Source organism: Culex pipiens, chromosome 3, assembly GCF_016801865.2.
Source record: "Culex pipiens pallens isolate TS chromosome 3, TS_CPP_V2, whole genome shotgun sequence".
NCBI lineage: Eukaryota > Metazoa > Arthropoda > Insecta > Diptera > Culicidae > Culex > Culex pipiens.
The window spans coordinates 175,841,593-175,913,681 of record NC_068939.1 but is presented as its reverse complement, the minus strand read 5'-3'; the positions used below and the strand labels follow the sequence as shown (position 1 = coordinate 175,913,681).

Below are 72,089 nucleotides of genomic sequence, written 5' to 3'. Positions count from 1 at the left end.
CGGTCTTGTCAACTTCCGCCAGGGCTTTAGCCGTCACGTCCGAAGCCTTCTGGGCCTGAGCTTTACTAGGTGTGGTCTTCCTGGCTCTTTTGGTCGTCCTGGCCAACACTTTCTGGGTCTCCGCCGTCTCGTCCGCCTTCTCCTGAGTCTGAGCTGTCTCGTCGGCCTCCGTCTGGGCCTGAATTGTCTTGTCAACTTCCGCCAGGGCTTTAGCCGTCACGTCCGAAGCCTTCTGGGCCTGAGCTTTACTAGGTGTGGTCTTCCTGGCTCTTTTGGTCGTCCTAACCAACACTTTCTGGGTCTCCGCCGTCTCGTCCGCCTTCTTCTGGGTCTGAGCTGTCTCGTTGGTCTCCGTCTGAGCCATAGCAGTCTCATCGGTCTTGTCAACTTCCGCCAGGGCTTTAGCCGTCACGTCCGAAGCCTTCTGGGCCTGAGCTTTCCTAGGTGTGGTCTTCCTGGCTCTTTTGGTCGTCATGGCCAACACTTTCTGGGTCTCCGCCGTCTCGTCCGCCTTCTCCTGGGTCTGAGCTGTCTCGTCGGCCTCCTTCTGGGCCTGAATTGTCTTGTCAACTTCCACCAGGGCTTTAGCCGTCACGTCCGAAGCCTTCTGGGCCTGAGCTTTCCTAGGCGTGGTCTTCCTGGCTCTTTTGGTCGTCCTGGCCAACACTTTCTGGGTCTCCGCCGTCTCGTCCGCCTTCTTCTGGGTCTGAGCTGTCTCGTCGGTCTCCGTCTGAGCCATAGCAGTCTCATCGGTCTTGTCAACTTCCGCCAGGGCTTTAGCCGTCACGTCCGAAGCCTTCTGGGCCTGAGCTTTCCTAGGCGTGATCTTCCTGGCTCTTTTGGTCGTCCTGGCCAACACTTTCTGGGTCTCCGCCGTCTCGTCCGCCTTCTCCTGGGTCTGAGCTATCTCGTCTGGCTTCTTCTGGGTCTGAGCTGTCTCGTCGGTCTCCGTCTGAGCCATAGCAGTCTCGTCGGCCTCCTTCTGGGCCTTAGTTGTCTTGTCAACTTCAGCCAGGGCTTTAGCCGTCAAGTCCGAAGCCTTCTGGGCCTGATCATTCTTTGTCGGAGACTTTCTGGCTTCCTTTGTCGGACCAGCTTCGTCCAACTTCTTCGGGGCCATGGCAGACGGGGTCGCCATGGTAGAAACAGTCTCTTCGGAGACCATCTCAACTTCAGCACTTTTCTCAACGGTTTCCCTCTCGATCGCCGCCGGATCTGACGAAAGCATAAGAACATTTCGACCGTTCTCTGGAATCCACGAGGTAACCATCATGTTTCCCCGGTATGCTTGCATACACGAACCGATTTGGCGATTACTGGGATTAGCTTTCTGACCAGGCGTTATGAATTCAACCGGAATCTCCCGCTTGTTACTTCGCAGAGTACCAATGCTGGTCAGTCCAAGGTCCAGCAAATCCTGGCAGAGCGGAATGGACGTGAAGAAATTATCGAAGAATACTCTTCGTGGCTCATCGCAAAAGTTTTTCACCATCTCTAGTACCACTCGTCGTCCTTGACCTTTTTCAGCCACACCGTCAACCTTGCCTGAACCAGTAAAATTTGCATATATTGAATGAAACAATAGAGTTTTTCTTTTGATCAACATTACCTGTATACACCTCGAAAAACAGCAAGAATGTATTTCCGGCGTCAGTGATGCACCATAGCTTGATGCCGTACGGGTGCGGCTTGGCTTTTATGTATACAATAAAAATACAGCGCCCCCGATAGCTCACCATTCGCTCGTCGATCGTCACGTTACGTCCAGGGATGTATTTTGAGCTGAAATTCTCGCGCAGGCTCTCTACCAACCAACGGATGGGGGCAAGGCGATCGGATATAACGTAGGGAATGCCGGTTCCAGGGGTGCTCTTAAATTTCGTTGGTGGTCGTCGAGCAACGGAATCGTCGAACCGTAAGAACCGCATGATCTCCTTGAAACGGCTTTTACCCATCACTGCACGGTAAAACACCATCCCGTTTACCGTGTCGTCACACCAAAGATCGTCGAGACTCATTTTCTTTGCATGCATCCGGCCTGCGTTGATGAGTATTCCGAAGTAGGCCAAAAGTTCAGCGCGGGAAATTTCTTTAAAACCAGGTTTGTCCACTGCAGCGGCTTCCGCATTCGTGTACTGCAAAATTCTCTCAATGATCGTGGAATCGAAAAACTCTAAGAAAGCTGCCAGCGGGGTTCGAATGCGGTCCAAATCAATAGTAAATCTTCCATCTTCCGGGACACTTGCCCAAGAAGGTTTGCTCTCCGCCGGTTTCATCGAAGTCCACACAAAATCGCCAGCCTTGTTCGTGAACGAAACTTCAGCTCCTCCGTCGCCTTCACAGTCTTCTTCTTCCTCTTCAGTCTCATCTTCATCCAGGATTATAAACGGGTCTTCTTCAAAATCTTCATCTTCCAAGTCAAAACCACAATCAACTTCCTGCGTCGGCGACATTCCGCCGATGTTCAATCGCTGTTGTAACTAAACACAATAAAAAACTCTAATAAAAGTTTTTGACGTTTCTCGTACCAACACTATTTTACCTTAGGATTTTGTTTTTTTCGTACACATACACACAAAACCTTCAAAATTTATCAAAGCGTGATCTCACGCACACAAGAACACTATTTGTGTTGCGTTCCGGTATCAAATTTAACCTCATTCTTTTGTACGTACAAGCAATACATGCGCACGTAGATAGCACGAGGAACAATGGCTTTGCATTAGTGTTAGTTACTCACGTTGAAGCTTGTGATGTTGCCGTTGTGAACGAGTTCTGAATGGATTTTTTTTTTTGGGCACAGTTGAAACCGGAATTCCGGATTGACCGGAACTGACCACTTTGGTCAATTTGCCAAAAATATATTTTTTTATATTTTCACATTTCAGAATACTCATTACTATATGCCGCACCATATGTACGACCATCTATGAAAAAAAACTTCTATTGGAATCGATTCCGGATTTTCCGGGACTGCCCAGTTTGGCCACATGGCCAAAAACTGAAATTTTACTATCTTTTTACATTATAGGAGACCCATTACAAGTGTTTTAACATGTCGCATGACATATTTGTCAACTTAAGAAAAGAATCACAGCTGGGACCGGAATTCCGGATTGACAGGAACTGGCCACTTTGCCCAATTTGCCAAAAATATCAATATCCATATTTTTACATGTCAAAACACTCATCACTATTAGTTTTATATGCCGCACCATATGTACGACCGTCTAAAAAAAAAAAAACTTCTATTGGAACCGATTCCGGATTGACCGGGACTGTCCAGTTTGGCCAGATGGCCAAAAACTGAAATTTTACTATCTTCTTACATTATAGGACACCCATTACAAGTGTTTTGACATGTCGCATGACATATTTGTCAACTTTAGAAAAGAATTACATTTGGAACCGGAATTCCGGATTTACCGGAACTGGCCACTGTGACTCAATGACCTTAGATTGATATTTTAACGTCTTCTCACATTTTATAACACTTATTACTAGTATTTTGACATATCGCATGATGGATGCGCCCATTTTAAAAAAGTGTACCTGTATGGACCGGAACTCCGGATTTACCGGAAGTGGTCAAAGTGTACGGAACCATTTGAAACGGATTTGCATAGTCATTTGACAACTCCCAACTCAATGTAAAGTTTTTTTTTATGAGTTTTGATCAAGCTAAATGTTGATTTCCCATTGCACTGAACTGATGTCAAAAGTTGGCCATTTGGAACCGGTTCCAAGGCCCCGGGGCACCTGGCCAGGCCAAGTATTTTTGTCGAATGATGTATTTTGGTGATGTTTACATGTTTTATATCATTTCTGGCATTGTTTCGTGGAAAATTTTGATTATATTAATGAAAAACCCCAAATTGGGGTGCCGAGGTACCCCAACACAATCCGGAATATCTCCGGTAAAACTGGTCCATCTGTTTTCTTCTTCTGACAGTTGAAAATATAGACAAATCCGGATTGTTTGCAACCGGAAGCGTCCAATTTGGTCATTTCTATCAAAAGCTAGAAGATTTCTAAGAAAAAAAATAGGGTCAAAAACACTACCCGAGCGTTTAAGTGTTAATTATTCCGTACAGTTGAACCACTCTGAACTTGCGGAATAGTCCGGGCGTGGGTGACCACGTGGATGTGGGCGCCCCGGCCGGGTGTGTGTCGAGCCCATTCGGAATGCTCTTTTAAGCCCTCTCTCTGTTCGAAATTCAGGGGAGGGTTTTCCTGGAGGGGTCGGGGAAATAGCATGATGGAATAATGTTAAAGCAATTAAGATATGCACATTTTATTCAACCAAGTGCCGGATTCAGCTGCTGGCACCTCTCCCAGTATATTGACCGCACCTGGCCTCGGGTGGTGGTATTCAAGGCCTTGGGGGTTGTTCTGTGGCCACCGGTCCGTTTGGATTGGTGTTCCATTTAATTGCAGCCTGCTGGCAAACGAGACTGAAAATAGATTTGCACTTTTTCCATGAAAACACTCGTTGCTATTTTTATTTTTGTACACATGTTGAATGATTAATTCATGCGGAAAATCATCTTTCCGTGAATATTCATGGGTTTATTTATTTTACGTAAAACCATCATAACTTCTGGAAACATGGACACGTGAATGAAGAATGATGGTTTAAAAAGTAAAAATTGAAATTATGACTTACCTTACATCTTCTTTTCTTGTAAATATAATTTTTATTCACAGTTATTTTTGAAATGCTTCCTTTTTAATATATTCCACTTTGAATCACGGTTCTTTCCAAAGTGCACAAGTACGTTGATGCTATAAACGGTTTGTGGCGTGGCTCGTTCTTATATGCTGAAACGGATCCAACTGCTATCCATAAATAGATCAAGTTTGAAACTGGTTAGCAGCTACATTGTTTTGGTGCTATTGTCTGATAAATATCGAAACAGATTTAGAGTGATTGAACTGCCGCATTCTTCAGCAATTCAATGAAATATTTTACTGAAATGATTCGAAGCTTCTCAACAGTTCAAATTAAATATCCATGGTTTCTGATAAGGCTTTATTTTGCATTATCAATTCTTCTACATAAGTCTCCATACATTTTTTGCAGCTGTCCATTAGGGTGACATTAAAAAAAATCGACCTCAGGGATACCGCCTAATTCGATTTCTTAGGCAAAAATAAATAACTGTGAACATTTTAAGCGAATTCGGTCAAGGTTTAAGGGTCGCTATAGATCGTTAAAGTCGGTGAAAACAATCTTTTCATTCAAAAACATCTTCTTTAAATCGATGATAACTCGTCAGGGTTAACTCGGATTGTTTTGCGTTCTTCGACAAAGTTATTTGTCATAAAATTATACTCAAGAATCTCACAGAGTTGACAATGTGCCGACACATTTAACGCTACCTGTTGGTGGAATTTTGAAATTGTTGATTTTCCCAATGCTTTTTTGTGGTTTTTCCCATACAAACTTCAACGGTGAAAAGCGACCTTTATACCGGGCGGGACATTTATAAAAAGAAAACTAATTCGTTACTGTATACTCAAAGTGTGAATCGGAGAAAATATATTGTTGTATCTTTGTCTTAAGGTACAACATCATATTGATGATATGTTTCTTTTAACACAGTAGAAACAGTTCAATGTCGAAAGATTGAACATTTTATTGATGGAAATAACTTCTTTTTCCTTGGCCCCCCTTCCCCCTTGAAATTCGGCCCGAAAAATCAGGGGGCAATCAGGGAGTCTAATCAACTGAAAACAATTTGAAATGGCTTTTCTTGTATTAAACATCATATTTAACATGTTTGAGCTCAATTAAAAATATTTTGACTATCTGTGAAAGTACATTGAAATTTTATGGCAAAAAGTTTTTCGCGAATTATAAAATTTTCATCAAACTTACATATTTTAAAAACTAATGATTGCAAAAGAACTGGGCAAGTGTAAAATGCGTTTTAAACAGTTTTTTTTATTCAAGTGTTGATTACCATTGCTTGTAATTTCAGTTTTTTGCCCCTCCGCTCCACCCTTTGACTTTAGTCAGAGTCGAGGGACATAATCTTCAAAAAATATTTGCACCGGCCTTATTGTTAATGAAGTTATTCCTCATAGAGTTTTTGAAATGTTGCCAGTGTAAAAATTGCTTGAAAATTCGAATTTTCCTTGAAAAAATATACAAAACGATTGTAAACTATTTAAGAATATCATAACGACCATTTATTAATTTTTAAGGGGTTACATACGGGTAATTCTCTACCAACTCACACGAAATCGGGAAAAGTTGCCCCGACCCCTCTTCGATTTGCGTGAAACTTTGTCCTAAAGGGTAACTTTTGTCCCTGATCACGAATCCGAGGTCCGTTTTTTGATATCTCATGACGGAGGGGCGGTACGACCCCTTCAATTTTTGAACATGCGAAAAAAGAGGTGTTTTTCAATAATTTGCAGCCTGAAACGGTGATGAGATAGAAATTTGGTGTCAAAGGGACTTTTATGTAAAATTAGACGCTCGATTTGATGGCGTACTCAGAATTCCGAAAAAACGTATTTTTCATCGAAAAAAACACTAAAAACGTTTTAAGTTTTAGACATAAGGGGTTTGCATCACGAGTTATCGCGATTTTACGAAAAAAAGTTTTGAAAAATTTACTTTTTGCGTTTCTCTTTGTTTCGTCGTCCGTGTCTGTCGCGGGTGACCATGAACGGCCATGATCGATGACGACCAACTTTTTCAAAACTTTTTTTCGTAAAATCGCGATAACTCGTGATGTTTATAAGCAAACCCCTTATGTCCATATATCAAAATTTTTGTAATTGTCTGCTCTACACCTTTGTAGAACATTGTTACACTCTAAAAAATAACCCTGCAAAGTTAGAAAAAACATGAAATTTTAAAATGAAAAATTTTGTTCTAAATGAAAAAATGACCCTTCTGGGACAATGTAGATTCGAAAAGTACATTAAATTTCCCATAAAATGACATGTTCCAAATTTTTTTACAGTCGAGTAACGGAAAATGGGAGAATTTTTAAAACTTTTTTAGTGTTTTTTTCGATGAAAAATACGTTTTTTCGGAATTCTGAGTACGCCATCAAATCGGGCGTCTAATTTTACATAAAAGTCCCTCTGACACCAAATTTCTATCTCATCACCGTTTCAGGCTGCAAATTATTGAAAAACACCTCTTTTTTCACATGTGCAAAAATGGAAGGGGTCGTACCGCCCCTCCGTCACGAGATATCAAAAAACGGACCTCGGATTCGTGATCAGGGACAAAAGTTACCCCTTAGGACAAAGTTTCACGCAAATCGAAGAGGGGTCGGGGCAACTGCTGTGTGAGTTGGCGGAGAATTACCCATACATGTATATCGGCAAAAAAGTCAGAGGTTAGTATGAGCACACACTTTAATTTTTTTTAAATTTTTTTTCAGGGCATTAAAATTTACATTTCCATCTGCTAACAAAACAAATTTCAAGATATTTGGTTGCATCATTGCCGAGGTATAGCAATTTCAAGTTAGCAGTTGCAAAAAACAGTTGCCACGATATCTCAACACTGTCTTGACCAAATCGGCTCAAAATTTTGGTGAAGACTCGTTAAACCGATTCCGTGTGCAGGACGAAGCTCGATTTTCAAAAAGTTTATTTTAAAAAAAGATAAAAATATTTTTGTGTTTTTAATAAAAAAAACTATTAGTTTTTGATTTTTGCATTTTTTTAAAAAGAAAATTTTAAAAATTAGGCTTTGTCATGCACACGGGATACACCTTGAGAGTCTTCACCTCAAATTTCAGCCAATTTGGTCCATCTCATCTCGAGATATCGTGGCACCTGTAAATCAACTCGGGCTTTAGAGCAAATCGCCAAAAAAGTTTGACAGCCCGCTTTGCGCAAGGCAAAATTTTGAGCTTAAATCGTTTCTTACTCAGTTCAATCATCAATCATTTTGAGTGGATTTAACAAATATTGTGTAATATAACATTTTGTGATTTTCTACATGTATGTAACCCCTTAAGCAAAGTAGTGCTTTTAATCCTTTTAAAAATTTGTCCCGCCCGTGTGGATCAATCGGACCGCGCACTGGACTCACAATCCAGAGGTCGCCGGTTCGAATCCCGCGGCGGGCGCTCTTAAATTCTTTGTGTAAATATGGGTATTCGGCGCCGTCGCTCCGTGCCATACTTTCATACACTTAGGAGCCCAGGGCGGCGAAGTCCTTGTAGCTAAAAAGGAAGACACTAGTGGTTGGTACTAGCAATGGTGGCCGACAGCTATAAAGAAAACTTCGTTTTTTTTTTCTTTTTATAAAAGCAACGAACCGCAGTATTCCAGGTAACTGGCTTTAGGACCACAAGTGTTACGTCATCTACGTTCTAGGACATAATCAACCACCTAGTTAGCATTTTTCTGGCACTGAAAAGTATGCAATTCCAAATTTTACCTTGACACCTAAACTCCCAAGCTCAAAGAAAATTAAAACCAATTACCGTACCGGAAAATGTGGCGGAACCATTCTCCGGCCAATAAAGTTTTGCTGAATTTTGGTGACATCTCGCTGGGGAAAAACGGAAACCGATTTTCACACTAGGTGGTTTGCTAATTTCCCAAATTGTAATGCAACGCTGAAGTTTCAAACATAAATTTTATATGTTAAACCGAATTCAGCATAAACGAAGACTTCACGTTTTATTAATTTTTTTTCAACTAGACTATATTATTTCAATAAAACAAATTTTAAGTGATATTTAAACCTTGATTCGATCTTTCTACTGGTATCAGTTAGACCAGATTTAGTAATTATCAATCAGTTGAAGAAAAAAAAATTTGAAGGTCAAAAATGCCTCAACTTGCTGTTTTTGCATATGAGCAGTTCTCTCAGATTTCGGTCATTCGATTTTTTTTTTGTATTTTTTGATCCAACTGAAACTTTTTTGGTGCCTTCGGTATGCCCAAAGAAGCCATTTTGCATCATTAGTTTGTCCATATAACTATCCATACAAATTTGGCAGCTGTCCATACAAAAATGATACGTGAAAATTCAAAAATCTGTATCTCTTGAAGGAATTTTTTCATCGATTTGGTGTCTTCGGCAAAATTGTAGGTTTGGGTCAGACTACACTGGAAAAAAATTATACACGGTAAATTATTTTTTTTGCCGAATACCGATTTCGTAGAGAATTGCTTATATGGGACATTTTTGCCAACATGGGCTGGAAAGGAACACCAAATTTGCAATGTAAATTTTTGACCATTTTATTTATTTATTTTTCATGAAATCTTAAAAATAAACCGTGATTGCAAATATTTTATCGCAACAAAACATATGATAAACTAATCACACCAAATCATGTCTCTTCAGTAACGTGCTCTTGATGTATAACATCTCTTCTGTGCAAAATAAAAGCATTCTGCGTCCAGGGATTTCCCTGCTGAACCGGAAAGACATCCAAAGCAAAGGCTCCCCATCAACAATAAGTAATAGTGGCAACGCTGCTGCTCCCAACAAAAAAGAATAGATATCCAGCAAATAACTTGGAACCCGAAAAACCCAACCAACCAACCCCTGGTCCACTGTTTGTCCTTCCTGGACATTTCACTTCCTGTTTCGGTTGTTGCTAACATGAGAAATGATTGTGACACACACACACTCGCACAACTTGAGTAAAACAATCGTAGAGATACTTTTTATCCATTTGTGTTGTGCATACATTTAGGGGGGCGAACAGTGACATCTAGTTTGCTCTGTTTTAACGGGAAACCACCGAAAGTTTAGTGAGTTTCGAAATTGTTTTAGTTTTAGGAGGGGTAATATCCTGTTCGATGAAAATTTTTAAAAGTAACGCTCTCTACAAGAGCAGCTTGTAGCAATTAGAACAAAATAACTTGAAAATCGTGTGTAAAAAGGTGCAGGTGGTTATGTAAGAGACATGACCTTTATAACAAAGAATGTGGGCACAAACTTTTTGATTTTTTTTTTTTTTGGTTATTGCAATTTGCGAAAACAAAAATAAATGTATGTTGCATTGGTATTACATTGACCAATCAGACTTTTATAGAGACCTTCCAAAAATCTCAAATAACCTTATTTCCGTGCACAGAAACTAACAGGACTCCTCTGCAACTTTACTTTTGGGAGCACCACCTATACTTTGGTAGTACAGGACGCTCGAAAACGTTAGCGTCGTCGTTGGTGTGGTGCATGTTTATGACTTTGAAATTTATACTTTTTGTGCACTGTAGATCTAGAGGGGTTGTGTGCGCCCTAAAAGAACAACAAACACCCCCGTGACTGGGGTGGCATGCTTTTGCAGCTGCTGCTGCTACTACAAACTACAAACACTGATGGAGGATATTGGAATTGTTTCTTGGAAAGGGAGGGGGAGGGTATTATCTGGCAAGTGGACGGTAAAATATTACTCAAATATGCATCAGGTGTGACAGAATGCTGCAGTTTTTCTCCAGTTTCATTTGGGTGCAAAATGAATTGTTTTGATTTGATTAATTGGGATGGCTGTGCTAATTTAACTTGAAACAAAAAACTGCTGAGTTTTAACTTTGTGAAACGGGAAATGTAAATATTTATGTTATATTCATTTGTAAGCAAACAAAAATCACAAATTACGCACGAGGTGAAACAAACACAGTTTTAATATTGCTACTATAATCGACAGAAAAATGTGTAAATTTACATCTTTTTAAATATAATTTCGATAATTCCATATAAATTAAGATTTCATCAAATTTATCTATCTTCCACAATCAATATGTTTTTGCTAAGTACCGTAAACCGGGGTGACTTTGATAGGATTTCAATTTGTTTTTAGAATATTTTCCAACAGGTACGGTTTTTCTCAAGATTATTATTTTTAAAACATGTACTGGGGTAGGCCACACAAAGTCCATGCACTATTTCGGAAAATAGTTTTTTCAATAATGTTTAGAAAAATAGTTACGTTAAAAATTCTTAGTTTTAATTCCAAGGTGACTTTGATAGTTATAGTTTTTTCTTGATAAAATCGTATTTAAGATGTTCAAACTTTATTTGTACGCTAAATGTACCATCACTAAAGTAGCTGATATAGTTTTAAAGAAAAAATCAATGTTTATATTTAGTTAACTAAGTGTATAATCTTTTTAGCAAAATACATATAATTTTAAGGTAAAATTGTTAAAAAGTCGGAATTTTGCCTATAATTTGTTAAAACTAGTTTTGTTTATAAAATTATCGATTTATATTGCATTCTATACTGAATTCAAAGCACGAATCACAAGTTTTCACATTTTACATGAAATTTGTTGTGTGTGTGTGTGCGACCAACCAAACGGGACCACGCGGTCGCTTCTTACAAATTGAGTTGTTTCCATGTATTTTAGATTTTGTATACATGCAAATAACTCGCATAGGCATTTGGACGGTGTTAGCTCTGTCGAGCTTCGGTGACCCATTTCTACGCAGGCTAGCCATGCGCGAGGTACCTCAGCTTGAATCGACAAGCCCCGCCCTAAAGAACGTTTGCATCAATCGGATTCAAACGTTATTTAGAACTTCCGAGCCCTTGTCAAATGGACAAAGGCCCAGCGTGTATATAGTTTGTAGTAATAGTATTCCTAATTCTACCAATCCAAAGGACGGGGGATCGAACCCCGGTTCGAGCGACTTTGATTTTTCGTTCATGTTTAGAGTTTCAAAAATTCATATTTCCTTAATTTTCTCGTTGGGAGCAGATGGGAATCGAACCCAGGACCATTCGCTTACAAAGCGAAATCCGTAACCAGTCAGCCACGGCTGCTCCATAATAGGGACAACACTAGAACGCTCTCACCAAATTCTGGGATCATCCATCCGGCTCCGTAAACTCATGTAATCCCCGCTTCCTTTGCATCTCTTGCGTTGCCGGATGTGGCCGCCAAGTGGTCCACCACAGACACGACTGCCTCCGTCGCTGTTGAGCTGGTTTCCCGCTACCGCAGCCACGTCCCTGATTTCCTCCGGAGTAAGCTCCACCTCGAATCGCTTCTTCTTCACTTGAGATACTTCCACATTTAAAAAAAATGGGCAAAAATACGTGACGGATTGAAAAATAAACGCGCCCGCACATCACAACTACTACGATCACACCTCCACACCTACAAAGAAAGTCCACACCCGAATGTCAATTATCCATCAGCGATAGCAGAACATGACTGATTTTTTCCTTGGTTAATTTTTCTATAATTTTGAGCAGAGCAAGTCGTGCACTCAAGCTTTTTTGTTTTTTAGTCACAAATACCGGCACAATTATTATTTGAATTCTTCAAAATTAAGCCACTACAAGATCAGCTTCTGCGACAATTTAAACTGCCATGATCTTTTTTCACAATATTCAACAACATCAACAGGCCCACTGTCAATTTGAGCAAGATGCTCGCGGCGACTCTCTCTTTCACGAAAAAAACGAAGTTGACTTTATAGCTGTCGGCCACCATTGCTAGTACCAACCACTAGTGTCTTCCTTTTTATCTACAAGGACTTCGCCGCCCTGGGCTCCTAAGTGTATGAAAGTATGGCACGGAGCGACGGCGCCGAATACCCATATTTACACAAAGAATTTTAGAGCGCCCGCCGCGGGATTCGAACCGGCGACCTTTGGATTGAGAGTCCAGTGCGCGGTCCGATTGATCCACACGGGCGGGACATCTCTCTTTCACACAAAATTATAAATTGACAAACATATCGCCTAGAGAACTCTAATATCGCCTTCCACTCATCCGTGACGAAACCGACCACCCAAAACTAACAGCATTTTTCTTTCCATCTCTGTCCTGTCATTCTGCTGGAATTATTGCAGCGTAAACTACACGCTCGCTCAGCACACTCCGCAGCCACCGCAGCCACGCACACGAGAGAAAGCGAGAGGAAGGCTTTTCGCTCCCACCAACTATGATGCTGACTCTTTCACTGCTGACGGCTTTTTTTCCTTTCTGAGAAGCAGCCATCTTTCAGCACTCAAAGCCCAAACTTATTTTGCTAAAATAACACTTTTTTCACTCGGAAATGCGAGAAATTCCATCGTCCGAACCACAAAAGCGATGAAAGCCATAATAAAAACATATTTTCCACGTCTACACGTCCAATTTTCACCAAAATATTTCGATTTCAAATCACGAGCTGAAAAAACCGAACCGAACCGGGCAAGTAGTGCTCTTTTCACCAACATTTTACATGAAATTTGTTCAACTGAAATTGCCTATAAATTTGGAGATTTTTGTATATTGTGTTTTAAAAACACATATTATTTATTATTTACAAACTTTTTTAACCTTCTCTTAGTGGAAAATTGTCAAAAGAATCCGAAAATGCATTCCGGTTTCCGATTAAAAATCATGTTCATTGAGAAAATCATGACACTTTGAGAAGTTTAAAATAATGACTTTCATCAACATTTTCTTAACTATAGTTAACTAACTTTTTAAACTTGTCAAAATTTTATGAAAAGTTCTGCTTAAGGTAGTTTGAACACTTCTCTACCACGGTCAGTATGTTTCTAAACCATTCCTTACGTATTTTAATTGTACTCTTCATTTTGTGGAAAAATCACAAACCTATCAACGTCACCCCGTTTTACGGTACTGGTGGAAATAAAAAAAAACTTGATGAATGACAATCGTATAACTATTTTTGTTTTAAGTAGTTGTAAGAACTGTATTTGAAGGTAATTTTTTGGTTTATTGAGTGCATTAATAATGGAAAGAACTTTAAAAAAAATCTAAGCAAAGCATAGTATTAAATTCCACACCCAACCAGTTGCTAATTCTAAGAAAACCCAACAAGCAGCTTTCAAAGATCATCACCTTGGCCCTGGTTCCACACCAGCTGCTGCAATAACTTTGTGTTTGCAGGTAGTGAAACGCATTGCCCTCTGAATGTGCATGTGTGTGCGTCTGTATGTGTACTATAAGATAACAACCTCGCACAACGTGTGGTTTTCCTCACGAGATACCAGAGAAGTTTGCATAAGAGCACACACACATCTCCGGAGAACAAGGTGGGCGGTGTGTGGAGGTTATGTTTTTGCGGTGAGGTTGGCGGTCGCAGCATGCTTCGCTTGGTCCCGCGGCAGCATTGGTGCATCCACTGCTGCACCGCGCCGCCGTCTACGATCAAGATAAGGACGGAAGCTCATTCGTCTTCATCCCCTTGATGGTAGCAGGGGGAAGGAGAGCTTTTCAAGAGGACCAAGTTCGCGAATACGATGCACACGTGTTCTGACATACCAAGTGATGGTTGTATGCAATTTCCAAGTGCATTCGCGGTTTCTTGTCACTAGGGTTACTCATCAGGAGTTTAAATGCAAAATGATGCCTTTTTCATGTTCCTAGTCTTAAAATAAAAATTTTGATAATGCAGTCGACTCTCTCGTTGTCAATATCCAAGGGACCGTCGAGGAAGAGAAGCATCAGTTAACAGAACGAAGACTCGACTCGAAAATATTTTTTTCCTACTATGGGAGAGAATCATGGCAACGTCCAGGAAACAAAAACAAACTAATGTCGAACACCCTTCAAAGCTTCGTTTTGCCAAGAAAAATGTCCATGCTAGCCATGAGATCGTCTGCTGTGTGCTATCTTGTGATATAGACCATTTTGGTCGAAAATGAGTTAATGATGACGTTTTATTATACTTAACAAACACTACAAGATGCTTTAACCCAATTTTGGGAACTCGCTTCCGTTTCCCGGATATCGCAATACACACTTGTGACACAGGCCAATTTGTCATCAAAATGATCGTGCACACTTGTGACACGTCATACATGTTGTTGGAAAATGTGGAAAATTTATCTTGTTTTTCACAAATTTATGTTGATACACATTTTCTAAAGACAATGCAATGTTTTGTTTTTGAAAATATACTGATTAAGTCGGTTAAACTATTGATTAAAGCTTATTTTAGTTTGTATGGGAATTCTGTGTACACTTGTGACACGTAGTACAATTTTACTTTCGAAACACACTTGTGACACGTGCTTTTCAGATTTTTGATTACATAATTTACTGTATCTTTTAACTGGTGTAACCAAATAAGTTGAAACTTGGAGCGATTGTTTAGCGATAGTATACGAACCGATTGCTTCAAAAAGTTTGACTCTATCATTCATAGTTTTGAAAATATTTATCGTCAAACTTTAAAAATTGATTTCCTCGAATAGTACTAAATGGTCGTTGTCACAAGATAGCACACAACAGACGTGATAGCGAAAATATTGACAACCGGAAGAGATTTGTAAACAAAATAGAATCCAAGGGACCGTCGAGGAAAAGATCCTTCAAGCAAGAGAAAATATCGAGGAATGAAGAGAATCGAAGTATGCAGCTTGAAGGGACTAAAGAATTCATCGATAGATAGTGCAATATTGAAATCGAGAAGATCGACAATAACCAAAATATGTATATACTTGATTTTTCCTGTTTTTTTTTTCTTTATGCAAACAAAGCAAACAAAAACACAGTCCATCGTTGGAGAAACGGCTATTATCCACTTTTGATAAAAATAGATATTTTGCTCCGGGAGTTAGAGGATGGCCCATGTACTTCTAAAACATGAATCTTTCTAAATAAGAGTTTACTTTTGGCTGCCGATGTCGAAAAGCAAACGAGTAATATTCCATTCATTGTTAATCTCCACTTTTTTTAAGGGTATAGGAGCAAATCTCCACGGTATCCTCAAACAAGTTTTGCTTGGAGTTGGACGGTTTTTGGGAAGTTACAAGGTCTAGGATACGCTCTAAGCAAGCGTTGCGACCCACAAATAGCTTAGAAAATTTTCTACAATTGTGCATTCAAGACTTTGGAAATTTGACAAACAAACTAAATGAAAGAAGCTATTTTGTGTCATTGGTTCACCCATACAAGTCTCCATACAATTTTGGCAGCTGTCCATACAAAAATGGTACGTACATATTCAAATAGCTGTAACTTTTGAGTGAATTTTCTGATCAATTTGGTGTCTTCGGCAAAGTTGTAGGTATTGTTGAGGACTATTGAGAAAAAAATAGGTACACGGAAAAAATGCAGATTTTTTAATCAACTTTTTTTCACAAAAACTCAATTTCCCAAAATACGTATTTTTTGATTTTCAATATTTTTTTATATGTTTTAGGGGACAAAAACCCGCAACTTTTGAGCCATAGAGAAACATGGTCAAAAAATCTGCCACGTAATGGGCGTAATATTCAATGTTTGGCCCTTCTAAAATGATAGTATAGATTTAAAAAAATTCAAAATATTGTTTTCGAAAAGATCGGAAACGAATGCTTCATGTTTTAACATTGAAAATCGGACCATTAGTTGCTGAGATATCGACACTAGAAAATGGTGGGTTGTTTTGGTGAGACTTAGAAAACTTCAATTTCCCTGTTTCTTTTTCTTAAAGCGGCTGTATCTCAGCAACCCGAGGTCCAATCTTCAATGTCTCTTAGACAATTTTATAGCAAATTTTCTGAACTTTTCAAATAAAATATTTTCAGAAATGGTCACTCATGGTCACTACTATTTAAAATTGAAAAACTGCAAATATTTCGCTAAAATCAAACTTTCGGTGGCTATATCTTGAAAACAGAGCCCTTTATCAAAAAATCTGTAAAGTATTTTTCGATTGGAAATTCAATTTTACATAAAAAAAATACGTCAAATTTGTTTTTGCATAAAATTTGCATGTTTCTCTATGGCTCAAAAGTTTCGGGTTTTTTGTCCCCTAAAACATATCAAAAAATCTCAAAAACAAAAAATACGTATTTTGGGAAATTGAGTTTTTGTGAAAAAAATTAATTCAAAAATCGGCAAATTTTTTTTTCCGCGTAGCTAATTTTTTTCTCAATAGCCCTCAAAAATACCTACAACTTTGCCGAAGACCCCAAATTAATAAAAAAAAACAATTTTTGTATGGACAGCTGCCAAAATTGTATGGAGACTTGTATGGATGAACTAATGACACAAAATGGCTTCTTTGGGCTTAGGAAAGGCCCCCACAAAACTTGAGCAAAAAAAAAATACAAATTAAATCCATTTCCGGTTTTGGTAGAGAATTGCTCCCCTGATCTTTTATGAGAAAGTTAAATCGGGATAGATAAAAACTTTAAATTAAATTTATATTGGCCTAGTTTCAACAACATAATATATAATGGGTTTGAAACTTAAGTGTATGTATTTTCAGTTGATTATAGTTTTGTAATTATTTATTTTTATTCTTGAATAAAAATATCTAGAGTTTTTTTAAAAGGTCCTATAAGCTACTGTGTATCATATTTTATAGAACCTTTTTAAAAAAAAACTCTAGGTATTGTGAAATTCATTCAAACACGTACACACTTATGTTTCTTTGGTACATTGAAAAAAAATTGAGTTTACGAGAAAAAAAAGGAAACAGTTAATCAATGTTTGATTTATTGCGGTAGGGTGCAATGTACCAATCGAAAAATGTTTAAGAAGCCCTAGTTAGTGACAGTTAAATAATACTGGAACATATCAAAAAGCCAATAAATGTGTCCAAAAAATGTGAAAAGATGTGAAGGTTTTCGTAGAACAATATTTGCACGGCAATTAAAAAAAAAAAAAAAAAAAAAAAAACAAACAAAAATTTAGATATTTTTCCAAAACATTTAACATAAAATCACCAACAATATTCAAATTGACTGGCTAACTTAGTTTGATCCGTTCACGCAATTTAGGGACCATCCACGTACCTAGTTTGGACACCTTTTTGAAAATTTCAGACTCGACTCGTTCGTCAATGAGTGAGTAATCTGTTCAAGACCAAATCGCAGCGTATCTTTACCAGATTGACACATTCATCCGTTGTCCATTTTTAGAATATTTTTACAGGAAATAGTTTTTGATGATCTTATCAATGTTGGTAGCTCTACTCACACCAGTTTACAGCATTTGAATTTTCGGTATTCCTATCTTTGGCATATGCACTACACGTGGACGGGGCGGGTGACGATGGTGTTCGAGTGTCCCGGATAACGAGAGCATGTATGAATAACAAATTATGTTTTTTGTGTCCGTTTTTTGCCTTTATCCACCTCCCCCCTGAGGGGCACGGAGAGAGGGTGGGATAAATCACAGCGTCAACAGTATAATTTTCGCTGCCATTATGGACCCCTTGAAGGGGAGGGAGGTTGTTTTGCCACGTGCAACGGGGATTGAAGAAGTTGCTGCTTGCTGATGCGCATCTGGATGATAAATTATGAAAATAAAAACGTTGTTCAAGACTTTGTTAGGACTGCTGCTGCTGCTGCTGGTTCCATTTTCTTCTTGTGATGATGCCCAGGCAAGATTATGCAGTTTTGCATGACGGAAGGATGCTGCTGCTGCTCTGCTGACACAGAAATCGGTGTTTTTACTTTGCGTTGCATCACTAGTTGTCGAGGCAGCTTACAGCCAACGTGAAATATGGTTTGAAGATTGCAGCTGGACGGATTTTACCGGGAGTCACATTTATTTACCGGAGTGATGTGACAGGATGCTTTTCATTTTTGAAGGTTTTTGTTCTTGCTCTATTTCTGATTTTTGCTTATATTAGAATTATTCATAAAACTTGTGGTAAACAAAAACATCCAGGATAAAATATGTAAACTTCACTTGAATTTTTTGAAATTTCCGCAGATCTGTAAATTATTTAAAATCTTATGTTTAGTTTTTAGTTTTTAGTTTTTAGTTTTTAGTTTTTAGTTTTTAGTTTTTAGTTTTTAGTTTTTAGTTTTTAGTTTTTAGTTTTTAGTTTTTAGTTTTTAGTTTTTAGTTTTTAGTTTTTAGTTTTTAGTTTTTAGTTTTTAGTTTTTAGTTTTTAGTTTTTAGTTTTTAGTTTTTAGTTTTTAGTTTTTAGTTTTAGTTTTTAGTTTTTAGTTTTTAGTTTTTAGTTTTTAGTTTTTAGTTTTTAGTTTTTAGTTTTTAGTTTTTAGTTTTTAGTTTTTAGTTTTTAGTTTTTAGTTTTTAGTTTTTAGTTTTTAGTTTTTAGTTTTTAGTTTTTAGTTTTTAGTTTTTAGTTTTTAGTTTTTAGTTTTTAGTTTTTAGTTTTTAGTTTTTAGTTTTTAGTTTTTAGTTTTTAGTTTTTAGTTTTTAGTTTTTAGTTTTTAGTTTTTAGTTTTTAGTTTTTAGTTTTTAGTTTTTAGTTTTTAGTTTTTAGTTTTTAGTTTTTAGTTTTTAGTTTTTAGTTTTTAGTTTTTAGTTTTTAGTTTTTAGTTTTTAGTTTTTAGTTTTTAGTTTTTAGTTTTTAGTTTTTAGTTTTTAGTTTTTAGTTTTTAGTTTTTAGTTTTTAGTTTTTAGTTTTTAGTTTTTAGTTTTTAGTTTTTAGTTTTTAGTTTTTAGTTTTTAGTTTTTAGTTTTTAGTTTTTAGTTTTTAGTTTTTAGTTTTTAGTTTTTAGTTTTTAGTTTTTAGTTTTTAGTTTTTAGTTTTTAGTTTTTAGTTTTTAGTTTTTAGTTTTTAGTTTTTTAGTTTTTAGTTTTTAGTTTTTAGTTTTTAGTTTTTAGTTTTTAGTTTTTAGTTTTTAGTTTTTAGTTTTTAGTTTTTAGTTTTTAGTTTTTAGTTTTTAGTTTTTAGTTTTTAGTTTTTAGTTTTTAGTTTTTAGTTTTTAGTTTTTAGTTTTTAGTTTTTAGTTTTTAGTTTTTAGTTTTTAGTTTTTAGTTTTTAGTTTTTAGTTTTTAGTTTTTAGTTTTTAGTTTTTAGTTTTTAGTTTTTAGTTTTTAGTTTTTAGTTTTTAGTTTTTAGTTTTTAGTTTTTAGTTTTTAGTTTTTAGTTTTTAGTTTTTAGTTTTTAGTTTTTAGTTTTTAGTTTTTAGTTTTTAGTTTTTAGTTTTTAGTTTTTAGTTTTTAGTTTTTAGTTTTTAGTTTTAGTTTTTAGTTTTTAGTTTTTAGTTTTTAGTTTATAGTTTTTAGTTTTTAGTTTTTAGTTTTTAGTTTTTAGTTTTTAGTTTTTAGTTTTTAGTTTTTAGTTTTTAGTTTTTAGTTTTTAGTTTTTAGTTTTTAGTTTTTAGTTTTTAGTTTTTAGTTTTTAGTTTTTAGTTTTTAGTTTTTAGTTTTTAGTTTTAGTTTTTAGTTTTTAGTTTTTAGTTTTTAGTTTTTAGTTTTTTAGTTTTTAGTTTTTAGTTTTTAGTTTTTAGTTTTTAGTTTTTAGTTTTTAGTTTTTAGTTTTTAGTTTTTAGTTTTTAGTTTTTAGTTTTTAGTTTTTAGTTTTTAGTTTTTAGTTTTTAGTTTTTAGTTTTTAGTTTTTAGTTTTTAGTTTTTAGTTTTTAGTTTTTAGTTTTTAGTTTTTAGTTTTTAGTTTTTAGTTTTTAGTTTTTAGTTTTTAGTTTTTAGTTTTTAGTTTTTAGTTTTTAGTTTTTAGTTTTTAGTTTTTAGTTTTTAGTTTTTAGTTTTTAGTTTTTAGTTTTTAGTTTTTAGTTTTTAGTTTTTAGTTTTTAGTTTTTAGTTTTTAGTTTTTAGTTTTTAGTTTTTAGTTTTTAGTTTTTAGTTTTTAGTTTTTAGTTTTTAGTTTTTAGTTTTTAGTTTTTAGTTTTTAGTTTTTAGTTTTTAGTTTTTAGTTTTTAGTTTTTAGTTTTTAGTTTTTAGTTTTTAGTTTTTAGTTTTTAGTTTTTAGTTTTTAGTTTTTAGTTTTTAGTTTTTAGTTTTTAGTTTTTAGTTTTTAGTTTTTGGTTTTTGGTTTTTAGTTTTTAGTTTTTAGTTTTTAGTTTTTAGTTTTTAGTTTTTAGTTTTTAGTTTTTAGTTTTTAGTTTTTAGTTTTTAGTTTTTAGTTTTTAGTTTTTAGTTTTTAGTTTTTAGTTTTTAGTTTTTTTAGTTTTTAGTTTTTAGTTTTTAGTTTTTAGTTTTTAGTTTTTAGTTTTTAGTTTTTAGTTTTTAGTTTTTAGTTTTTAGTTTTTAGTTTTTAGTTTTTAGTTTTTAGTTTTTAGTTTTTAGTTTTTAGTTTTTAGTTTTTAGTTTTTAGTTTTTAGTTTTTAGTTTTTAGTTTTTAGTTTTTAGTTTTTAGTTTTTAGTTTTTAGTTTTTAGTTTTTAGTTTTTAGTTTTTAGTTTTTAGTTTTTAGTTTTTAGTTTTTAGTTTTTAGTTTTTAGTTTTTAGTTTTTAGTTTTTAGTTTTTAGTTTTTAGTTTTTAGTTTTTAGTTTTTAGTTTTTAGTTTTTAGTTTTTAGTTTTTAGTTTTTAGTTTTTAGTTTTTAGTTTTTAGTTTTTAGTTTTTAGTTTTTAGTTTTTAGTTTTTAGTTTTTAGTTTTTAGTTTTTAGTTTTTAGTTTTTAGTTTCGCCACAAGGTAGGATATGAACTGAAACATAAATTCACAAAAACGCTTAGAAGATTTGTTAACAAAATTGCCAATAAACATGGGAAAAAAGTGCACAACATTTGTTTTACTTGACAAGTGCTCTTTCAACACATCAGCCCGGATACCATTTCGTTGGTTGACCGATAAAAGCCCTCCCCAGAGAGGGCTTGCCGCTGGGGCGTGATTTATACTTTCTTAGAGCAAATATTTCTCATTTACCAAGGGGGTAGTCCTAGCATAGTGCAACTAGCCCCAGACGGGAAACCAGAAGTTGGTTTTCGAATGAGCATAAATTTTCCCAAGGAAAAGTGTTGCAAGCAAGTGAGCAGCGCAACACGCGCAAAAAACGCTTTCTGTAAAGTGAAAAAGGAAATAACTCAAGATGGGAGGGGTTTTGCAACATCTTTCGATAGGTGGTGGAAACATTGTGGAAAGAAGGAGGTTCAGGCAGAATTTTTGTATTTATCACACTCATTGAAGAGGAAAGCCAAGTAGCTTTTTTTCGTTCCTGACTTTTTTTCTTGTTGACTTTCTACTTACTATAGTCAAAGTAATTTTTTATCATTTCACCTTAAATCATCAATTTTTAATTTGAACTTAAAACTAAACTCAAATGACTTTACCATGAATTCATGTCACAGTCATTTGATAAAATTCATAGAAATGCCACATTTGAGGTTTGCTTGAACGAAACCCAATTCAATTAAACTCAAATTTGGTTTCCGCCATTTCGCTGGTTAGAAACCCCATGTGCAAACCCCTAATTAGTTCACGGAACACTGTAAAATTGCGCACGGAATCGCAAAAACCGCAGACCATTTAATTACGATTGACCGTGTCCTCGTTAAAGTCACACACCAAAAAAAGACTTGACCACATTGTTGAATTATGCTCTCCTCCATCATCGGATTGTAATTGTATCAATCACACACACACTCACCACGTGTCCGGCGGCAAAAACCACGTGTGTAAAATTGGTTGCTCAAAAACTGCCGTTACAAGTCACTCGCTGGAGGGGGATCGCCCGGAGGGGGTCTGTGGAAACAGTGCTGCGGCAACATTAAAACGAAATCCGATCAGTTTGGGGCCAGCTGGTGGGGCGTTTTGTCGTTCTATTGAAACCCCCGCTTCCTCCGGATGTTTCCTGCACTTACATGTGTTGGAAATCATCGAAACCGGTATGGTTGCCTGGGGTGTTCAAACGTCAAAATGTGAAATATAGAAAAACCTTAAAATTCAGTGATTTTTTGCAGCATGCTTTGAAAATCCTTGTCACATATTTTGCATCACTGGCAAAAGTGTGTTTATAGTAGTTCATGCAACAAGTTGCAAAAAGAGGATTTTTTCAGCACGAGTCGTACATTTATCGAGGTTCACCGAGTTGGATCAATACGAAGAGTGCTGAAAAAATCAAATTTTGCAACAAGTTCCATACAACATTTTTTGCAATTCCGAAAAACACCCATTGAGTGAAATTTTAAGTCAAATTTGCATGTATTTTGTCAATAAATCGTTTAAATCAAAAAAATGTTGAAAAGTGTTACTTTTCGAAACAAGTGCTGAACATTTCAGCAATTATTTTGAAAAGTGTTGCTATTCGATTCTGTTATTTTTGGTACAGAAAAGTAGGTTCAGAAAAGTTTTTCGTCGTTTAACAATGACAGGGGGGGGGGATTTCCAAAAAAGTGTCCACGTGGTTTGTGGATTGTCTCCACTGAAAAAAAAAAATGGATTGCGCAAAATAACCATTATTAAATATTTTTTGAATATATTTAAGATGACAAAAAAGCAATACTTTGAACCTAGAACATTTATTTCGATTGTATGAAATTTAAAAGCTAAGAAAATTTTAGAATATTTCATCTAAGCTGTTGCAGATATTTTTGAAATCGGCCCGAAAAATCAGCGGGATTTTTTTCAAAAAACTTCAAAATTCCAATGTAAATTCAAGTGCAATCAGCTGAAATCAATTTAAAATGCATTCCCCTACGCTTAAAATCATTTTTAGCATGTTAGGGTTTATTTAAAAAAATGGAAAATTTCTGAACTGTAAATTTGTTATTTTCGCTAAAGTTTTTTTTCGTAAAATCTTACTTTTTTATAACTAATGATTGCAAAACAACTGACCTAGTGTAAATTCATTTTAAAACACTTTTTTCATTCAAATGTTGAGACTATGGCTTGTTATTTTATTTTTTTATACAGCCCAGACTCGATCATCCGAAGTTTCGACTATCCTAATATTTTTGTCGTTTTTTTTTTCTTTCTTTCTTTTTACCCCTAATTCGAGTTCTGCAACCTAATTTTAGTTTAGTTTGAGTGGTTGATTGCCTACTAAATTACAAAGCCTATATTTTTAGTATTTCATCATCGCTATTTTGGCCGCCATCTTGGAATTAATCATTCTAAATCACTTTAGAATAGTTTAGGGGTCATACTTTAGCTCGACAATCAAAAATAAGACAACGAAAATAATATTTTTTCGTAATTCGATTATCCGAAGATTCGGGAGTTTTGGCAGCACGGTTGGGTGTCGGTTCGGTCAGCGTGTTGCTCCGTGGAATTTTGCAATTTGTGTGTATTGTTTGTTATTTGCGGTTCGTTATTTTGTGTGAAATTGAAGATTATCTATCGAAGAAACGGAATATTATCGAGTTTAGTGAATTTATGTGGATTCAGTGTGATTTTTCGGCGTATTTCAGTGGCTCATGAAGCATTTGTTTACGTCGTTGAGTCGTGCGGTAACCTCTCGCGAAAGCTTGTACGAAAACTTGCATGAAAGTCAAGAACAGCTTGCATGCTAGCCAGCGATGCCAAACAGTGGGAAGTTTATCTGAAGTGAAAAATAACAACAAAACAAAATAAATCAAACTAAAAAAGAACTAATAGGGGAACAGCATCTAATTCCAGCGTGCCTCTAATGTTGGCAGGTCAGAACTTTGACATTCAATTAAAGCTTATTAAAAGCGTTTTCAACTGAAATCGAGTGATAAATAGCTCAATGAGAAGTGAGCAAGCAAGATTTCTTCAAAAGTTTAGCAAAATTAGTTGTTTAAAAAGTGATTATCAGCAAATTGGATGGAGTTAGGAGCGAGTGCTTAACATGCCAAACATACGAGAATTTCCCCTAGCTTAAGATAAACAGTTAAAAAAGATCATTGTGCGGTGTTTGGTAGCAGCTGTTGGCTGTTAACTGTTGTGGTTCAGTTGAACGCGACAGAATCGATCTTAGCATGTGGGAAAAACAACAAACTCGGGGAGACCTTTCTGTGTTTTTGTGAACGAAACGTAAACGGTGGAAGAAAGAGAATCTGTGGGGGTTTGGAGATAACAGCGAGTGTCGACGCAGTCCTGTTTTGTCGGTGTGGTGGTGGTTTGAGCGGACGGGAGCGAGAGCGGTTATCGAGCCGAGCGGGGGCGAGAGGCCCGCTCACCGCTGTTGCATGAAGAGGGGTGCCTGGCAGAGAGGAGGTGTTTTCGCTTTGCTATTTGGAGATAAGGCGAGAGGCACGAGAAAAGCAGCTGTTTGAGGCAGAGAGAAGGGTTGATCAAGGGAACGTTGACACAAGGTAAGATTGTTCTTTGCTGGACATGTCTGGTTTAGGACTAAGGTATCTTTTGTTTTGAGGTGAGTTATGATTGTATTTATAAGCGATTTTACGTTAGGCTGTAAATATTTTTCAAACTTTTTGTCTCTCCCCTCTCTCCCTTCAAAATCAAACAACTTTTACATTGAAATGTTGAAATTGAATGTTGCAGTTTCAATTTTATAATTTTTTGCCCAACTCCCCCTCCTTTTCTCGACCTCAATCAGAGCTAGGGGTCAAAAACTTAGAAAAGTATTTGCCAATATGCATAATAGGATATTGATTAAATTGAATGATTTGGACTTTTTTGGAAGAATATTCATCGAATTAGCTTTCATTTAGCATGTTTTTCTGCAACAGATTCCATTAGATTTTACTGAAGATCAAAGAAAACTGAAAGAAATTCAGAATTTTGGGGTTTACTGAATATTCCTCCAAGAAATTTTGAGTGACACGAAACCATAATTTTCATTTCAATTCATTCGTATTTTTCCACCCACAGAGAGCGAGTTGTGGCGCTATAACCACGGCAAATAGTGTCCAGGGCATTCGCGGAAATTCGATGTCCCATCCTCGAGGGTCCCGGAGCACCAAAACTTCTTAGCATGGTGCTCCCAACGATTAATTGCCCAAACAAACAGGAACGTGAGCGGGGGATCCCCACGTTTCTTCCTCCCCTGTAGATTCAGAAATGTATTGCTGTGTGAACACTCGTGCTCATACTCAATCCAATTCAACGAATCATCTTTGCGGTTAACTTTACGCAGTTGGCCTGGCCGCTTCGACGTTTGTGATGTTTCAATGCATGTTAATGCAATGGCGCACTGCAAATGTTGATAATGACAAGAAGATGCTAGGCGTCAATCAACCTAAGGCATTCTCCAGGATGCCCTCGAAAGACTGGCTGCGCTAGGGTTAGATTAGATTAGATTAGATTAGATGATTCGATTATCCGAAGATTCCATTTTCCAACGTGAAATTTTTCAAGGTCTTCAGATAATCGAGTCTGGACTGTATTTTTATTTTATTTTTTTGCTTTTCACAAAACTACGTATTTTCGAAAAAATACAAAAAATTTCAGTATTTTATAACATGGGTTTTCATACATATCAATAGCATTAATATTTTTTTATGAAATACTCAAAATTTTCACAAAATTGTTGAGACATTGTTGACTTTTCAAAGTTAGTAGTTTTGTGAAAATTTCGAGTATTTAAAAAAAATTGTTCTTACTTTTGAAATATACGAAAAAAAAATTCCGATCATTTGATCCATACAATAAAATACGTAACTTTGCGATTTTTTTTTCATATTATATTATAGCTTTCAAAATGTATGCCGATCATTCGATACCCATATTGCAATTTTTTTGAATTTTTAGTATTTTCTTCGAAAATACGTAGTTTTGTAAAAAAAATGAGTATTTCACAATAAATATTTTTGCTATCGAAAAGTATGAAATCATTTCGATCATTTGATACCCATATTGTAAAAACTAAATTTTTTAGTATTTTTCCGAAAATACGTAGTTTTGTGAAAATTTTGAGTATTCCCAGAAAATATTATTGCTATCAAAATGTATGAACAATTTCCAATTATTTGATACCCATAATGTTCCATTATCCATTAATTTCCAAATATACGTATTTTTTAATTTTGAGTATTAAAAAAAATGTTTGTTATAAAAATCTCGATCATTTGATACCCGTATAGCAGAAACAACAATGTTGAGTATTTTTTGAGAAACATTGCATTTTCAAAATACAGGAAAAATAAGTATTTTTGAGAAAAACAATTCATGAAATATTTATTGGAATAGATAGCTGCTGTCATCCCGATTCCAAAACACTTTTTATGTTTGGTTGATTTTTCATAGGAGCAGTTCTCTAGGATTTCGGTCATTCGATTTTTTTTGTATTTTTTAATCCGACTGAAACTTTTTTGGTGCCTTCGGTATGCCCAAAGAAGCCATTTTGCATCATTAGTTTGTCCATATAATTTTCCATACAAATTTGGCAGCTGTCCATACAAAAATGATGTATGAAAATTCAAAAATCTGTATCTTTTGAAGGAATTTTTTGATCGATTTGGTGTCTTCGGCAAAGTTGTAGGTATGGATACGGACTACACTGGAAAAAAATGATACACGGTTAAAAAAAATTTGGTGATTTTTTATTTAACTTTTTATCACTAAAACTTGATTTGCAAAAAAAACACTATTTTAAATTTTTTTTATTTTTTGATATGTTTTAGAGGACATAAAATGCCAACTTTTCAGAAATTTTCAGGTTGTGCAAAAAATCATTGAGCGAGTTATGAATTTTTGAATCAATACTGATTTTTTCAAAAAATCGAAATATTGGTCGCAAAAATTTTTCAACTTCATTTTTCGATGTAAAATCAAATTTGCAATCAAAAAGTACTTTAGTGAAATTTTGATAAAGTGCACCGTTTTCAAGTTAAATCCATATTTAGGTGACTTTTTTGAAAATAGTCGCAGTTCCTCATTTTTTAAAATTAGTGCACATGTTTGCACACTTTTAGAAAAAAATATTTTTGAAAAGCTGAGAAAATTCTCTATATTTTGCTTCTTCAGACTTTTTTGATACGAGCTTTAGTTGCTGAGATATTGCAATGCAAAGGTTTAAAAACAGTAAAATTGATGTTTTCTAAGTCTCACCCAAACAACCCACCATTTTTCAATGTCGATATCTCAGCAACTAATGGTCCGATTTTTAATGTTAAAATATGAAACATTTGTGAAATTTTCCGATCTTTTCGAAAACAATATTTTCAAAATTTTCAAATCAAGACTAACATTTTAAAAGGGCGTTATATTGAATGTTTGGCCCTTTTGAAATGTTAGTCTTGATTTGAAAATTAAAAGGGCGTAATATTGAATGTTTGGCCCTTTTGAAATATTAGTCTTGATTTGAAAATTTTGAAAATATTGTTTTCGAAAAGATCGGAAAATTTCACAACTGTTTCATATTTTAACATTAAAAATCGGACCATTAGTTGCTGAGATATCGACATTGAAAAATGGTGGGTTGTTTGGGTGAGACTTAGAAAACATCAATTTTCCTGTTTTTAAACCTTTGCATTGCAATATCTCAGCAACTAAAGGTCATATCAACAAAGCCCGAAGAAGCAAAATATAGAAAATTTTCTCAGCTTTTCAAAAATATTTTTTCTAAAAGTGTGCAAACATGTGCACTAATTTTAAAAAATGAAGAACTGCGACTATTTTCAAAAAAATCACCTAAATATGGATTCAACATGAAAACGGTGCACTTTATCAAAATTTCACTAAAGTACTTTTTGATTGCAAATTTGATTTTACATCGAAAAATGAAGTTGAAAAATTTTTGCGACCAATATTTCGATTTTTTGAAAAAATCAGTATTGATTCAAAAATTCATAACTCGCTCAATGATTTTTTGCACAACCTGAAAATTTCTGTAAAGTTGGCATTTTATGTCCTCTAAAACATATCAAAAAATAAAAAAATTAAAAATAGTATTTTTTTGCAAATCAAGTTTTAGTGCTAAAAAGAGTAATAAAAAATCACCAAATTTTTTTTTACCGTGTATCATTTTTTTCCAGTGTAGTCCGTATCCATACCTACAACTTTGCCCAAGACACCAAATCGATCAAAAAATTCCTTCAAAAGATACAGATTTTTGAATTTTCATACATCATTTTTGTATGGACAGCTGCCAAATTTGTATGGAAAATTATATGGACAAACTAATGATTTGGGCATACCGAAGGCACCAAAAAAGTTTCAGTCGGATTAAAAAATACAAAAATTAAAATTGAAGAAAAAAGACCGATTTCGTAGAGAATTACTCATAGGATTATAGCCAATGTTTCCCATATAGCCAAAATCCCATAAGCCCTGTGCTTCAGTTCACTGGGCCATGCTTAACCGAGGAAACTGCACGAATCATAACCGGGTCAGTGCAAAACCGATGCGTGCAAAACCGGGACATTACTGTATCTAAAACTAAGGGAAAAAAATGGGTATTCAGCGCATTCCAATATTTTGTGTGAAAAGATTAACTGAAAAAATCAGTGATTTTTTTAGAGTGTAACTATTTATTCTGAGAAGTCCTAAGCAATACTTGCAACATTGCCGAAGACACAAAATCGATCAGAGAATCCTTTTTGCCTTCCTCACCTTACTGAGGAAAGGCTATAAAATCACTCGGAATATGAACTTTTTAATTAGACCTCCTAGGCCTACCTTCATTTGTACATATCGACTCAGAATCACCAGCTGAGCAAATGTCTGTGTGTTTGGCTGTATGTAGACATGTGTACCGAATCAATGTCACTGGAATATCTCGTCACTGGCTTAGCTGATTTTGGCCGGAATGGTTTTAATCGATCCGTCTTAACGTCCCCTAAGTTGCTATTTAAATTCAAGCAGTTTTCTCATGTATTTAAAAAATTATGTTCAAAAAAAAAGGGTGGTTTTTTCATGAAACCCTCACATGTTATATATTTTTAGAAAGCATATAAGAAGACCTTTTAGGTGGAGTAAGAATTTTCAAGATCTGACTTACCTATCTTAAATTACAATCAGTTTAAAAAATGGTCTGAATTCACATAACCTCAACTGGTCGGGTCTGATCGCCACGAAAAAGCCGTGTAGAGGGATGCCATTTTCCTCAAAGGCCGTGTCTGTATAATCTTGACAAAAAGTCTGTAGGTAGTCTGTTTTTTTACTCATCACTTATTTTTATTAGGACCTCTTAGGTGCTGCGAACGTTAGGGGAGATCCATAAACATGTGGACACTTTAGGGGGGTTGGAATCACTTTAAATGAGAGGAAGGCACCAACCACCTAAAGGTGGATTAAGTAACGTTTTTTTTTTAAGATACCGATTTTTGAAAATTGTAATAGTCTTTTTGTATGAACAGCTGCCAAAATTACACAAAAGCGTACAATGTTTTATCCAACTTAAAAAATAGTCGTTGTTCGAAACCTCAAATAAATTCTCAAAAGTGTTAAAAAATAATCGTTACAGAATGTATTTAAAATAATTAACAACTGATGGTTACACTTAAAAAAAATCGCCTTCAAAAACTGTACTTTAAATTACATTATACTTTACTTTATGGTTATGTTTAAAATTCCTGAACAATCCCATTCCATAGAATAGGAACCACTCTGAAACCCCAGAACTACATCGCTCGGTACGTGATTTCTGACTTGTAAACGACACAGTCCCGGAGAAATGGCAGAGTGTGTCCGGGAGCTGCATTAATTAAAAAGTTGGTACAAAACCGTGACCGGCATTGACCTGCTCTTCAACGAATTCGAGGCTTCCATGTCCAGCACTGTCCCACTTTTAATCGAACCATCAAATTGATTTACCCGTTTTGGGAAAAGAGGCCAGCTTGAAATTGATTCAATCTGTAACGATATTTTGGTTCTTTGTTTTAATTCAGTGTTTTGTTATTGAGTATTGTTTAATTTTTAGCAATTTTATTTGCAACCCGAGAAATATAATATTTTTTTTTGATATTTGAAAATACTAGGCCAATAACATATTACGTCATTTATAACAAATATTGTTATTATTTTTTGTTATTTTAACAACTAATCCGATCATCCCAATAACAGTTGACGGTATTCTTCCATAACAAAAAAAATATTCCCAAATTGTTTTGGCTTTCAACCAATAACAAATTTTGTTATGATAAACTGTTATTAAACTCTGATGCAAAAATGGATTTTTCAAGAAGATTCCAAACCTTTTCTGTTATTTCAACAGTATTTGTTATTGAAATGGCATGAATTTTGGTATAACCATCTGCCCGGGCAGTCTGATGTTTAAAATGATGCGTCCAAAATATGGATGTATTAGTGTCATTTCACGACAAACTTTTAGTTCGGGGTATTTTCCCTCGATGTATGTGTTTGCTCTAAAGTAGCACCTTATTTTTCCGCTAAACTTTTCTCCCGCGACATGAAAATTAACGACAAATTGCTTCTGGTTCGATTTCAAACCCACATTTTCCACCCAAATGGCGACAGCCAAGGTTACCTTAAACATAAATTCCCACTATAACGTCCTTTCCTGAAAAAAAAAACCGGAAGAGCGCACAGTTAATTGAGTTGTTTTGTTCAATTGCCCGCTTAAAAATTTATCACTGCACGTGGCGCGCGCGTTCGCGATCATGGGAAAAGTTGCAGCCATAAAAATAATTTAAATTCATTTGTGTGTGTTGCGGCACCGGCAGAAGGGCGAGGAAAATAGTTGCATTCTTTTTTTTTTACTCTGAACTTGGAAGATTTTCCGGACAGTGCGCGGAAGCTTCTCTAATTTTTCCTTTTCCCTTTTGCCACGTTGCAGTGAGAGGAACAAGTAAATGCGCGCGCCCTGGCAAACAATTAAACTGATTACGAATAGAATTTATTTAATTAAAAAGCGAACGATGGGATGAAGCTCTGCAGTCGGAGCTGCAACAATTGCAGCATTAAATGCGATTTTAAAGGGAAAAGGCAGAAAGAGAAAGCGGCTGCACTTTTCATTTGTAGCACAAGGGTCGTTAATTTAGTTGGGATTTTTTTGTTTTTTTCCTTTTTTTATTGTGATGAGTACAAACAGTAAATTCTGGAACCTTCACTAGCAGACAAGACTTCTTTTGTCCAACTAAAAGTTGTCTGCCATATCCAGCTACAGATAGCTGGTTTGTCATGTGACTTCCATTGCAATTTGCGCACTTGACACGCGATTTGTGCTGGTGCGGTATTCATCATGTGGCCTGCGGATTAATTTCATGGATCCATTTCGAAACTGAAATATTTAATAGGACCTAGGAATTATTGCGATATTTACAGTAGTTAAGACTTAAATATATAATTAATTCAATCGCGATCTCCGGAAAAACTTCGTCGGTATGCCTTCCGATCATCAGTAATCTCAACAAAAATCGGCTCATTTCTTTCGAAAACTATTCGCAATTCGCAATCCGCAATTTTCAGTGTAAGAACGGGCCTTGACCGATCTTATGCACCAGGTTCCCGACGAACACGCACTGCCCTTACACCTACATCTCACCCTTGCTCTGAGTCAGTACGAGCAGCACGCTAGAACACGCTTTGAGTGTTCGTGCCAGGCATGCACACCTTCTTTTCCGGTTACGCATTTTAACTCGGCCGGGGGTGGTACATTGCGTAGGGTTTGATGTAAGTATAAGTGCCTAACCATTTAAAGTGTGCCTATCAACTTTCATTAAAGCAAAAACTGTTTTATTTTTAGTTTGAATTCAAAAACTAGTTGTTATTTTACTGGGTGTTGTTTTTCTCCTGAAATCTTTCCTAGTGTTGAGTCGTGTTTATCTGTTGCTATTTCTTTTGTCGCGGTGTTTTGTTACAATTTTTGGTCCTAAGCATGTTATAAAAGTTTACCAAAAATACAATAGTAATATTTGTGATAATCCTTTAACCATTCCATAAATTGAGTAAGGGCTCAAAACTCAGTTGTTTGAAAAAAAGGGTGAAGATTGAAAACAATAGACAGTAAAAGAGAATATATTTCATAAAAAAAATCAAGAATCAATAGTAAGAGAATGATGATTGTATTTTAAAGAATAAAAATGAGAAGCTGGATGTAGTAGATGTAAAATTAGACAATAGTTAATAAATAGAGATAAAAAAACAAGCCTAGATTATAGTAATGATAATTTATAGGACAGAAAATAATTATTCAAATAAATAAATTCGCAATAAAATCTAAAAAGATTAGGCAAATGATAAATAGACTTGATATTACTAGTACATTAAGGAAAAGTATATTTTTAAGAAAAAAAACAAAGATTGTTACAGCAGTATCAATTGGTAAAAAGAGTGGAAAGCTTTGAGAGATAAGAGAATCAAAAGTTAGTAAAATCAAAATCAAATGATGGATATTAAATAGAAGAATCAGTGAAGAAGTGAGAATCAGTAGAGCAAAATAAAAAATAGGAGATAAGTGGTAGCTGAGAATGAAGAAAAGAGAAACCCCCGTTATGCGATGTTTCAGGTGCATCCACAGCAGTTGACTCAACATACTGCGAATCAAAACAATACCGTCTACAATCACAAATTACTTCCCTTTCCCACATTGTCGCGCCCCTTTCTTTTAGCCGTCTCGACTCTGACCCGCGGTAGTCAAAGGTTTACGATCCGTTTCCACAGGCCACCAGCTAGGTCATCATGAAAACCAAGCCAACGTGGAGGTAAGAAAATAGGACACTTGCAAGGAACCAGAGCTATACTGTTCTGATTAAGATAATTCGGATGATCTAACAGAACTACGGATGTATTTAGTTGCGCTCCTTCCAGGATGTTCCTTACCTGGACATCAACCGAAGAGCACACAGTAAAAAAATTCTGTGTAGAATCGCATGCAAAAGCATGCACATCACCTTTGTGAGCAAAAGCATGTAATATTGTATGAGAAAACGTGTACACAAAAAGCATGTACAAAAGAAAAATAAATAAATTTTGCACACCCCAAAAATAACATCAATCTGGTAAGAGTCATGTTCAGATTTCCAAGTCCGCGCTCCAGCTCTCTCCAGATTGATGTTATTTTTGGGGGTGCAAAATTTATTTATTTTTCTTTTGTACATGCTTTTTGTGTACACGTTTTCTCATACAATATTACATGCTTTTGCTCACAAAGGTGATGTGCATGCTTTTGCATGCGATTTTACCATCGGATTTTTTGCTGTGCACGCAACAATATCAGTGCCATTGCATGCTCTTAGGTATCAATCCTTGGCCTGCATTTCTTTCGAAAACTATGTAAACAAATCAAAATCACTACGAAACATGCAATAGCCATAGCTTAAGTACATAAAAAGTTTCGATGAGCGTGATATCTGTGGCCTTCAAACACTTCTCGCGAAGAATATTCGAGGATCAAAAAACGCGTCGTAGGGGAAATTCTCGTATGTTTGGCAGGTTAAGCACTCGCTCCTAACTCCATCCAATTTGCTGATTTTCACTATTAAAACAACTAACTTGGCAAAACTTTTAATAGAAACTTGCTTGCTCACTTCTCATTGAGCTATTTATCACTCGATTTCAGTTGAAAACGCTTTTAATAAGCTTTAATTGAATGTCAAAGTTCTGACCTGCCAACATTAGAGGCACGCTGGAATTAGATGATGTTCCCCTAATTAGCATTTTAAAAAGACGAATATATTTCGCACGAGAGATGCATTACCAAAAAAAACTAAAAACGCGTGAGGTCAGTTCAAACTGAGCAATTCTCTGAGATTTCGGTCATTCGATTTCTTTGTATTTTTTAATCCGGCTGAAACATTTTTGGTGCCTTCGGTATGCCCAAAGAAGCCATTTTGCATCATTAATTTGTCCATATAATTTTCCATACAAATTTAGCAGCTGTCCATACAAAAAATGATATATGAAAATTCAAAAATCTGTATCTTTTAAAGGAATTTTTTGATCGATTTGGTGTCTTCGGCAAAATTGTAGATAAGGATAAGGACTACACTGAAAAAAATGATAGAAGGTAAAAAAAATGCTTTTTGATTCACTTTTTGTTACTTAAACTTGATTTGCAAAAACACTATTTTTATTTTTTTTTATTTTCTGATATGTTTTAGGGTACATCAAATGCCAACTTTTCAGAAATTTCCAGAAGGGGCAAAAAAACTTTGTCCGAGTTATAAATTTTTGGACCAACACTGATTTTTTCAAAAAATCGAAATATTGGTCGCAAAAATTATTCAACTTCATTTTTCGATGTAAATTCGAATTTGCAATCAAAAAGTTCTTTAGTGAAATTTTGATAAAGTGCACCGTTTTCAATTTATAGCCATTTTTAAGTAACTTTTTGAAAAATAGTCGCAGTTATTCTTTTTTTAAATTAGTGCCGATGTTTGCCCACTTTTGAAAAAAATATTTTGAAAAGCTGAGAAAATTCTCTATATTTAGTTACTGGAAATTGCCATGCAAACATTTAAAAACAGGAAAATTGATGTTTTCTAAGTCTCACCCAAAAAACCCACGTTTTCTAATGTCGATATCTCAGCAACTTATGGTCCGATTTTCAATGTTGAAATATGAAACATTCGTGACATTCAATATCACGCTTTTTCCAAATGTTAGTCTTGATTAAAAAAGATTTGAAAATATTGTTTTCGAAAAGATCAGAACAAGGAAACCTTACAAAATCGTGTTTGTAACGGATTCTTCAAAACCGAATAAAGAATGAAAACAACAATTTTCTTATTTTATTATCAATATGCCTTATATTTTTCTTTTGCTCCTCGTCGGATTCATCAATTTGTGTTGGGTGAGTGTTCCTTACCTATGTACACACTCTCTCGCTCTTTCTCTCGCTATCTCTCAAGTATAATCTAACCATCTTCATCGCCACCATCATCATCATCATTTCAATCATCGCTTCGCTTGTAACTTTGCTTTGCTTTCATTTGTTTGCTTCGCCATCTTTTATCAATTAGTTTTGTAATTGTATTAGTGTGTTTTTGTATTTCAGTGTTATTTTTTTTTTTGTTTCTTTACTTCATATATCATCATCACTAAAGTTGTGTTTGTTATAAGATATCATCGTGTTTTTTTTTTAATTTGTATTTTTACTTGTTTCGTTTTCAAACAATAAACGTAAAGTAGTAATAACCATTTCTTGACGTTTGCTTGTTTTGTAATATTTAATGCAAACGAATCTTTTTTTTTTCTTTATTTGTTTAATTCGCTCAAGAAGTTAAATACCTCCCCTTAACTTTCTTCTTCCTGTTTGACAGACTTTTTCGTTACGCGTCGTCGCTAATTGTTAATGTTTTGTATGTGTATGTGTATGTTGGATGCCCTTAAACAGCGATTAAACTACTTTTGGGACGACGACGACGACGATGGGGAAAATTTGTGTGTTTCGGTGAAGACTAATGAAATGAAGGTTGAAATTTGTTATCCTCAAGTCAACATAAAAAGCTACTTTTGTTTAACTCGAGTTTGCAAATCCATTTAGTTATTTTTTTTGTCTTCTCACACTTTGTTCTAACTTGTAATGAGTGGTGTTATACATTGTTTAATTTTTTTTCTCTAGTGACGTTTGATCTCATGTAATTTTTTTAATTGTGATTTTCCCTAACTTTCAGAGTGGGTGTGTTTTGCTAACATTGATAGTGATTCTAGTACTCAAATTTTACGTTTGCTCCGTAGGATATTTTGAACTCATAGTCGCGTTTATTTTATACTAGTCAGCTTTTCTTTCATTTCATTGTAACTGTTTTACGTAATGAATCTTAGGCTACCACAAAATAAGTATTTAGAAAGTCTCTCTTTGTTTTATTTCATCGACGTTATACCTTGAAATATGCAGTTTAAAACACGAGGTTGTAAAGAAAAGTAATAAATGAAACCACCACAACTTCTCCGTTCACTGCAGCAAGTTTGTTTTTGTTTTGAAAACGTTGTGAAACGATTCGAATTATCGCCGATAATTTTATCGTCCGGCGATGAACGATGATATTATCGTTATCGTTATCGATCCTCGGTTGTTTCATCGACGGTTTTATTTTTACGAATTATTTTCACAAAATTTCGTTTTCAAATACAAAGATTTTTTTTTAACTTTTTTGACACTTTTTTGTTTGAACTATATAAAAACATTCACAATTCGCCTTTCAAAAAAAAAAACGTAACAGAATTTTGGATCACCTTTTTCTGTACAAAATGTCAAAAATTACTTTTTTCTGAAAACATTACTAATTTTTTAAGGATTTTCCATGTACAAAATATTCAATTTTAGTAAAATATTTTTCACGGGAAAAATGATGGCAATATTCATCAGGGAATGGTGAAATATTTTGTGTCAAAAGTTATGTGTAATATTACATCAGGAATTAGTGAATTTTCATCAGTTTCTGATGAATGTTCCCCTGGTTCATATTTTTCCAAATTTTTAGGTAAAATTACTCAAAAAAGGGGTAATATTTAACCAACCAAAATTTTAACCTTCAAATTTTTTTTTCTTTTTTAAAACCACATTTTTATTTACAAAAAAAACTTATCCTTGTCTCTGATTTTTGTCACATATATATGGCTAAATCCAGTCTGCAATCCGCTAAAATCACCGTCTCCAGCCAAAGCGGAATGGGGAAATTTTCATAAAGTCCTTTAAATCATTTTTTTTTTTTCATATTTGCCAAATTAGGGGAAATATACCCATTTTAATCACTCTAAGCCGTTCGACCAATTCTTATCACTTTGCCGTTTTCTGTTATTAAATCAACATTTTCAGATGTGTCAACAATGAAGAGTTTCTTGCTCACTTTTATTTGAACTATTTATTACTTTGGAACAGTCAAAAACACTTTACGAAAGCTGTAATTCATGATCAAAGTGCTGATAGGCCGATAATAGAAATAGGCTGAGAAAGGGTATAGTTCCCCTAGTTTCAAAGCCCGATTTTGAGCCCGAAAGTCACTATTTTGATGTTTAATAAAAACATATTATACAATATTGTTCAATAATATTATACATCAAGATAATTTGCAATATGATGTGGTAAAATTTTGCATGAACTTCAGAACGATAATATAATTTTGTACTGAATACTTGAATTCACAAAATACCGTATTTTGAATGATTGTTTTTTTTTTTTTTTCATTTCACGAAATGTAGTATTTTACGCTAAATGCTCAAATATGTCAAAATATGACTAAATATTTAAATTTTCTTAAAATACCTTGTTTTTTTAAATACTTAGAATTTTCCTTAATTTTAAAATTGGTGCCAGTCAAAGCCAAATTTTGCATGGATTTTATCAATTTTTTTTTTCGCACAAAATACTCTAAACAAGTGTTTCAAAATAGTTTTTTTATAAAAAAAAATCTTCGAAAATATAAGCAGTTAATCACTAAAATATTAATATGCGTTTCAAGCGAAGCATGGATTGTTAAACTTTGAAGTTGTTTCCACAATGCATGTTCTTTAAATTTCACAAAAGATCATTTTTTTTATTTTTTTTTTTTTGTATAAGCTTGCAGCGAATTCAAAATTAACATTATTGCACAAAGGTGATTTTATTTATTAATGACGGAATTTCTGAAAATACTAAAAATTTTAAATTTGCAAAATGGTTTTGATAGCCGCCATATTTGTAGAATTTAAGAACGTTAAGGTTTGTGCAATAAGTCTCTGCAAATACCGTATTCTGAAAACACTTAAAATTAAAAAAATTGAGAACACAAAATACCGTTTTTTCTAAAATACTTATTTTTTTTTATTTGCAGTATGGGTATCAAACAAATTGAAATTTTGTATGCTTTTTCACATGATTAGAGTTTTTTTTGGCAAATACTAAAATTTTCACAAAATACCGTACTTTTCCGAAAATACTCAAATTTCCAAAACTTGCAAAATGGGTATCAAACGAATTAAAATTTTGTGTGCTTTTTAATTTATTAGTTTTTTTTAAATACAAAAAGTTCACAAATTACCGTATTTTTCGAAAATACTAAAATTTTCAAAATATGCAATATGGGTATTAGGGTGGCTTGAAGTTGTATGGGAAAATTTCAAAATGGACTAATTCAATCAGAACAGGCATTTTCCGGTCCCATTTGGGCCCCCAAACAACCCCCCAAAATTTGGGAGCGATTGGGTTTGACCCGGCTTTCCGCAAAGCGATTCAAATTTGTATGGAAATTTGTATAGGAAAACCCTCTTTTTAACATTTTCATTTTTATCATTTTCATTTTTCACTCAATTTAAAAACTAACACCGTAGAAGTATAGCCCTGAATGTCCTCAAAAATTTTCCCGAAGAAAGTATGGTTCTATCTTGCTTCTGGATAAAGATACAGAATTTTTAAAGGAGGCATTTCAAAATAAGTGCTGAAAATTATATTTCTTGCCAACACTGCCAGTACTTCGGTAGATATTTCGAAATCTTATTTTTTAACGTAATACGGAAGCAACCTAGCAAAATGGTGTCTTAGGAAAAGTTGTTGTATATGAATGTGGCTTTTATTTAAAAATATTGACATGCAGGGTGACACACCTACAGGGTGTCAACCAAGCCCTAACTTCTACTGGTGACCTTTTAGAGCGTTGGTGTCTTGGGAAAAGTTGTTAAGCTACTTATTCCAAAAAAAATGACATGGTTGGAAGACAGGGTGGCACATCCACAGGGTGTCAACCCATTTCTCGTTTCTATTTAAGACCTTTTTGATCACTGTAAAGTGGGCGAAAAAGGGCACAAATCGCAAATTAGGCCTGCCACGCAAAAGGAGGCTGAAAAAAAATTGTCAAAAGTAATTTTTTACATATTTTTTTTTGGGGAATCGATTACACATGATTAAAAACATGGTAAAAAAGTTAATATGCTAGTTTGGAAACTTTCCAATAAGTTGTATTTTTTTCTGTAAATTGCTCTATAAAATAAAAGGAAGCTGAATAATGGACTTTTGTTTTGTAAAAATGTTCAGGACATTGGAGCAATCTCTACAAAATCGGCCAATTTGGCTCAAACTTTGTGGAGGCCTTCCCTATCACCAAAGAAGCCATTTTGTGTTATTGTTTCACCCATACAAATATCCGCACAATTTTAGCAGCTGTTCATACAAAAATGGTACGCAAATATTAAAAAATCTGTAACTTTTCAAGATTTTTTTATTGATTTGGTGTCTTGAGCAAAGTTGTAGGTATTGATGAAGACTATTCGTAAAAAATAAAAACATGGAAAAAAATTGGTGATTTTTTAATTAACTTTTTTAACCAAAAATCTGTTTCCCAAAATCCGCATTTTTTTATTTTTGATTTTTTTATATAATGTATGACAAAACCCCGCATGTTTTAAGCCATTTTGAAGTTTGGATCAAAATTTTTCGACGAGTTATAATTTTTTTAAATAGTGATTTTTGTAAAAAAAAACATCTTGTACATAATTTTTTTACCTAATTTTTTATGTAAAATTAAATTTGCAAGGTCGGAAACTGTTTTTAATCATGCGCAATCGATTCCCCAAGAAATTTTAAGTGAAAAACTGACTTTTTACATTATTTTGTTCCTTTTAAGATTTGTGCCCTTTTTCGCCAGTGATCAAAAATGTCTTAAATAGAAACGAGAAATGGGTTGACACCCTGTGGATGTGCCACCCTGTCTTCCAACCATGTCATTTTTTTTGGAATAAGTAGCTTAACAACTTTTCCCAAGACACCAACGCTCTAAAAGGTCACCAGTAGAAGTTAGGGCTTGGTTGACACCCTGTAGGTGTGTCACCCTGCATGTCAATATTTTTAAATAAAAGCCACATTCATATACAACAACTTTTCCTAAGACACCATTTTGCTAGGTTGCTTCCGTACTACGTTAAAAAATAAGATTTCGAAATATCTACCGAAGTACTGGCAGTGTTGGCAAGAAATATAATTTTCAGCACTTATTTTGAAATGCCTCCTTTAAAAATTCTGTATCTTTATCCAGAAGCAAGATAGAACCATACTTTCTTCGGGAAATTTTTTGAGGACATTCAGGGCTATACTTCTACGGTGTTAGTTTTTAAATTGAGTGAAAAATGAAAATGATAAAAATGAAAATGTTAAAAAGAGGGTTTTCCTATACAAATTTCCATACAAATTTGAATCGCTTTGCGGAAAGCCGGGTCAAACCCAATCGCTCCCAAATTTTGGGGGGTTGTTTGGGGGCCCAAATGGGACCGGAAAATGCCTGTTCTGAAAAATCGATCATGTCGAGCCACCCTAATGGGTATCAAACGAAGCGAAATTTCGCATGTTTCATACATACATTCAAATTGTGTATGCTTCATATCATAAAAAATTTTGCGTCGTTTGACACCCATATTCACTATTTATAAAATTTGAGTATTTTCAAAAAAATACGGTATTTTGGGAAAATTTGATTTTTTTACAAAAAAGCTTGAATAAAGTGAAAACGCATACAAAATTTCGCTTAGCTTAACACCCAAATTGCATATTTTGAAAATTTGAGAATTTTCGAAAAAAAAACGATAATTTGTGATATTTTTTAGAATTTCAAAAAAACTTTATTATTGTGAAAAAGCAAACAAAATTTCGATTCGTTTGATACCCATATAGCATATTTTGAAAGTTTGAGTATTTTCGAAAAAACGGTATTTTGTTAACAATTGGTGCCAACAAAGCTGAATTTTGCCTGGATTTTCAAATTTACAAAATACCGTTGAAAAAAAAATACGATTTTTTATAACTCTCATATGGGTGTCAAAAACGAAGCCAAAATTTAACAACGGCAAAGTATTTTTTGTAAATTAAATTTTCTCATTTTATCGAAATATCGTGTTATTGTTGTAAATACTCAATTTTTGATTATTTGCACATATGGGTGTCAAACGAAAGCAAATTGTTCTTGAAGTTCGGAAAAATGATTTTTTTTATGAAACTGTACCATTTTCACAAAAAAAAGTATTTTTTTTTCAAAATACTCAAATTTGCCATTGATGAGTTAAACGAAGCGCAATTTTAGAAGATTTTTAACAATGGTTTTACACTAAACAACAAAATTAAAAAAAAAATATAAATCACTTAACTTTACTAATTTGTAAATTTGCAAATTAATATTTTGAAAAATGATAATAAAAATGGCATTGGTTGTGATTTAATTCGTTCTAAAAACAGTCATTTTGATAAATTTTCGTAAACCGTCGACTCTGCTTTATCGCCGATGAAATAATCGCTGACGATGACGATACTTTTATCGCTGTCGTCAAACTTGCTGCTTTTGATTTCGCTGCTTCTGTGGGTGGGATCGGGGTGGTTTGGGACCTTGAGGAACCTCCTCCTCTCCTGTTCCTCTCCTGGGGGATTTAAAACCGGACCATCGCAATCACGCACATCCTCCGCGACGGTTCAGATCACTCGCGCACTTTCTTCCTTCCTTTCTTGCTTGCTATTTCTCCCATTCGAACGCGCGTGTGTTTGGAATATCACAAATAGGTTTCCACTTGTCAAAGTGTTCATTTTTTATGTTTTAGCTTGATTCTTCGCTTTATTTAAAGTTCCACTGTTTAGAGTTTAAAAAAATGTGTCTTTTCGTGTGTGATTTGCGCGCGCACTTATTTCTTCCTCAACTCTGGAGAGACAACGCAGTAAAGATTAAAATTCAACGAAACGTACGAAAAACTAAATGGAAAATGGCATTTTTTAAAAGTTACTTGAACTACGTAATACTTGGCAATTTGTGTCTTAATGGTTTTTGTTTCTCATTTTCTCATTTCTTAGTTTTGTTTTTAATTAAAAAAATGATACTCTGCTTTCAGTCGACGCGCGGTTTTCACACACTCGCACACAGATGTTGGTCTTTGGAAAAGTTTGTTCACACACACACACGTAACTTCCGTAATTGTCTGTTGTGTTGTGGCAGTTGCGGCAGTAGCTTCTTCAGCACTCTGTTTTGTAGGTTTTTCGAAAGCACTTGACGACGACGCGCTCTGCCGGCGCGGCCACACCCCGTCCAGCAGGGCGCAAATCCGAGAGCGATCCGAGTTTCCGTCCCCCATTTTAGAGAATCGCGCACAATTTTTTTTTGTCTCTGTATTTTAGCTGCTTGTTTTGTTGGCAAACACAAAGAAACTAAAAAGTAGAAAACGGTGCATTGATATATTTTGAATTGTCTGTTGGTTTAAGGGTTTAAGGTTCATCATTGTAACTAACGGCAGCACTTTTTTTCTTCAATTTAATTTCTTCTCCCCTTTCAATTGTTTAGGTTTTTCTTCTTTATACTTTATGTTAACGTAGAAAATGAAGTTTTGTTTAGGTGAACCTTCTCGAATATATCTGTGTTTTACTTTACTTTACTTTCTCTTCAATAATATTTCAACAAGACATAATTGTTGTGTTTGCTTGTTAAAAGAGCACACTCTTAACGGTTATGTTAAATATTTTATATATATATATTAAATTTTCAAAATTTATCTCTTCCGCGTGTGTCTTACCAATCGTCTCGATTTTCAATCTTAACCCTATGAATCGTCTTCCTTCTTTTTCCTCTTCTAGCCTAACTAGCGTTTGTAACTCTGCCTTTTTTCTGTTGTTGTTTTCTCTGCAGCATCACTAATGATAGGTATTCATATTTTATAGAAGTTATCGTAGTTGTAGTAGTAGTAGTAGCAGTTGCTTAGTAAATCGTTCATGTGGTTAAAAGTGGATGCGACGCGCCAGTGCTGTAGACTCCGTTGAGAATCCTGACTGCTGCTGGTGATGGAGTGTCCTGCAAGTGACGGATGCATCGAAAAGTTTATTTCTTAACGATACGTGTGGAAAAAGAGAGATAGAAAAACAAAGTTTAGTTAAAGTATTCTGGCAAGGCATGCAAGCTTCTTTGGATTTTTTCTCCAGCTTCGAACTTTCCCACTGAGAATTTTGGCTCGAGCCTCGACTCGATTCAGGCTCGATCTCGAGCCAGATCGACTCGAGGCTCGAGCCAAAATTCTCAGCGGGTTATAAACTTGGCAGGGTTGCCAAATCTTAAAATTTTATATATTTTATTAATTTTTTTATATTATCGAAAAAAATGTTAAAACACTCACTAAATAAAATGTATAGCTAGACTCTGTCATTAAGGTGGAATCAGCACCAAATTGTTTAGGTCTCTTTTAAGATCAATTTAACTAAAAATCACTTCCTAACTTTTCTTCATAACGATTTCACGTACGGTTCATCAAAACATTTTATAATTTTGTAATATTCCAATGTACAGTACAGCAAAAAAAAAAATTCGAGATAAAAAAAATCGTCGATTCTTAGATATTTTGAAAACTTATGATTGCAAAACAACTGGACTGGTAAAAAATGCATTTTAAAAAACTTTTTTCATTGACATTTTGAATGTATGGCTTGTAATCTAAATTTTTAAACTTTTTTATATTTTTGCCCTCCCCCCCCCCCCTCGACTTTGGTGAGAGTCGAGGGACATTTAACTTCAAAAAATATTTGCAACGGCCTAACTTTTTAGCAAATAATCTTTGAAAAATTGTGTCTTCGAGAAAGTTTTTCCAAATTAAATGAAAAAATTGTAGTTATTGCACATTTTGAAGATTTTTCCCATACCAACTTCAAGGGCTTAGAGGGAGAGATTCCCGTGGTCAGAAGGAGCACAAATTTGGAATTTAGCCTAGTGATGGGTCAATCTTTGATTTCAGAGGGTAGCCCCGAGTAAGCCCGGTATTGGACCACCCTAGTGGCCACGCTGTTGCTCTGCATGTTTAATCATGATTTCGGGCGTCCATCTTGTGGAGAAATAAGTGCTTTTCGGCCTCTTCAGTCGATCGCGAGAAGCTTTTCGCGCGGTTGATAAGCATGTTTCGTAACGTTTTTGAGATGTTTTAGTTATGTTCTCTTTATATAGTATTCGATATAAACGGGCCGAATTTTGTTGAGTCGTATTGTTTGATTGAGTCCTACCTATATTATCGAAGATCGGAAGGTACGCCGAAGAATATGTTTGAGGGCTTATAATATCAAACCGTTTTAATAGATGAAGTCCTTCCCACATCATCGCTGATCGGAAGGCACGCCGACGATGACTTTCTGGATAATCGCGATCGAATTAATCTTAAATTTGAATCTTTATATACTTTGTCGGAGATGCAGTCGATTGGGCGGTCTCTATCACTCAAGTGTCGGACTAACATTCCCATCCATTTCCCAGTGACTCTACCTCTGGTCGTAGCCGGCGCCGGTATTGATCAGCATGGCCTTTGAAAAGTTGCAAAACGAGGATATCATCTTCCACGGCTCGTAGATGTAACTTCTTGAGGTCTTAACGGAGTAGCAACTACAAACTTTGGACGCCACATAAATGTATGTAATGAAATAATGTGTTATTTTGTAACCCCTTTACTTCGACGAACTCAACCGGCGGCATGCCTTCCGATCAATGTTGATATAGTAAGGACTGATATTATCATTGCTAGCAAGAAAACGGACCGCCGAAATACACGATCGATCCTGCGAAGCAACCGCGTTGCCCCGCTGCCCACAATCGACTCCACGAACAGCGACACAAACGAAATGAAAATCAAGACTAAACGTCCTCACTGCAAGCGCACTCGCTTGCAAAACCTGATCACAAATAAAACAAAAGATCATGCTAGATCTCGCTGCCCGCACAGAACTCTCAAATTTAAAGTAAAGTGCTATAGACGAATTGAGTATGAAATTTCAAATTTAATTGAATTAGCTTGATAATTTTATAAAATTTAACAAAATTATTCAAGAGTTGAAAATCAATTTTCTATCGAGTTGGGTTGAGATTCCCGACTTTTTGAGTCAGCCAAATTTGCTTTAGCGTGTCTGCAAGTCTTCAAATCCAAATGAGCTGACCAGACTGATGAGCTTGGCGAACTTTCTCTCGTAAATTCTTAGCAAAATCAAAGAAATATTACATTTTAAAAATATCTGCAAAAAGTGTGCCACGGAAAATTATCTGCAACCCATTTTGGATATCTGCAAGTTTGCGAATAAATGTGAAATCTGGCATCCCTGGCCTAAGGTCCAACTCAACGGAATTTTATCCTCATAAACAGGGAGTTAAATAGAAACGAAAATAACCCAAAAGGCCATTTTTTGGATTTAACGGATTTTGGCTCAGCAGCCTTAGGTATGTCTAAAATAATTTCGGTTTATTTTAAACAATCGCAGAGTAAGTCATATTCAACGTACAGTACTCGAATAGATACTCTTCAAAAATGCTTCAATATATGCTCATCATTTCTTCCAACCAAAAAATGTTATTTTCATATTTTAAACCTTTACAAAGGCGAAATATATTTTCTATAAATAAGGGTTCACAACCGAAATTTAAGTCAGAGTTCAAAATGAAATCACATCATTTTATAAAACAGTCCAAGGTTTCCGCTTGCGCTTTCATCATTAGCCTGTAGAAAAGTCAATAACATACGATGAATAATCATTAGAGTTATAAAATAAAAAATCAATCAAACAAATAACAAACCCACCTCCAATCCGCCTCAGTTCCCAGCCCGATAATGGTCACGCGATGCGCTCCGATAGCCACCGCCATTATTGTCCGCAGCCACCGAATTACCACTCTCACCCTCCGAACCAACCGCCGCAGGCGGCGGTCCACGCGATCTGTACCCATCGTCACCACTGCGGAACTCGTTCCGCCCACGATTCTCGTCCCGCCCATAGTTGTAGTCCCGATTGGGCCGACCATAGCTTCGCTGGTATCCACCTCCGCCACCGCCACCATCGTGACGATCCGAGTAGTTGTTGCCGTCCCGATCGTCCCCGCTGTTGCTTCCATTTCCGCTGTTGTTGTTGTTGCGACGATCGTAGCTCTGGTAGCCACCCCGGTCACGATCACCGTACTGGCTGCCGCCACGGTTGTTGTAACCTCCTGGAAAAAGTGGGTTTTTGTTAGAGGGTGATCATTGTGGTTGATTTCCCAGCTTCACTTACCATAACTGCCCTTGTTGTAGCCGCTGCTCTGGTAGCTTCGCGCTTCGTAACCGCGCGAGTTGTACCCGTCGCCACCTCCATCGCGATCGTTGTACTTGTTGTAGCCACCGCTTCCGTAGCTGCCACCACGATCCCCGTACGATCGACCGCCGCCGCTTCCACCATCCCGGCCGTACTGCGGTGCCGGCGGTTCGTGCTTCTTGGTGTCCTCCTCCAGCTGGCGCTGCTCGTAGTGGATAAAGTCGTCAAAGATCGACATCGTGTGCTTGTACGAGTGGATGATCTTGAGCGCTTGCAGGCCCTTGGCGTTCGGCACCTCCTGCGTGTCGCGCGAGTTCGTGATGGGTTTGTTCTCGTTGTTTTCCAGCTTGACGTGGCGCAGCTGGCCGTTCGGGACGTCCTTGACGTAGATCCAGCGCACCTTGAAGGTGCCCTTCCACTTGTCCTGCGACCAAACGCTCGAGATCGAGTTGTAGTCGACGGCCGTCATCATTTGGGCGATCCCGCAAAAGTGACCGGACCCGTTGACGGAGAAGAACAGATAGACCATGCCGCCCTTTTCTTCGCGCTCGCGGTACGCCTGATCGAGCCGCTGGTTGCCGTGTTCGGTCGAGCACCAGATCTCGTACTTGATGCTGCGGTGGATGTCGTCCTCCGAGTAGGACTTGATCACGAAGAACCGGGCCAGGTGGGCCGTGTCGAGCATGTCGCACGTGGGCGGATTGTAGTTGTTCTTGCTCTGCAGCTGGTTGATGACGACGGGTGCCGGGGCAACCTCCGCGGCCACCGCTGCGCTCGGAGTCGGTGAGCGTGCTGGCGGCGGTGGCTGCACAACTGGCGGCGCTTGTTGCGCCTGCGGTGCTGCCGGTTGAACCGGCGGGTTGTCGTGATAGCTTGGTCCGTTTCCACGGACGCGGTCCACTTGATCCTGCTGCTGGGGAGGAGGAGCTTGCGGCTGTCGGTGCGGAGGTGCCTGCGGAGGCGGTTGTTGGTACGATCCGCGTTCGGCCTGCTGATGATGCACCGGCGCCGGAGGTGGTCCTCCGTGATGATTCTGGCTCTGGCGAGGATGCTGCGGCGGTGGCTGTTGTTGTTGCATCGAAGGCGGTTGCTGCTGCTGATGATGGTACGACGGAGGTGGCCCCGAGTAGTTGTTTCGGTTGTTTTGCGGACCACCCTGCTGATGTTGTTGTTGGTGATACGGACGATGATCTTGACGCGGCTGCTGCTGCTGCGGCGGATGAGTCATCATTCCGCCGGATTGGTTCTGCTGTTGCGATGGTGCCGGAGGCGGATTCTGCGCTTGGCCAATCGTTGGCCAACGGGTGTTTTGCGCTCCCGGAGGTGGTCCCATGTTTTGCTGTTGCTGTTGTTGTTGATGCTGATGATGTTGCTGATACTGCTGTTGTTGCTGATGATGATGCGCCTGCTGCTGCTGCTGCTGCTGCGGATGGTGATTGCCACCCATCGGGTTCGCCCCCTTAACCGGTGCCGGAGGTTCGGCCAACGGCGACGGTTCGATCACCGGCGGCGGTACGATCGGAGGTGGCGTCGGCGTCGGGACCATCGCGGCCCCGGGCCCATTCTTGGACGGGGAGTCCCACGTTCCGATGTCCATGTTGTGCTTGCCCGGAACCATCGGCGGTGGGGCCATTCCCTTCTTCTTCACCGTGGTACTCGTGGTGTTCACTTGCGGTTTAGCCGGCTGCGACGCGATCGACGCCCAGGTCATCTTTTTGGGAGCTTCCTTCTGTTGCTGGTGATGTTGGTCTGATTTGGATAGGGCACCGCCGCCGCGACCGTGGGCCGAGGACGAGTTGCCGTGATGGTTGCCGACGTCGCGGTCGCCTCGGCCACCGAGGCCCATTCCCTGCATTCCTTGTTCGACATTCTGCAAAGAAGAGAAGTTTTCTAAGAACTGGCGTCCCGTTTTACCTTAAGATACAGAGAAATTGTTTGATTTCTTTGAGAATTTGGAAATGAAAAAAATATAATGAGAATCCCCGTTTTGCGGTGTTCCAGGTCTATCCACAACAGCTGCGAATCAAAACAATACCTTCTACAATTACAAATTACTTCCATTTCCCACTTTAGCGCACCTAATCATTTCAGTGATGTGATTGTGCGTGTAAAACTGCGCGCAGCAAACAGGGAATTTTCTTCACTTTTTTTGCGATTTTTATATGCGGATTAATTTTTTTCCTATGTCAAAAGTAGTGATTTGACATTTTGTTTGACTGTTAAAAATCTACAGAATAAAATATCTGAAAGAAACAATTCCTTATGTTTGTGCTATTTTTTTCAATCTGTGGATCAAAATTCAAAATTTGTAAAAAGCGAGCTGTAGAGTTAAAACCGTTATTTTTATTTTCTTTCTTCCACATCAAATGGAATGTTTGATAGCCTATTAAAATACCAAGTGTATATTTCCAATATCCCTGGAGAGGAGCCACACGTTGCCGTCGTTTCAGGGCTATTTGCCAAGATGGTTTCCGATGTTGATATATATCACACATTTATTTTATATTTATATACTTGTGTTGATAGAAATCACAACTATTATACTATGTAAAATTACAAGATATTGATTTTTTTTTATTTGCATCTCAATATTCTTGTTTGTTCTGGTAGGAACAGGTTTAAATCTTTTTGATACATCGTTAGCTTAGGTAGAAATCCATAAAGCAAAGCAACGCTTACGCACAACAGTAAAAGAGGCCTCTTCTATGCATTGAGATTTTTTTTTCTTTTTTTTAAAGTGGGTGTTAGGTTAGGATTTGGTATTTTGATAATTGAGTTTTTTTGCAAGGCACTCAGAATAGTTAGTTTTTTTTTGTAACTTTAGGTTGTTTAATAGTTCCAGACTCTATCTATGTGTAAGCGAGTTAAGTAATGCTATCAGAATCTCTGATTTCAATTTATGTGGTCTAATAATAACCATTCAGAATTGTCAAAAAATCCATAGAGTCTCGATCAATCAATAATGAAATGATATCGGACAAAATTCGTTAATCTGTTGAACTAACGGTTTTCGGATTAGGGTTGTATCGACCATTTTTGCGAATCGAGGATCTACTGGAGTTTTGACGATCAAATGGAGCCTAACATTTCAAAGGGACACATTGGTTTTGTGAACAGGAGTGTATCTCTTTCACTCAAATGACAGTTTACATAAAGTATGATAGGGATACACTCTTGTTTGCAAAGCTTGTGTGCCCTAATGAAATGTAAGGCATGAATTAGTCGTCTTAACAACAAGTGTTTAGCTTGTAAAATATGAACGTTTCAATAATGTTTATTGTTTTTGGAAGCAGCAAAACAGGTTTAAGAATTAGGTAAAGGAATGTTTGGATTTGTAATTAAAATTTCGAGGATTTGAGATTTAAGTTACTTTCAGACAGTTTAGTTGAGGTTGTTGATTCAAGTTGCTTAGCTTTCCTGAAATGAATAATTGGGCACAAATGATTAGTTAAATTGGTTTAATTAGTTAAAGTGTACTATTTCATAGGCAGATCTGCTTCTAGTTGTAATGTACGACAGACAAGACTACTGACGGACGCGACAGAAGGGGGGCCAGAATAAAGGCCTCGAGATTTATGTTCCCGTGACAAAATAGTTTTCATCTTTTATTTTCCAGTAGATATATTTGATTTCCTTTAAATTTAAAATACATTACAGATTCCTTTTGTATAAATTTCAAATTAGTTTTTGATTGAATCATAATTTCATATTTCCTTTATTCAGTTTTAAAGTTAGATTAACGTAACTGCTCAAGTCATCCAAGTTCTTACTACTCACACCTACACTAATTTTCTTTCACCTTCCCCCTCCCGATCCCCTATATCTTCCGGTGGTGTTCATTTGGTATGCAATACTAGTTCGGCCACTACCCTTTTTTCCACAAGAAACCGGACTTGGACTGACTTGAGGCCGCGTCCCCCACCTTGCTCCGTAAAACGAAAACAAAAGTGTATATTTCCAATATTTCATCACCGAAAATTAAAAATTTCTGAAAAACTGACGAGGTCATCCATAAACCACGTGGACACTTTTCGGGAAATTCAAGACGACCAAGAAATCGACGAATCAAGAAAATAAACAAATTCTATTTTTTTTTTTTTTATTTCAAAGATTTCGAAAGTATATACTTTTTAAAATTTTAAGATTATAATATTTCAACATTGATTTTGAGAATCAAATATTCTAAAAAATTTATTAAAAGTCAAAAATTCGAAAGATCAAAGATTTCAAAGCTCCTTGAATCCAAAATTTTTAAAAATTTTAGATTTGAAAAATATAAAATTATGAGATTTAAAAATTTAAAAATTCAAAGATTTATACATTCTAAAATATTCTTACAATCCAGACTCGGTTATCCGAAGCCTCGATTATCCGAAGTTCGATTATCCGAAGGTTTGTATGGGACTTCGAATAATCGAATCACGAACATTTTTTTTTTCTTTTCCTTGTTTTAAACATTAAATTCGAGTTCTGCTACCCCATTTTAGTAAAATTTGAATAGTTGATTGTCTTTTAAATAATAAATGCATTTTTTCAATATTTCAACATCGCCATATTAATCGCCATCTTGAATTAAAAAGTTTTAAATCACTTTAACGTAGTTTAGGGGTCATACATTAAGCCCAACAATAAAAAATTAAGCAACGAAAATTTGTTTTTTCATGATTCGATTATCCGAAGTGAAATTTTTCCGCGGCCTTCGGATAATCGAATCTGGACTGTATTTAAAAATTTTATGCATCCAAAATACATTTTAAACAACATCTAAACAACATCCAACATTTAAAAAAAGTTGATTTAAAAGCAAATATTAAAAATTCTTAGATTTTAAAAGTCCTAAATTTTACGGTTTTAAAAGTCTAAATTTCAAAAATTGAGAATTTCTACAATAAAAAATTCTTAAAACCATTTTTTTAAATCGTAAAATTTTAAAAATTCTAAGATTAAAAAATTCTTGATTCTCAAACATTTTGAATTAAAAATGCTATGCTTCAAAAAAAACATGTAACATCTAAATTCCGAAATTCAAAAAGATGTACAATACACTCAAACCCCGGTGGTTTGACACCAACTGTTGTCTAACGAACGGGGTCACTTTTAAGTTTGACACACAAACGTTTGTTTTGATAGTGTGCGTGAGCGCCGTATAAAAAGTGACAGTTCGTCACTTTTTAGTTTGACTTTGACCAGTTGCGTATTTCAATTACAAAAACTTTGGTACCCTAACATGTATAGGTCATCGCTGAAATTTTCGAGTTATCGCAGTTTTAGTGAAAAAGTTGATTTTTTGCCGGTTTCGTCAATTTCCCGTTTTTGCGCGTGGCGGCGCGTCGAAAAACCCGGATTTTATTTTCAAAAAGTCATATCTCTGAATCCTGTTAATTAACCTTCCCAATTTTTGATATATTATGTAAAATTGTCCGAGGAATCCGTTAAAGATATTTTCAGGTATAAGCTCTTTGGTCCAGACACCGTCAAAACGGCATTTGATGTTTTCATAAGACTTTTTCAAATGTTAGGCTACATTTTTGAAACTCCACATTATTTTTTTTGGAAGTCAAACTTATCATCTTTCATTTGCGCCCAAGACACCTAAAATCGGTTAAAATGGAGCGAAGTCATGATTTTTTGAAAAAAGTGGTTTTTGTGAAAATTGACGCAAAAGGCAATTTTTCAGACCACCCTAACACGGCGTAGGCCACCTTAAGGCCAAACAAAAAAATACGGGTCTAATTATTTTGGCCAAGGAACCCCCAGAAAAATTTTGAGCCAAATCGAAGCACCTTTATTTTTTTTTCTTTAACTTTCATATGGAACTGCTGTATATATTAGAGTGAAACAAAAATGACTTTTTGGCGGGCATTCAAGGGTTTGTTCCGGTGGGCATTCTAAGCCCAAATCCAAAATATGAGCTTGATTGGACGTACAGGAGCTGGCGCTCCGCCTTTCAATTTTAAATGGGATTTAACCCGTAAAAAAAGATTTTTTCAAAAATGTCATTTTTTGAGACATTTTGAGCACTGTAGTTTTTATTTTCAACATCATTGGCGTGTAGGCCAGATCCTTGCGCATCTTTTGGTATAAATAACTTTGAAATTTGGAGCATCCTGGAGCTCGGTACAGACCTTCAAAGTTTGGCATTTTTTCGAAAGATCATTTTTGTTACATCCTATAGTATATATAAAAAATTTCGACGGTTTTGTTCGAACGCAAATCAGTTCAATACGGAGCGTCGGATCGAGGTGCTCTTTGTTGCGTTGAGTTCGTATAAGTCCAAGGAAGGTTCTTACGCAAAAAAGTGACAACTTTGGCCACTCTGGAACCGATTCCGGAAATTTGCAGATTATATGGGGAAAGTTACGTTAAGAGGCAGTATTTGTAGATTCTGCTCGGTTTGTTCTAGAGGTCGTATCGAGGTGCTCCAATTTGGATGAAACTTTCAGGGTTTGTTTGTCTATACTTGAGATGAACTCATGTCAAATATGAGCCCTCTACGACAAAGGGAAGTGGGTTAAAACGGGCATTGAAGTTTGAGGTCCAAAACACATGAAAAATCTTTAAATTGCTCGCGTTTCCTTAAAACTTCATCAATTCCAACTCTCTTAGATGCATTCGAATGGTCTTTTGAAGCCCTTAAAAATGTGCTATAGACATCCAGGATTGGTTTGACTTTTACTCATAGCTTTTGCAAATTACTGTTAAAAATGGATTTTTTTAAAACCATGTTGGAGACCTACTGCTGAAGATTGAATTTGTTACCCTAGATATAAGATTTTTTGGACTGTTCTAATGTAATCATGAATTGTTGCGTTCTCTCAATCAATCTCTTATCGCTCTCTGCGATCTTTTGCATTTCCGCCGACGATCGTCAGCACGATCGATCGGGTAGCCGATAGGGAGCTGCGGCTCATCAGTTTTAGTCTGTATTCGACAACGCTCGCAAGAATACATCGAGGAGGAACCTCTGCCAAAAATCACGTTTCGCTTTTTTCTTTGAATAAATGGCCCAAGTCAAAGCCGTATAGTTTTTCTTCGAAAGTTGTTTTACTTTTTTGGCAAGTTCCCCACCGAAGTTTGCGTACAATAACTTTTGGCAACAACCTCCAACACCCATACTCCCATAGGTCAAAAGTTAGGGAATTTCATGGACTATAAGCCTACGGTATTAACTTTTTGGCCAATCGCAGTTTTTCTCATAGTTTTACTATTTTTCTAGAACAAACATTTTACAACGTTAGTTTTTGCCCTGTAGGCCAAGAAGATGGCACTTTTTGGTCTCAATTTTGTCATATTCGGAATCCTCGGACAATTTCACGTAAGTTAGAAGTATTGGAGTTGTAATTTTGATTTAAAAAATAATTAAATAAAACATTTTTGAAAAAAGAAATACAGTATGTAAAAAAAGTATTTACACCCCTTGGGCACTATGCACATTTTGTGATGAAACATGTAAAAAATTTAAAGTTTGACAGGAACCTAGTACTACGTTTTGTTCAGAAACTCATGCCAAACATTTTGCTAAAAAAAGCTCATGAAAAGATGATTTCTATAAAAAGTTATATAACAAATACTATTACGAAAATAAAAAAGGTGCAAAAAAAGTTTGTACACCTTTCGAAAAATTAACATAAATAATGTTATTTGTTGACAAATCACCATAAATCCAGTCTCCCAACTCCAAATAGGCATCCTTGACTGATTAAAAAAATAATTTGGATTGAATATAAAGTTTACTAACTACTTAGTATAAAAGTTTATATAACTCTGGAAATTCTATATAAAACTTATCTAAACTTAATTTTGCAAACTTTTAATTCAAATAAATGTCAATTAATTACCATAGAATTGCTAAATAAACATTTTGGAGTGGGTATAACACCGTTTTGGGGGTATTTGTATCGATAGAATAGATTTTTCGTTGGAATTTCGTACCAACCCGGAATTACGTCGTCGGAAAATCCGCCGGCATCTGAACCGGTCCTCAATTCACAAGTCAACCTATGTGGCATCAGAAAGGGCATAAAATTTCCGATCTTTTGATATCCATACATCCAGGTTTTCTATAAAACCCACGTTTTTAAATACCTAAGCAAAAACGTTGTTATGGTTTCGTTTGAGCAACCTGCCAAAAATGTATGGAATTTCGTAATTTTTGTTCTCGTGGATCAAACTTACTTTTTGCCCAGGTATTTAAAAACGTAGGTTTTAAAGAAAACCTAGATGTATGGGTATCAAAAGATCGGAAATTTTATGCCCTTTCCGATTCCACATAGGTTGACTTGTGAATCGTGGACCGGTTCGGATGCCGGCGGATTTTCCTACGACGTAATTCCGGGTTGGTACGAAATTCCAACGAAAAATCTATTCTATCGATACAAATACTCCCAAAACGGTGTTATACCCACTCCAAAATGTTTATTTAGCAATTCTATGGTAATATATTGACATTTAGTTGAATTAAAAGTTTGCAAAATTATGTTTAGATAAGTTTTATATAGAATTTCCAGAGTTATATAAACTTTTATACTAAGTAGTTAGTAAACTTTATATTCAATCCAAATTATTTTTTTAATCAGTCAAGGATGCCTATTTGGAGTTGGGAGACTGGATTTATGGTGATTTGTCAACAAATAACATTATTTATGTTAATTTTTCGAAAGGTGTACAAACTTTTTTTGCACCTTTTTTATTTTCGTAATAGTATTTGTTATATAACTTTTTATAGAAATCATCTTTTCATGAGCTTTTTGTAGCAAAATGTTTGGCATGATTTTCTGAACAAAACGTAGTACTAGGTTCCTGTCAAACTTTAAATTTTTTACATGTTTCATCACAAAATGTGCATAGTGCCCAAGGGGTGTAAATACTTTTTTTACATACTGTAGATCTTATTTACCCTGTGATCAAAACGTCAAATGCTGTATCAAGTAGGCGAAAACCTGTTTTACCCCTAATCCAAAAAATTGTTAAAAAATATTTTAATTCATTCTAAATGGTGATTTTTCCAATCAAATTTACAACTCCAATACTTCTAACTTATGTGAAATTGTCCGAGGATTCCGAATATAACAAAATTGAGACCAAAAAGTGCCGTCTTCTTGGCCTACAGGGAGAAAACTAACGTTGTAAAATGTTTGTTCTAGAAAAATCGAAAAACTATGAGAAAAACTGTGATTGGCCAAAAAGTTAATACCGTAGGCTTATAGTGCATGAAATTACCTATCTTTTGACCTATGGGAGTATGGGTGTTGGAGGCTGTTGCAAAAAGATATTAAGGTTTTAAAAAAATCCATTTTTGACAGTAATTTGCAAAAGCTAAGAGAAAAAGTCAAACCAATCCTGGATGTCTATGGCTCATTTTGAAGTGCTTCAAAAGACCTTTCGAATGCATCTAAGAGAGTCGGAATTGATGAAGTTTTACGGAAATGCGAGCAATTTTAAGATTTTTTATGTTTTTTCGACCTCAAACTTCAAAGGCCGTTTTACCCCACTTCCCTTTGTCGTAGAGGGCTCATATTTGGCATGAGTTCATCTCATGTATAGACAAACAAACCCTGAAAGTTTCATCCAAATCGGAGCACCTCGATACGACCTGTTTCACATCGGTGAAAAACTCGCTCTTAAATTAAATTTTGATCACAGGAGGCTGAATAAGAAAAAAACCCTAAAACGTCAAAAGACGAAAAATAGGCAGAACGAAGTTTGTCGGGGTAAGCCTGTAAAATCTAACATTTTCGAAGCCTCTAAAATTATAAAATAAAAAAATCTAATATTCTACAATAAAAAAATCTAATATTTTCAAATCCTTAAATTTAAAAATTCTAAGATTAAAAATACTAGCATTTTTAGATTTCTTAAATATTTTAATTCAAAAATTCTAAAATAAAAAAAAATATAATATCTAAATTTACGAAATATAAAAAAAAACATTCTTAACATTTAAATGTTCTGAAACTCTATAATTCTAAAATAAAAAATTCTAAAATAAAAAATTCTAAAATAAAAAACTCTAAAAATCAAAAATTCTAAAATTTTTAAATCTAAAATAAAAAAAACTTAAATTCAGAAATTCTAAAATTAAAAATTCATTGAATCCAACACTTTTAAATTCAAAATTTTTGAAAATATGTAATTCTTATATTTAAAAATTCTTCGATTTATGGATTCTCGAATATTTGTATTTAAAATGCAATGCTTTCAAAATAAAAATAGAAACAATTACGATTCTTAATAGTCTAAAATTCAAACATTCTCGAATTCATAAAGTACAAAATTTTTAAAATATAGAATTCAAAGATTTAAAAATTCTTAGATTTATAGATTCTCAAATATTTGTATTGAAATATTTTACGCTCAAAAAAAAATAATAAAAACATAATAATAATAATAAATAATAAACTACGAAAATCAGAGCCTAAGTCGGATCTTTTTTACGAACCCAGAGTCAGAGACGACAAATTCTGAAGAAGGTATTAGACTACGGCAAACAAACAAAAAAAAACTCGCACATTTTGACAGTTTGTCTGTGTTGTTTGTTCGCCAACATTTGTTTGCAGAAACTTCAGCTTGCATACATTTTGTCTTGTTTGTTTGTTTGCCAAAGTGTAATAACTCCTTGAGAAGCCGAAGACGGAGTCGCATAATTTTGTTGGAGTCGACCAATTTTCAACTAATTTGTATGGGAATTGTTGTTTGAGTAGGAACCGGAGTCGGTAGATGCGGGTTTTTGGAGAGCGTGTTGCATTCACCGCAGAGACAGATTCTGTGAATGGGCCCACATTTTACAGAATCAACAGGGGAGAAAGGATGCGTGGACATACCGTACCAAACGCTTCGGATCAGTTTGGTGTGGTTTGTTAGTGGTTCGAAGTTTTTTAGAAACTTTTGGTTAATTGAACTTCGGAAAATCGAAACAATAGAGTCTAAATTGAATAGAAGTTTAACCCAAAAACTCCCCTCCTCTTACCTTAATTCCATCGTGACCCTGGTGATATCCTCCCCCCTGATGATTCCGGTGTTGATAGCTGCTATCATCGTACGGCTTTCTCTGCGAGTATCCTCCTCCGGTGGCACCAGCACCAGCGTGACCGTGGTTCATTTGCTGCGATCCCCATGAGTTGTTGTAATCATTTCCTTTTTAAGGGGTGAGAGAGAATATGCAAACTTCCGATTAGAACCCGAGATATTGTCTGTTTTTTTTTCTACGTATCTACAGGGTATGAGAAAGCAATGTTTTGAATGTTTCAAGTGTGGTAACAAAAGCGAAAGGACGTGGGTGAATGTTTTGTTGTTGTTGTTGGAGGAGGAAGAAAAAAAGAAAAACAAAAGAACTCTCAGACTTGGTGGACACGTCCTGCCAACGGGGTTTTACCGTGAGCGTTGCTACTGCCATAATGGTGTTGTTGTTGTTGGTGGTGGTGGGGAGTTTGATGGGTGTTGGATATTGGTTGCGGTACAGAAGAGGAAAGATGGTGAAACTGCTGCTGAAGATGATGCTGGACAGCTGCGGCGCTACGAGTGCTATTGCTATTGGTGCTGCTGTTGGCTTTGTTGCTACTATTGTTGTTGTTGTTGTTGTACCCACCACCTATTATAGCGATACTGTCGGTTCCATTGGACCAGGCCGGGGCGTCTCCTACGCCGCTGAACGGAGGATACTGGAACGAAGCACTGCCACTGCTGCTGTTGTTCGTCGTTGTCGTCTGCTGCGAGCCATAACCATAACCTGAAGCCCAGTACGCAGTTCAACAAGGGATTCGTAGAGCGAGAACAAGAGAAAGAGAGCGAGAAGAAGAACACCAAGGAAGAAAGAGAGAAAAATGGACAAACACTGTTGAAATGACCGTCTTCCAGAATTCACCCCCAAACCAAAGAAAAAGAGCTCGACAAAGTGAAGCAGGTCAAAAAAGTGCAACATACATCTACGGCACACAAATCAAACGCGAAAAAAAAAGCAAGAAAACTAAACCGGACATCCGTTTCCCCAAAATGGGGTTACAGAGCGTTAGAATGTGCAATCTATATCAGTAGCAGCAGTTGTGTTGCTGGATGGGAGAAACATGATAGCTTGTCACTTGGCGAAGCAGGACAAAAAAATAATATTTCTTTCGATTTTGCTTCTGCTTCTTTTCGTGCAGAAATGAACTGCGAATCGCCCCTCGGGCGCAAGGAGGAAAGGATTATTCTGGTTGTCTCTGGGAAGGAAAAAGGGTGACATTTGAGCAATAAGCCGAAATCCAACGGTAAAAAACAGGACAAATTTGCATACAACTAGATCTAAAAGCATGTACGCAGGACACTTACTTGGGACACATTTCAAAACTCGGAACACTCAAACACACAAGTATTGAAAATTATTTTTTTTTTTTTTTAAATATTTTCAGTTGATTGCACTTCTTTTTCCATTGGATATTGCGTGCTCTAGTGTGTTGTTTATTCAAGGTCTAATTTTAAAACGAGTTTTTCTCGAACCGTCAAAAACCGAACACGTCGAAATCAGAAAAGTTAAGTGTGTTGATGGAGATAAATATATCGGTAGAAAAAAATCTGTCCAGTGAGGAAATGAATTAATAAAAATCAAGAAAAAAAAATATGGAAAAATGTTTTTTAAGGAACGGTCATCACGTTCCACCTTAATCTGAAAAAACAATAATTAAAAAAAAACAAAATTTAAAATCTCGAAACAAAAATTTAAAAGATTCACTCAACATTGAACAGTTACGAAATTCAAATTGATAAAATTTCTAGTTCCAAAAATTAAAAAAAAATGGGTTGGAGAACGAAAATAAAAAAAAATCTTGCAAATTTTAGGGGTCATCCAAAAACCACGTAGACACTTGTTGGGAAATTCGAGACGATCCCCTCCCCTTCCCTTTCCCCATGTGGACAGCAAAATATCTAGGATTCAAAGATTCTAATTTTCTAAAATTTTAAATTTTGGACATTAAAAATTTTAAAATACTACAATTTAAAAATTCAGAAAATCTAAAATTAATAAAATTCTACGGTTTTTAAATTTTAGAAATCAAAATATAAATTCTAAACTTTAATTTTTTTTTGAATTCTAAGATTTTAAAAATATAACATAAATATTGTGAGATTCTTGAATTCTGAAAATAAAAAAAAGAGATTCTATGCTTTCAAAACTCAAAATACTCCAATATTCGTACAAACTTTTGAAATTCTCAAATTTTATACATTAAAATAAAATCAGACATTCTTAAATTCCTAAATAAAAAATTCTATATTGGAAAAGTCTTAAATTCTGCGGTATTTAAAGTCTGAAATTGTAAAAATCTAGAATTTTAAAATTTGAGATCGAGAAAAAATAAAATTTTGAGATTCAAAAGTTCAAAAATTCTTTAATTCTAAAATATTTTTATTTTTGTAATTCTAAAATTTTAAACACTTAACTTTTTTGAAATTCAAAAATTCAAAGATTTTAAAATCCTAAAATTCTACGGTTATAATAGCCTAAAATTCAAAAATTCATCAATTCAAAAGTCCAAAACTTTTAAATCCTGAAATAAAAAAAATCAAAAAATAGTCTAAAATTCTACGGTTTTAAGAATCTAATTCAGTCCAGACTCGATTATCCCAAGCAGGGCTTGCGAAATTTCGACTTTTTTGGTGATAGCTGACAAAACACTCCAATCGTCTTCACCACGACAACCTGATTTTTACATTCTACTTTCGTTCGTTTCACACACAAAGGAATGAGTGCTACGCAAAGTCACTCACACAATCATTGACTTCCTTCCAGGAGAAAAATCGCTTGGAGAGCGTTCGTTTGACATTTTACCGAGATTCCGATTATCTCTCCAATGATAGCAATCATATGACTCCTGTCACCACGCAGCATACATTAGGAAGAGAGAGACAAAAACGAGAGAAAGAGAAAAAGCACGTTGTCTCATTCGGGCGGCTGCTTGAGCTTGAGGCATTTTTCGTTCCTTTCGTCTTCGTGTTTACGTTCACTGACCGTCGCCAAGCAACGACGGTCATGATAGGCGTTGTGTGTCAGCGATCAAATATCGTTTTGGGAAATGATCGCTGACAGAAAGTTCTATCGAATATCGAGCAGTCCCATTCAGTGATAGATCCCTTTTCAAGCATTGATCCCAAGGCCTCGAAAAAAAATCACTTCTGATAATCGAAAATTCGGATAATCATAATCATCAACAAATTCTAAGATTCAAAACTCTTAGATTTCTAGATCCTCAAATATTTTCATTGAAAAATTCTATGCTTTCAAAATAAAATAAAAAACATCCAAATTCCGAAATTCTAAAAATGGTAGAAAATTGTTTTCAATTCGGAAATTCTAAACATTCAAATATTCTGAAATTCTTAAATAAAGATTTCTAAAACAAAAAGCAAAAACTGGAAATTTGGTTTATTGGACCTTTTTAAAAAAAAAACTCCAGAATTATTAATTCTTTAAGTCCAAAATATTTAAATTCTAAAATTTTGAAAACATAAAACTCTAAGATTCAAAAATTTATATAGTTTAGATATTTTTATTTCAAAATTAATGCTCCCAAAATAAATAAATAAAAACATTTAAATCCCGAAACGGGAGCGGCCGTGGCTGACTGGTTACGGTGTTCGCTTTGTAAGCGAATGGTTCTGGGTTCGATTCCCATCTGCTCCCAACGAGAAAGTTAAGAACACATAAATTTGAAATGATAAATATGAACGAAAAATCAAAGTCGCTCGCGGCGGGGTTCGATCCCCCGTCCTTTGGATTGGTAAGCAAAAATGCTAACCACTAGGCCATGACGACTTGGTGAGCGTGGACTGGAATTAGGAATACTGTTACAGAGAGCGAGTTGTGGCGCTATAACCACGGCAAATAGAGTCCAGGGCATTCGTGGAAATACAATGTCCCATCCCAGAGGGTCCCGGAGTACCAAACCTTCTAAGCATGGTGCTCCCAACGAATACAACCAAATCACGGAGCGTATGGTGGTGTGTCCCCACGCTTCTTCCTCCCTTGTCGATTCAGAATTGTGTTGTTGTTCGAACACTCAGTGCTCAAACTCAACCCAATTACGAGTCATCTCTGCGATACGGCTTTACGCAGTAGGCCTGGCCGCTTTAACGCTTGTGATGTTTCAATGCATTTTCAATGCAATGGCGCACTACAAATGTTAATAAATGACAAGAAGAGTGCTAGGCGTCATCTGAACTAAGGCACTCTCCAGGATCCCTTCGAAAGATTGGCTGCGCTAGGGTCTGATTAGATTAGATTAGATTAGAAAAACATTTAAATCCCGAAACTCAAAAAAAGTTTTCCAAAAATTTTAAAAGTCTAAAATTGTACGGTTTTAGAGTCGAAAAATCAAAAATTTAGAAATCCTGGAATTAAAAATTCTTGAAGTCCAAATTTTTAAATTCTTAAATTTTAAGAATCAAAAATTTTCAATTTTTAGATCCACGAGTATTTTCATTAAAAAATTCTATGCTTTCTAAATAAAAAAAAAAACATCTAAATTCCGAAATTCATAGAATGGTAGAATTTTGTTTTTTATTCGGAAGTTCTAAGCATTCAAATATTCTGAAATTCTAAAATAAAGATTAGAAAATCAAAAATTCAGAAATTCTAGAATTAACAATTCTTAAAGTCCTGAAATCTAACATTTTGAAAATATAAAATTCAAAGTTTCAAAAATTCATATATTTTAAATTCTCAAATATTTTTATTTAAAAAATAATGCTTCAAATTCAAAAATAGCAGATTTTTTTCTAATTCCAAACATAACAATATTCTTAAATTCAAAAAAAAATAAAAGATTTCTGAAATTTTAAGAGTCTAAAATTCTACAATTAAAAATTCTTGAAGTCCAAAAAAAATTCTAAAATTTTTAAGATCCTCATGCTTTCAAAAAAAAACATCTTAAGGGGTTACATACATGTAGAAAATCACAAAATTTCATGTTACAGAAAATTTATTAAATCCACTAAAAAGATGATTTTCAATCACTCCTTCAAATAGCCATATCTCGGCAATGATACAACCAAATGTCTCCAAAATTGTTTTGATAATAGATGAAAATGTATATTTTAATGCCCTGAAAACAGATTTTAAATAAAACTGAGTGTGTTCTCACACCAACCTCTGACTTTTTTGTCGATTTAAATGTATGTAACCCCTTAATTCCGAAATTCAAAAAAGGGCAAATTTATTTTTTATTCGGAAATTCTAAACATTTGAAATGTCTGAAATTCTTAAAAAAGATTTCTTAAATTTTAAAAGTCTAAAATTCTCAAATTCAGAAATTTTAAAATTTGAAATTCCTAAAGACAAAAATTAAAAATTCTTTAAGTTAAAAATTTTTAAATTCAGAAATTGTGAAAAAATAAAATTCTAAGATTCAAAAGTTCAAAAATGTTTAGGCTTTTAGATTCTTATTCTTTTTTTTAAATTCTCTGCTTCCAAAATTAAAAAAAATGGGGTGAGGAGGTAGGCTGAATATTTCAAATTTTAAGGTCTCGTGGTTTCTGCACGATCGCTTATTCGCGATTGCGATTTGCGAAACTCTCTCAATTCTGGAGCACTGATCTGAACCGTGAGTTGTTATTGTTTATTGTTTGCAGAACTTCATGGAACATTCTTATAAGAAACTTTGTAAGCAAACAAACCTCAACAACATAACCCAGGGGTCCAACCTTCATTACCTCTCACGCCCTCACATGTCACGGTCTCGAAAGCAAGTTTATAGCCCCTCCAATCCAATCAGAGATCGAACCCGTGTCGCGTCGCGTCGCAGTCCCAGCAGGTATGATACTGAGTTGCAACCGAACGCCACACCCCCGCAAAACCCGTCCAACACTGCCATAAATTGCAACAACACAGAACAAGTACCATGTCCATCGTCGTGTTACTTGCACAACTGGTGTACTTACTTTCTTATCTAAAAATACACCGCCGCTTGGTTGAACCAAAAATAACCCGGAATAGGACCGAACTGCGAGCAGCAATTACTCGGTCTGGACTAGAATAGACTTCGATCTCTTTCTGTGTTTTCTTGAACGACGCTGTTCGATTCCAGCCAGGCTCTGCTGAGTGCTGAGACAACCGCGTTCGCTCAACCGGTGGAACGTCGCGGAAACTGGACCAATAACATAAAGAAATTGAGAAAAACCGCAACATCACGAGGCACCGCACAACCACCACAAAACCGGGTGCTGCAGGTATGCGTATTTGCGCCAACGAGAAGTACATTGAACTTGAAGCGAGTCGCGAGATCTTGGTGGGGCGCGCGCACTCAACCGTGACCAACGGCTGGACTCCCAATTCAATCGCGGGTCGGGGCAACCCGACTCTCTCAAGTTCAAGGTCACGCGACTGGGAAGTTACCGTGCAGCGCTTGCACTTTCGATGGCCGCTGTGGCGATCGAACTTGACTGGTTCTTCGGAATGTGGGGGCAGAAGAAGATGCCCTTCACTTTGCAAAAAGATTCCGCAGGATGGAATATCAACCACCCGAAATCTCCTACAAACAGCGAGTCGACTGTAGTCTCCAAACCCCCCAGAGGCCAACGACCCCGTGACTTGAGTTTGGTCATTTCATTCGTGCCAACTACAGTGTTGCGTCGACGGCGTCGTCGTCGTCATCGGCAGCGTGGCCTTAGAAACACAAACTAGACCGCAGCGCTAAACAGCGGCGTCGCGCCGTGCCGCACCACCTACGCCCCACGGCCGAGAGTCTTCCGGTCACGTCTCGTGATTTGTTGTTCAGTCGGTTGTTTTTTTCTAGTTTCTTTTATGTTGAACTCTTTCTAATTGGCACGCGCGCGCTCGAGCTTTCTTCTTTTCGTAGTTGAGATTTAGATTGCGCGTTGCGAGTCGTCGTCCTTAACGATATGATGCAATAAGGGTTATTGTTTGTGTCATTTTTGTAATTTTTATTTAAATGGAAACAGTAGATGAAGCAGTGGTAATATTACTATTACCTTATTCTTGGGCATTGTCTCAAAACCATTTTTTTTTTTTCAACCGCTTTATTATATTTTGTATTTTTAATTTTCGTTAAACTTTGCAAGGGCCTTCCAAAGGCAAAACAAGCAATTTTGCATGATCATTGGTTTCTCCATATAAATTTGAAGCCTGTCCATAATAAAGTGCATGAAAACATTCGAACATCCAGTTCCTGAGAAGGCGTTTTCTGGTCGAATTGGTGTCTTCAATAAGTCATAGGTTATGTTTGAGACTTTTAAGAAATAAAAAAAATGGTATACGGACAGAAAACGTCTAAATTATTTAGTAATTTTTTAAATTCAAAAACTGGATTGTGACTAACTTTACCCCTTCGATTTTTTTTTTTTTTTTTTTTTGTTTGGTGTTCTCAATTTTAGATGGTAGTCGCACGGCGTGTTTTCTGGGCAACCTCAAGAGACTTAAGGTAATCTTAAGTCATCGCTACTTTCAAATATGTCTTATAGGAAATTTTCTCAGCTTTCCAATGCTTTTAAAAGTGAAATGTTCCGTCGAGAAATTCCTGAGATATTTATTATTTAGTTTTTTTGTTTTAAATTCTTTCATTACTTTTCACTAACTTTTTCAAAAGGTCCTATGTACATAAAAACTCATAGCGCATTGGTGATTTTGAAAAAGTAATCTAGAAATAACAGTTCAGGAAACTTGTCAAATGATGTGTTTTATGAGTCATTTATCAAATGTGCAAAATCAAAATGTGCAAAATAAGACAAGAAATAAATTTGTTGAAAGAGGTGCAAATCGCTATACATTTTGAAAAATTACACAGCTGTCCAGTTGTTTTGCAATCATTAAATTCCAAGATTTCAAAGTATTGACGAAAATTTTATTTTTGCGAGAAAAAAAAGTTTTTACCGTGCATTACATTGTAATTTCATAAAATTTCTAAATATTTTCAAACGAGCCTAAACAAGCTAAATATGATTTTCTATGCAGAAAAATGCACTTTATATTTTGATGTTTTTTGAAAAGAAAAGTGCCCCCTGATTTTTCGAAGCAATTTTGAAGGGGGGGGCATAAACTATGAAAAATATTTGCAACGGCCTTAAACATAAAAAAGGTTTGAACGGTATTTTCCACATACTGAGTTGAAAACACCCGAATTTTATTGCCAATTTAAATGCATTTTCAACAAAAAAAAAAACATTTTATAAAATTTTATCTTTATTCTATTATTATGGAAATACGACTTTTGAAGCTTGCAACAGTAATTTGTTTTGTATCCATGTTCTTGGTAAGTAAGAGCAGACAGGTAATATTTGTAGAAAAAAAAATGTTATAATCTATTTATTCTTGTAAAAATTATATTTTAATACGGTTTTTTAATTATTTCAATATGGAATAAATCCCACATATTCAAAAACTCAGTTAAAACTTAGTTTTCAAATTTTGATGAGTAAATGACACATAAAACACATCATTTGACAAGTTTCCTTAACTGTTATTAAAATTTCTCCAGATAAAAATAAAGGAATATAAAACTTAAAAACTTAAAAAATAGATATCTCAGGAATTTCTCGATGAAATATTTCGCTTTTGCTTTTTGAAGCGTGTTAAAAAAATTAATGAATCTTTTTCAAAATTATAAATATCAACATTGTTGACAATGTCATTTTTGGGCAAGTAATCACAAATTACCAGAGGCGTCGCATCCACCTGTTCAACCTGTTCATAGGATAGGTGATCATTTTGATTTCTTTCTGAAGAAAGAATTAAAATATGTTCATCAAAATAATTGAACGAACATGCCAACTCTTCTTGGAATCATGAAATCTAACGCGCACGCCGTCTACCTGTTCGGATTTCTCCAAGCACGAGTTCCCATACAACGCATCCAAAAATACACAGAAAGGCCCCCCTATTTGTACACGCTGGACGGTATGAATGTGGTTGTTCAGGGTGTGCATGAAAGCTTTTGGACAGTCGACATAAAAGCGCGCGAGCCGAGACACGAGCAGGGAGTGTGCAAAATATGGAGATTTCTCTCTCTCTTTGAACTTTGCTCTCTCCCTGCTCGTGTCTCGGCTCGCGCGCTTTTATGTCGACTGTCCAAAAGCTTTCATGCACACCCTGAACTACCACATTCATACCGTCCAGCGTGTACAAATAGAGGAGGGCTTTCTGTGTATTTTTGGATGCGTTGTATGGGAACTCGTGCATGGAGAAATCCGAACAGGTTGGCGGCTGGTTGGGAGGATTTTTAGTGCGCGTTAGATTTTCATTGAGAGCTCTATGGATACGAATGCGCTTGGCTGTTCCATGATTCCAAGACGATTTGGCGTGTTCGCTCAAATATTTTAGTAAAACTTTTTTAATTGTTATAAATAGTAGAACGGCATGTTGCTTCCAAAAAGCGTTTTAAACTGAAATAAAGTAATAAATTGCTCTGTTAAAAGTGAGCAAGCAAGTTCATCGACAGATTTGCAAAATAATTTGGAAGAAAATAGAATAAAATCTTCAAACTACCAAGCAAACAATAATTTCCTTTACATCGACGCCGTCGTGCTATCATGTCGCACCCGCCATTTCGACGTTCCGAGAAAAACGCGTTTTAATGTTTGACCTTGAATAAACAAAAACGAGAGCACGCAATGTAAACAATAAAAAACACGTTTTGTTTGGTTGACCATTCTGTGCATTGCCCCGAAGTTTGGTTGTATTTGGTTGCCGGACTCCCGAGTTATAATTACACATGTTTACGGTAGTCTCACTTGTACGTGCGTCAAACGCGTTCTGACCTGAAATCCCTTTGGCCAATTGTCACACTTACCTAAATTTTCAGGGAGTGACAAGATAGCACGACAAGATTGAAACTTCTTTTATATGAAAAGTGACAAAAATTCGCGGAGCTTTTTTGGTTTTCAATGAATATCTCAGGATTTAAATCGAATGTTGGGGATCTGTGAAGGTCAAAAGGTGAGGCATAGTGAGCTGCACAAAATGGCGTTCTTAACTCAATTTGGTCCAAAATGCACGCACGACAAGTTAGCACGACGGCGACAACATGTTATTTGAACAAAAACAAAAATCAAAAAAGGGCTTAAATAAGCTGTCGTAATAATGTCTACTTGGTTTGAATTCTTGGGTTTTGATCTTTAAAAAAAAATTTCGGAAAATTTTATAAAGTGATGTTTTTTATTTTATATTATGGATTTATATTGAGATATGAGATGCAGTAAAATAACAAAAAAACTCAGATTTGTTATACTTAACTATGGCAATTATTTTTTATTTGTGGCTTAAAAAGCCCATTTTGAAAATAAATGCAAAAATAAAGGTTAAACGTCCAATCGATTGCACGAGTTTTTGTTAAATAAAAAAAAAAATTTCATCGATAATATTTTTTTTCCTTCTAGTTTTTTAGGGAAATTTTGAAGAGAAACGTAAAATACAATTTTTTATGGCTTAATTGTTTTAGTCAGGAAACTAGAGCACGTGATTCCAGGATTCGAATGGTCAACATCCGGAATGTTTGCTTAGTGAGATTTTTAAATATTCGCAATTCGCAATTCGCAATTTTCAGTGTAAGAACGGGCCTTGACCGATCTTATGCACCAGGTTCCCGACGAACACGCACTGCCCTTACACCTACATCTCACCCTTGCTCTGAGTCAGTACGAGCAGCACGCTAGAACACGCTTTGAGTGTTCGTGCCAGGCATGCACACCTTCTTTTCCGGTTACGCAATTTAACTCGGCCGGGGGTGGTACATTGGGTAGGGTTTGATGTAAGTATAAGCGCCTAACCATTTATAGTGTGCCTATCAACTTTGATTAAAGCAAAAACTGTTTTATTTTTTAGTTTGAATTCAAATCTAGTTGTTATTTTACTGGGTGTTGTTTTTCTCCTGAAATCTTTTCTAGTGTTGAGTCGTGTTTATCTGTTGCTATTTCTTTTGTCGCGGTGTTTTGTTACAATATTTTGGTCCTAAGCATTTTAGAAAAGTTTTTCAAAAGTACAATAGTAATATTTGTGTTAATCCATTAACCATTCCATAAATTGAGTAAGGGCTCAAACCTCACTTGTTTGAAAAAAGGGTGAAGATTGAAAACAATAGACAGTTAAAGAGAATATATTTTATAAAAAATCAAGAATCAATAGTAAGAGAATGTTGATTTTTTTTTAAAGAATAAAAATGAGAAGCTGTATGTAGTAGATATAAAATTAGACAATAGTTAATAAATAGAGATTAAAAACAAGCGTAGATTATAGTAATGATAACTTATAGGATAGATAAAGAATTATTCAAATAAATAAATTCGCAATAAAATCAAAAGAGAAAAGACTAATGATAAATAGACTTGATATTACTAGTACATCGAGGAAAAGTATTTTTTAAGGAAAAACACAAAGTTTCTTAAAGCAGTATCAATTGGTAAAATAGAGCGGAAAAGCTTTGAGAGACAAGAGAATCAAAAGTAAGAAAAATCAAAATCAAATGATGGATATTAAATAGAAGAATCAATGAAGAAGTGAGAATCAGTAGAGCAAAATAAAAATAGGAGATAGGTGGTAGCTGAGAATGAAGAAAAGAGAAACCCCGTTGTGCGATGTTTCAGGTACATCCACAGCAGTTGACTCAACATACTGCGAATCGAAACAATACCGTCTACAATCACAAATTACTTCCCTTTCCCACATTGTTGCGCCCCTTTCTTCTAGCCGTCTCGACTCTGACCCGCGGTGGTCAAAGGTTTACGATCCGTTTCCACAGGCCACCAGCTAGGTCATCATGAAAACCAAGCCAACGTGGAGGTAAGAAAATAGGACACTCGCAAGGAACCAGAGCTATACTGTTCTGATCAAGATAATTCGGATGATCTAACAGAACTACGGATGTAGTTAGTTGCGCTCCTTCCAGGATGTTCCTTACGTGGACGTCAACCGAAGAGCACGCAACAAGGTCAGTGCCATTGCATGCTCTTAGGTATCAATCCTTGGCCTGCTTGCTTAGTGAGATTTGCAAATAATGAATAATTTTTGCTCTAATCTAATCCAATGGAACATAAGAGAAGTCATTCTAAAGAAAACTCCAGGGAAAAACTTGTGGTTGGATTACGCCTCAAGTTTTGATTTAGTTTTTTTTTATTTACAAAACAAGCTAATTATAGAAAACTACAATGTAAAAAGCATTTCAATTTTACACTTCTTAAAAAATTATCAAACTTAAATTACTGAAAAGATTGTTTGAACAGGTAAACATTTTGGCCACGCGTCGCCTCTGCAAAATTAGGAATCTAAACCGTTAAAATTTGTGTAATTCAGAATTACAAAAATGTAATCACAAATTTGATAGAAAGATGCAAACAGGATTACGTAATTCCGAGTTTCATTAAATCAGAGATCCGATCTGAGAACAAGTGTAATACGGGATTACAAAAAACGTCTTTTGACGTGGAATCGCTGTAAAGTCCAACCTCGATTATCCGTAGGCCTCGGAAAAATTACACTTCGAATAATCGAAACACAAAAAAAAATGTTTTTGCGTCGGCTTATTTTTTTAACTGTCGAGCTTAAGTTAAGTATGAACCCTAAACTACGCTAATGTGATTCATGATTCATTAAAAAATTAAATCCTAGGTGTCGGCCAAAATGGCGGTAATGAAACATGAAAAAATACTTTTGGTATTTTTTTTCAAAAAAATCAGCAAAAATCAAATGCAATATTTGAAAAAGGCCAAAAATTTAATATTAGGCTCATTTTAAATGTTGGTCTTCATAAAAAAAAATCAAAAATATTTGTTCGAAGGGGATAGTTTTTCACTTTTTGACATTGAAAATCAAACCAACAAATTCTGAGATTATCGAAATTTGAAAATGGAGTCATAAAACAAAAAAACGTTTTAAATAAATAATTATTAAATCTTTTCCAACATTAGTACGATGAACATTTCTGGAGCAACATTTGAAAAGGGCGAATAAGCAGCTCAACTAAAAAAAACACACACACAGTTTCGTTTAATCCCAGGCAATAAGTAACTTGTTTAACATCTTCACATTTTTTTAAAAGGTGCCCGATACCTGAGAATTTGCTATATTGTTCCGGCTGTCAACTCTTTTCTCGTGTTGGTCCAAATTTGTCCTTTTGGAAACTACAAGATATAACCAATTCCACCATGTTTAAAACCCTTACGGCGAGTTGGATCAACTGTGGTCTTAGCCTTACCCCCCAAAGGAAAAAAAAAAAAAAAAAAAAAAACCCTTACGAATCGAAACACACCAGAATAACAAACCAAATAACACAACGCAAACACGCACATGATAAGCAGAAGAGTGATGATAAGCTTTTGGTGCAGGAGAAACGGTTCAGCAAACAAAGAGGCAACAGATGAAGGCGAAAGTATAAAAACAAACAGCAATTTACAGTAAGGAAATTAAAAATCAAAGTCGCAGAATCTATGACAAGCGCAGCAGAAACAATGTAACGGAGCTGCTGGAACACTCGGAAAGTGACAAGCTCTTCTCTACTCTCGACACTTAGTCTTCTTGGGGGGAGCTTGCGATTTCGTTAGGATTTTCCACCACCCTGGGGTCACTTCGAGACTTTACCGTGATTTCCTTGTCCTTTCATCCGCTGAAAAAAAAAGTAAGAGAAAAAGAGGTTGATTAAATTTCTGTGTTTGAGGAAGTTTTTGTGGCAAATTACCTGATCTGACACGGTTGACATTGGTGGATGCTGCGTCTTGTCCGGCTCCTGGGTGTCAACAAATAACAAAACACACAAAGTTCTGTCCCCCTGAGCGACGTCGACCGACTGTCAAACACTGTCCTGAACCCGAAGTAGGCCGCGGATTGTTTTTTTTTTTTTCGCTAGACTGCTGCTTCTGCTTCAAGTTGTTGTTGTTTTCGTTTCGATCTTCTTTTTCTTGTTGGCGTTTTCTTTGCTTCTTTTTCGCACAAACGCGCACACACACACGCACAGAGCAAAAAAACGGAACGACGAAGTAATTTCCTTGTTTGCTTGGATCTGCTGCTTTCTTCGTTTTCTTCCTGCTTTTTTTTCTCTCACTCCCTCTGCCGCGATGAGGTGTTTTCCCGGACCGGACCCAAGGGTTGCTTCGGTTCTCGCGGTCCCGCGAAAAGCGTCGGAAAATCCGGAACAAACTTTTCCACAAAGAAAGCGTCCGCTAGCGCAAAAAGAAACCCCGTTTTTCCACACACAATCGCCAAACGATTCTTCTTCTACTTTTTCGCTTTCTTCGATTTGGAACAACTAAAAAAGAGAACCGGAACCCGCTTTCCGGGGGGGGATGGGGTCGCAATCGGACGCGGAACTTGCCGGAAGTACACACCGAAACACCGACCAGGCCAAAACTAAACCAGAAAACGCAAAAAACTCGGTCCCAATTTGGCTCAGCACTTTTCAAAACCGAAAACTTTTTTCTTCTTCTCTTCTCACCACTTCCAAGTCCATCAAAATCACTGCCTGCCAGCTCGGAACACGATCGACTCAGCTTTGCTGTTGGTTGGTTGGCTGCTGCTGCTTCGGCTTCAAGAGTGTGCACACGAGCGAAAGAGACGGACTGCGACACACACAATATGGCGGCGGCTTTCTTGCGCGGTTTGCTGCCGGTTGCCGGAGAGGGATGGAACGATGACGGTGGAAAAAAACGCCGTTTGTTTTGGTTAGGTTGGCAGCGAGAGTTTTGACAGATTGGAGTGTCAAACTTATCGACGATACTGCAGAAGAAGCTAAACACTCTTGTTAGGGGTTGTTCAAAATGGAGTAAATTA

The 72,089-nt window shown here is 35.8% G+C and overlaps 1 protein-coding gene across 3 annotated transcripts; it reads right to left on the bottom strand.

Moving 5' to 3' along the window:
• Positions 1 to 42,229: 42,229 nt before the first annotated feature.
• On the bottom strand, positions 42,230 to 71,814 carry LOC120424005 (YTH domain-containing family protein 3-like). Of its 3 annotated transcripts, XM_039588016.2 has the most exons (7): positions 71,002 to 71,814; positions 70,905 to 70,929; positions 57,939 to 58,079; positions 57,321 to 57,487; positions 46,334 to 48,224; positions 45,868 to 46,271; positions 42,230 to 43,151 (listed from the first exon to the last, which is right to left on the bottom strand). In XM_039588016.2, exons 1-6 carry the CDS (start codon positions 71,020 to 71,022, stop codon positions 45,880 to 45,882), a joined length of 2,637 nt encoding a protein of 878 aa, XP_039443950.1. In that variant the 5' UTR covers positions 71,023 to 71,814; the 3' UTR covers positions 42,230 to 43,151; positions 45,868 to 45,879. The 3 variants fall into 3 exon arrangements, with proteins under 3 accessions (XP_039443950.1, XP_039443951.1, XP_039443952.1); XM_039588017.2 differs by lacking the exons at positions 42,230 to 43,151; positions 57,939 to 58,079 and having other exon boundaries at positions 71,002 to 71,812; XM_039588018.2 differs by lacking the exons at positions 42,230 to 43,151; positions 57,939 to 58,079; positions 70,905 to 70,929; positions 71,002 to 71,814 and adding an exon at positions 57,726 to 57,860.
• Positions 71,815 to 72,089: the final 275 nt, after the last annotated feature.

Coding starts and splice junctions, on each gene's coding strand:
- LOC120424005 (XM_039588016.2), bottom strand. CDS start 71,022: ATGTCAACCGTGTCAGATCAG. Junction 48,225..57,320: donor AGGGTCACGATGGAATTAAG/GTAAGAGGAGGG, acceptor TCTTCTTTGCAG/AATGTCGAACAAGGAATGCA. Junction 46,272..46,333: donor CTACAACAAGGGCAGTTATG/GTAAGTGAAGCT, acceptor CACTTTTTCCAG/GAGGTTACAACAACCGTGGC.